The 72,089-nt window shown below is 41.3% G+C and overlaps 1 long non-coding RNA gene and 2 other non-coding genes across 3 annotated transcripts; all 3 read left to right on the top strand.

Annotated features, from left to right (window-relative positions):
* Positions 1-23,284: 23,284 nt before the first annotated feature.
* On the top strand, positions 23,285-29,023 carry LOC103171436. The gene is made up of 3 exons (XR_003756805.2): positions 23,285-23,410; positions 24,135-24,250; positions 28,835-29,023. It is a non-coding gene; the product is annotated as an uncharacterized LOC103171436 (long non-coding RNA).
* A 19,330-nt stretch (positions 29,024-48,353) lies between these two features.
* Positions 48,354-48,491, top strand: LOC114817639. Its single transcript, XR_003765497.1, has one exon. It is a non-coding gene; the product is annotated as a small nucleolar RNA SNORA7 (small nucleolar RNA).
* Positions 48,492-66,349: 17,858 nt separating this feature from the next.
* LOC114817817 lies at positions 66,350-66,487 on the top strand. The gene has a single exon (XR_003765673.1). It is a non-coding gene; the product is annotated as a small nucleolar RNA SNORA7 (small nucleolar RNA).
* The last annotated feature ends 5,602 nt before the right edge of the window (positions 66,488-72,089 follow it).

The following is a 72,089-nucleotide window of genomic DNA, read 5'->3' as shown; positions in this document are numbered from 1 at the left end:
GGGAGGGGGACTGTGTCCAACTTCATTTGTTCTATCTACCCCAGCACTTTAAGAGTGCCTGGAACATAGTGAGTGCTTAACAAATACCACAATTACTATTATTATCATTATCTGAATTAAAATACTGGCTCCAACATTTATTTTCTCTGTGACCTTGGCTGAGTCACTTAACTTCTCCATACCTCAATTTCCTCATATGTAAAATAGTAATTCAATATTTGTTCTCCCAACTACTGAGACTATGAAACCCATGAGGGACAAGAACTGCTTCTGAACTGATTGTCGTTCATTTACCCCAGAGCTTAGTATTCTGTTTGGTGCATAAATAAGCACTTAACAAATACTACAGTCATTATTATTATTATTATTATTATTATGTGAGGGATGTATCTTGCTGTCCAAGGATTTGAAAGCCATACTACTGATATATTTTTGCTTGTTTGTTTTTTATTGGTGCGTCCAGGTATGGCTGAAACCAGTGTAGGAACTCCAGTCCCTTCCACACTGTATGTAAAGATTGCCTCTTTCATCTTTAATTCACATTGATCATGATGTCACAATCTTCCCAAAGCAGTTGCTCCAAGACAGTCACTCCATGTCTCATCAGTAAACACCAGTCTTGTTTAGCTTGCCTAATTTCAGCTGTCCACGCCTATGCCACATCATTTGAGATTAAGAAATGTTTTAGACAATGAAGTATAAAGGTAATACTAATAATAATAATGGTGTTTGTTAAGTGCTTACTATGTGTCAGGAACTGCTCTCAGTTCTGGGGGTAGATACAAAATAATCAGGTTGGACATAGTCCCTGTCCCACTTTGGGCAGATAGTTTAAATCCCTATTTTACAGATGAGGGAACTGAGACACAGAGAAATGAAGTGACTTGTGTGATTGTTTGACCTTGAGTAAGTTGCTTAACTTCTCTGTACCTAAATTATCTGTAAATTCAGAATTTAAGACTGTGAGACCCCTGTGAGGCAGGGACTGTGTCCAACCCTATTTGCTTGTATCCACCCCAGCATTTAGTAAGCTAGCACATAGCAAGTGCTTAACAAATACCACAGTTGTTCTTATTATTACTTGCCCAAGGTCACACGCAGATAATTAGTGTAGCCGGATTAGAACACAGGTCCATCTGACTCCCAGATCCATGCTCTATCCACTTAGACATGCTGTTTCCCTAGCAGTGCTCCTTCTGTTTGGTTACCCCACTTCAATGTGTTATAGAGCAGTTGTTTGGTTATAGTGCTGTTGTTCATTTTCCTCAGATTTACTGCCCAGGAAAAAATGTTATGTGGTGAGCATTGATTTGATGTTGGTGGCATGTCTGCCTTCCAGGACCTCATGATAGGGAATACACAATTAGCCTTTGTATTTTTTTATTCTATTTGATGATGATGGCATTTGTTAAGCACTTATTATGTTCCAAGCACTGTTCTAAGCCCTGGGATACATACAAGGTTATCAGGTTGTCCAACTTGGGGCTCACAGTCTTGATTCCCATTTTTACAGATGAGGTGACTGAGGCACAGAGAAGTTGAGTGACTTGTCCAAAGTCACACAGCAGAAAAGTGGTGGAGTTGGAATTAGGACCCATGACCTCTGACTCCCAAGCTGGGAATCTTTCCACTAAGCCAATTTGTTAAGTGCTTACTATGTGCCAGGCACTGTAGCAAGTGCTGGAGTATATACAAGCTAATCAGGAACTATGTGTAACAGGGGCTCACAGTCTTAATCCCCATTTTACAAGTGAGGTAACTAAAGCTCAGAGAAGTTAAGTGATTTTCTCAAGTCACACAACAGTCAAATTACAGAGCTGGGATTAGACCTCAGGTTTTTCTGATTCTCAAGTCTGTGCTCGATTGATAATAAAAATAATGATGGTATTTGTTAAGTGCTTACTATGCTAACTAGAGATGCAGCATGGCTCACTGGAAAGAGCACTGGCTTGGGAATCAGAAGTCATGGGTTCTATTCCTGGCTCCACCACTTATCAGCTGTGTGACTTTGGGCAAGCCACTTAACTTCTCTGTGCCTCAGTTACCACATCTGTAAAATGGGAATTAAGACTGTGAGCCCCATGTGGGACAACCTCATTACTTTCTATCTCCCCCACCACTTAGAACAGTGCGTGGCACATAGTAAGCACTTAAATACCATCATCATTATTATTATGTGCCACACACTGTTCTAAGCTCTGGGGTAGATACAACATCATCAGGTTGTCCCACATGGGGTTCGCAGTCTTATTCCCCATTTTACAGATGTGGAAACCGAGGCACAGAGAAGTTAAGTGACTTGCCCATAGTCACACAGCTAAGTGGTGGAGCCAGGATTAGAACCCATGACTTCTGACTCCCAAGCCTCTGCTCTTTCCACTAAGCCAAGCTTCTTCTTTTTGTAGTAGTTGTAGGACTATTGTCTTTAAAGCATTTGTTCTGTACCCCTCTTCATGAGAGTCTCATTTCAGTAAAGCATATAATATTTTCATGGGAACCCAGCTACTGTCCTTGAGTGCCCATTCCAGAATTATTGTATTCTTCAGCACTGTCTCAATGTGGAACAAGTGAAATTCTGACTCAGGATCCCCTTTTTTCATAACTAGTGAACTAATCCCTGTAATAGGGTGCTGTGTCCCAGTTTAGTGTGATAACACCAAGGATGTGGTGAAATCACAATCTCGCTGCCATTTAAGATTGAGTGCAAACACAGTCAATTTAAGATTATTGGATGGAGTCAATGGAAGAATATAATGAAGGTCAACATGATGGCAATCAAATAATCAATGATTAGTATTTATTTAGTGCTTACTCTGTGCAGAGCACTACAGGAAAGACAACTGTTATTTTCCAAATTCCTGGAAACAGTGGTTTATTCCAGTTCCCTTCCTTAAACTTCCCCATCAACTTCTTGCAATCTAGCTTCTGCCCATTCCACTCCACTGAAACAGTTCTCTCCAACAGCACCAATCATCTCCTCCTTGTCAAATTTAATGGACTCTATTCCATCCTAATTTTTGTAATTCCATCCTAAAAAGCATGGCCTACAAGAAAGAGTAAGGGTCTGAGGGTCAGAGTACCTGGATTCTAATTCCAGTTCTGTTATTTTCCTGCTCTTTGGCCTTGGGCAAGTTACTTAACTTCACTGTGCCTCAGTTCCCTCATCTGCAAAATGGCAATTCAATTCTTGTGCTTCCTCCAACTTATGTGAGCCCCTCGGAGGACCTGATTATTTTGTATCTATCCCAACGTGTGGTACAGTGCTTGGCACATAATATGCACTTGATTGATAGCATAAGTATAATAATTATTGTTATTATTACTATTATAGTCTTAGAAGCCTTGATACTATGCAGATGATACCCAAATCTACATCTCCTCCCCTGCTTTCTCCTCTCCCCCTAGGCTTATATCTCCTCCTGCCTCAGGACATCTCCAGCTGGATTTCTGCCCACCACCTAAACCTCAACATGTCCAAGACTGAGCTCCTTATCTTCTCTCCCAAACCCTGTCCTGTCCCTGACTTCCCTGTCACTGTGTACAGCACTACCATCCTTCCCATCTCACAGGCCTGCAACTTTGGTTATTGTGCTAGCCTTCTCTCTGATCTCCCTTCCTCCTGTCTCTCCCCACTCCAGTCTATTCTTCATTCCGCTGCCCAGATCATCTTCTTACAGAAGCGCTCTGGACATGTCACTTCCCTCCTTAAAAACTTCCAGTGGTTGCCTATCAACCTGCACACAAAACAAAAACTCTTCACTCTTGGCTTCAAAGCTTTCCATCACCTTGTCCCCTACTACCTCACTTCCCTGCTCTCTTTCTACTGCCTACCCCGTACACTCCTCTCCTCCGCCGCTCACCTCCTCACTGTCCCCTGTTCATGCCTATCCCATCATCGACCTATGGCCCACATGCTACCTCTGGCCTGGAATGCCCTCCCTCCTCACATCCGCCAAACTAACTCTCTTCCCCTCTTCAAAGCCCTACTGAGAGCTCACCTCCTCCAAGAGGCCTTCCCAGACTGAGCTCCCCCTTTCCCTCTGCTCCCCCTCCCTCCCCACCCCATCTTCTGTTCCTCCCCCTCCCCCTCCACTCAGCACTATGCTCGTTTGTATATATTATTAAGTACCTATTTATTTTAATGAGGTGTACATCCCCTTGATCCTATTTATAGTGATAATGTTGGCTTGTTTTTGTTTCATTCTGTTTTGCTGTGCTGTCTGTCTCCCCCGATTAGACTGTGAGCCCATCACCAGGCAGGGATTGTCTCTATCTGTTGCCAAATTGTACATTCCAAGCGCTTAGTCCAGTGCTCTGCACTTAGTAAGCGCTCAGTAAATACTATTGAATGAATGAATGAATCCTTGACTCTGCTCTCTCATTCACCCCACACATCCAATCCGTCACCAAAACCTGCAGGTCCCAACTTCACAATATCGCCAAGATTCACCCTTTCCTCTCCATCCAAACTGTTACCTTGCTGGTATAAGCTCTCATAATATCCCAACTGGATTACTGTGTCAGCCTCCTTTCTGATCTCCCATCCTCCTGTCTCTTCCTGCTCCAGTCTATTCTTCATTCTGCTGACCAGATCATCTTCTTACAGAAATGCTCTGGGCATGTCACTCCCCTCCTCAAAAACCTCCAGTGGTTGCCTATTAACCTTCATATGAAACAAAAACTCCTCACTCTTGGCTTCAAAGCTCTCCCTCACCTAGCCCCCTCCTACCTCACTTCCCTTCTCTCCTTCTACAGCCCATCCCGTACACTCGGCTCCTCTGCCACTCACCTCCTCACAGTCCCTCGTTCGCGCCAGTCCTGCCGTTAACCCCTGGCCCATGTCTTACCGCTGATCTGGAATGCCCTCCCTCCTCATATCCACCAAACTAACTGTCTTTCCCTCTTCAAAGCTCTACTGAGAGCTCACCTCCTCCAGGAGGCCTTCACAGAATCAGCCCTCCCTTTCCCTCTGCTCCTCCTCCCCTCTCCATTCCCCCTTCTCCTGCCCTCTGCTCTTCCCCCTTCCCCTCCCCACAGTGCTGTGCATATTTGTATATATTATTTATTACTCTATTTATTTTGTTAATGATGTGTATATGTCTATGACTCTGTTTATCTTGATGATATCTACGCCAGACTACTTGTTTTGTTTTGTTCTGTTTGCTTTGCTGTCTGTCTCCCCCATTTAGACTTTGAGCCCATTTTTGGGCAGAGATTGTCTCTATCTGTTGCCTAATTGTACATTCCAAGCACTTAGTACAGTGCTCTGCACAATAGTAAGTGCTCAATAAATATGATTGAATGAATGAATACTGTAGAACACACTCATCTCCTGAAACTATCAAACCTTAATTTATCTGATACTGTCCTCTCCTGGTTCTTCGCCCAGCTCTCTGGCCACTCCTCTCAATCTGTTGCTGTTTTCTTCCTCTGCCTCCCACTTCCTAATGGTGCGTGTCCCTTAAGGCTCAGTTCTGGACTCCATTCTATTTTTCATTAATACCTACATCCTGGGAGAGTTCATTGGCTACTATACCTTCAACTTCCATCTCTCCACAGATGACACAAATCTGCCTCTCTAGACCAGACCTCTCATCTTCTTTGCAGTATCATACTTCCTCCTGCCTTGAGGCCATCTCTACCATGATGTACCACTGACACCTAAAACCTAACATGTCCAAAACAGGCTTCCTCATCTTCCCACCAAAACTCAGTCCTCCCCACAAATTTCCTATCCCTGCTGGCCACAAGACCATCTTCCCTGTCTCTCAAGCCCCCATCCTTGGCTCTTCTTTCTTCTTGAACTAGCTGTCAACAAATTCTGATGGTTCTATCTTTACAACAAATCCGGAAACTGCTCCTTCCTTTCCATCTAAACCGCTACAACACCGATCCAAGCATTTGTCATATCCTATTTTGAATCTGGAACACCCTGCTCACTGTACTCCCTGTCTCCAGCTTCTTCCCTCTCCAGTCCATGCTTCACTCTCCTGAGTTGTATCATTTTTCTAAAAAATCTTTTAGTCTAGATCTCCCCATTCCTCAAGACCCTTCAATATTAGCTCATCCATCTCTGCATCAAGCAAACAATCCTCACCACTGGCTTTGAGACACTCATTCAGTTCTCTCTCTATTACCTCTCCTCATTAATAGCCTGTAAATATGTGTAATTTTAATAACCTGTGTAAATCCCATTTTGCTAGAGCATGGCAGAATACTAAAGACTCTTTCCCAGTAGAATCCCTGAGGAAAAACAACTCTGTTATTGTTCTGTCTTCTGTCCTTCTGTTTATTTGTGGGATATTTCAGCACAGCAGCACATGGCTGATTTCTTCCCAAGCCTCCTTTTAATAATAATAATGGTATTTGTTAAGGGCTTACCCTTTCTTAAGCACTAGAGGTAGAAACAAAAGAGAAGCAGCATGGCTCAGTGGAAAGAGCAAGGGCTTTGGAGTCACAGGTCATGAGTTCGAATCCCAGATCTGCCACTTGTCAGCTGTGTGACTGGGCAAGTCATTTCACTTCTATGTGCCTCAGTTACCTCATCTGTAAAATGGGGATTAAGACTGTGAGCCCCACATGGGACAACCTAATTCCCCTGTTTCTACCCCAGCGCTTAGAACAGTGCTTGGCACATAGTAAGCGCTTAACAAATACCAACATTATTATCATTATTATATCTGACAGTCCCTTTCCCACAGGGGCTCACAGTCTAAGTAGGAGAGAGAGAATAGGTATTGAATCCCCATTTTACAGATGAAGAGGTGCAAACTGAGGCACACAGCCCTTACTTAAATAACTTGCCTAAGGTCAGGTAGCAAGCAAGTTTCAGAGCTGGGATTAGAACTGTCAGGCCTTCTGACTACCAAGCCTATGCTCTTACAACTAGGCCATGCTGCTCTTCCATTTCTGCTGCCTAGCTTACTTTATTGGTGTGCAAAGGTGATTTTGTAACTAAGGAACCAGTCAGGAAAGTTGGTTGCAGTGCTTCTCACTACTTTCCCCTTTAGAACTCGATTTATGGGATGTGGTTTATTGGCTCCTCATCAGACCTTGATTTTTTGGTTTTCGGTGATTGCTCTCCAAAGCAATCAGTGGTAAAAGGTTATAACTACAATAAAATTAAAATGATTCAGCCCTTTCTGAAAAATATGTGCGATTGAATTTGAAGCGCTTACAAGTGAGTCGCTAATAGCATCGCTTTGATCTAAGCAGACTCTGGACAAGCTCCTCGCCACACTTCAATCTTCATCGGCCACACACCTGCTATTACCATTGATGACCTTCTCAAGGTTAGATTGCCAAGCATGTGATCTGTCAAACAGGGGCTGAGAAGACCCCCAAACTCACTTATCCCTCCTAAATGCTCTAGGGGGAACTCCAATCAGAGGTCCCAGCAGGGAAAGGACAGGGTAGAAAGGCTTCATTCCAGAAAGCAGCTAAGTCCCAGGCGCATCCAGATAGGTTTTCGCTTCATTTTCTCACCACCATGTATCAGACTTGTCCTTTAATGTGGTTTGTTTAATAACTCAGTCAACCAGGATTCTGTTCTTTCTTGTCTCTGCAGCAGATAATTAATCCTTTTGCATTTGGCCTACATTCTGCCTTATCTCCTCTTTTTCCCCCCACCCCTCACCCCTGCCCCAACAAATATATGTTTAAAGATGAAGCATGTCCTGGAGGACAGAGCTTGGGCTTGAAATCAGGAGGACCTGGGTTCTAATTCAGCTCTGCCACTTGTTTGCTGTGTCACCTTGGGCAATTCACTTAACTTCTATGTGTCTCAGTTACCTCATCTGTAAAATGGAGATTAAGACTGTGAGCTCATGTGGAGCATTAAGTGTGTTCAACCTGATTAGTTTGCATGTATCCCAGTACATAATACAATGCCTGGCATATAGTAAGCACTTAATACACACCATAAAAAGTGGAAAGTGCATAGGCTTGGAAGTCAGAGGATCTGGGTTCTATTCCTGACTCTGCTGCTTGCTTGTGGTGTGACAGTGTAAGGAACTTAATTTCTCTTGATCTCAGCTTTTTTATCAGTAAAATAGGGATTCAGTACCCATTCTTCTTACTGAGGCCATGAGTCCAGGACAAGAACTGTGTCTGACCTGATTATCTTGTATCTACCCCAGCACTTACCAATATTATTTAAGTCTACATCTATGCAGACACTTTAGGCTTAGTGAATCACAATGGGGTTTTGAAATATAGAAGTTCATTTTTTTAATGATAAAGTTATCACATAATATAGCAGGAACTGGAGCAGATTTAAGATAATCACATCAGACACTGTCCCCATCCCACATGGAGACTTCCCCACTGCTCATGTCTCTTCTATCCTAAAAAAAGCCCTCCTGTGACCCCAAGGCTCCCTCCAGATATCACTCAATTGCCCTCCTATCATTTCTCTCCAAATTCCTAGAATGAGCTGTCTACAATTTCTGTCTCAAGTTCCACTCCTCCAGTGATGTCCTTGACCTCCTCCAGTCTGGCTTCTGCCCCCCTTCACTCAATAGAAACTGCCCTCTTAAATGTCACAAACGGTCTCCTTCTTGCCAAATATAACAGCCTTTATTCCATCCCAATCCTCCTCAACCTCTCAGCTACTTTCAACACTTTGGACCACCCACTTCTTCTGGAAGTGTTATTCAACATTGCCTTCACTGACATTATCCTTTTCTGGTTCTCCTCCTATCTCTCTGGCCAGTCATTCTCAATCTTTTTCATGGCTTCCTCCTCTGCCTCCCATCCTCTAACTGTGGGAGTCCTTTGAGGCTCAGTTCTGTACCCACCTCTATTCTCCATCTCCATTTACTCCCTCGGAGAACTCATTTGCCCCCATGACTTTAATTACCACGTCTATGCAGATGATATCCAAATCTACACCTCCAGCCCTTCTCGCTCTCCCTCTCTACAGTCTTGCATTTCCTCCTACTGTCAAGACATCTTTACTTGGATGTCCCACTGACACAAACTTAACACTTCCAAAACAGAACCCTTTATCTTCCCACCTAAACCCTGCCCTCCCGCTGATTTTCCTGTTACTGTAGACAGCACCACCATCTTTACTTTCTCTCAATCCCATAACCTTGGCATTATCCTTGACTGTTCTGCCTCATTCAACCCACATATCCAATCTATAAATCCTGTCAGTTCAGCCTTCACTCCATTGCTACAAAACACGATTTCTTCTCCATCCGAACTGCTACCACGTTAATTTGTGCACTTATCCTATCCCACCTTGATTATTGCATCAGCTTCCTTGCTGACCTTCCTGCCTCCTAACTCTCCCCACTCCAGTCTATACATCACTTTGCTACCTGGATCATTTATCTACAGAAAAGTTCTGTCCACGTCCACTCCTCAAGAACCTCCAGGTGTTGCCCATCCATCTCACATCCAACCCAAAATCCTTACCATCAGCTTTAAAGCACTCAGTCACCTTGCCCCCTCCTACCTTACTTAGCTTTTTTCGTATTATAATTCAGCCCCCACACTTCAGTCCTGTAATGCCAACCTCCTCACTCTACCTCAGTCTTGTCTATCCTCTCACCCATGTCGTGACTCTGGCCTGGAATGCCCCCTCTTCATATTCAACAGATAATTACTCTCTCCACCTTCAAAGCCTTATTGAAGGCACGCCTTGAAGGGGTCTTCCCTGTCTAGGCCCTCGGTTCCTCTTTTTCCCACTCCCTTCTGCAGCACTTTGATTTGCTCCCTTTATTCACCCTTCCCTCAGCCCCACTGCACTTTATGTACAAATCATTCATTTATTTATATTAATGTCTGTCTACCCCTCTAGACTGTAAAGTTGTTGTGGGTATGGAATGTGTCTACCAACGCTTTTATATTGTACTTTCCCAAGCACTTAATACAGTACTCCACACGCAGTAAGCACTCAATAAATATGATTGATTTTTTGATTGATTGATTGATTGCTTCATGAAGTAGTCCTAAATTCAGAACTCCCATTTGGATGTCTGATTTTGATCCTTATTTAGATTTTAAAGGAAAATGACCTCGATTTCTATCTCCCGAGGCAAAAAAAAAAAAAGCAACAAAGCACCTCACTGAGGTATAATATCCCTCTAGGCCAAGCTTCCTGTCCAGTGGTTTCAAGGTCCCCTCCCTGTCCCTTTTCCCCATCCACTCCCTTTTCCCGCTAACTCTGTGTGTTCCCTTTCTGCTCATAGAAGTCACTCGTGTCCATGACTTATAGTCTGACTTGGACTAGGTGCCCCAAATGGAATTTGAATATGGCCTTTTGAGAAAGAACTAAGTCCAGAGACTGAGACTTGAAGACATATCTGCCTAGGGAAAGCATATTTCCGAATGAGATTTTCCACTGGAAGCATCAGTTCTGGATCAGAATGGGGCCAAACATTTCCTCTAGTGAACATAAGCAGGGATGGTCTCTTAGGTAACTGCCCTTACAATCCTGGTACATGTAAATCTGTACAATATCCACAGTATATCTGGAATTGTGGCTGGTACATGTAAAAAAAAAACTCACTGAGGTCTAATATCCCTTTAGGCCAAACTTCCTCTCCAGTGGTTTCAAGGTCCCCTCCCTATCCCATTTCCCCATCCACTCCCTTTTCTTTCCTATTTGGTTGTCTGATTTTGATCCTCATTTAGATTTTAAAGGAAAGCGACCTCGATTTCTATCTCCCGAGGCAAAAAAAAAAACAACACCAAAAAACTTTACAATAATAATAATGTTGGCATTTGTTAAGCGCTTACTATGTGCAGAGCACTGTTCTAAGCGCTGGGGTAGATACAGGGTAATCAGGTTGTCCCACGTGAGGCTCACAGTTAATCCCCATTTTACAGATGAGGGAACTGAGGCACAGAGAAGTTAAGTGACTTGCCCACAGTCACACAGCTGACAACTGGCAGACCTGGGAGTCGAACCCATGACCTCTGACTCCGAAGCCCAGGCTTTTTCCACTGAGCCACGCTGCTTCTCTAACAGCCACAATTCCAGAATCTCCACCTTCTTCGAACCAGAACCATCCTGAGATGGGGGAGTGTTCTAATTAGTCTAATAACAATAATTGTGGTGTGTCTTAAGTAATTACTATGTGCTTAAGCACTGGGGCAGATAGGAGCTAATCAGGTCAAATGTTGTGACACTCACACCAACTAGGTCTTGCACTTGCGAGGCGGAAGAGCACAGGAGCCAGACTTCTAAATGCTTCTTCCTGAGAGAAGTTAAACTGAGCACTTATAAATGCCTCATACGGTATTAGCCTGGAACTGAGAAAATGGAAGGGAAGGATTGAGTGAGGCAAGACAGCTGGGGAAATAGCTTCTTGGCTATTTTAGAGAGAAGAAACCTTTGAGCCATGAATCTGAGAGGGTATGGCAAAGAGAAGGCTCAGAGTTGACATTCTGGGAGGAAACAGGGAGCAAGGAAGGATTGGAGATGATTCTGTGGGAGGTTAGGATGCCCTGAAGATTCAGGGTCCAGAGTTTAGGGCTTTGGAGGAGCAAGACTCCTTTTCCAGAGGGGGAGAAAGGACAAGTGGAATGTGAACCCAGGGACACCTACAGAAAAATATTTTTATGCTTTATCCTGAAATATTCCACTTATCGCCCTACCTGATTCTTGATCTTTCTCCTGTTCCCAGCAATTGTAAATCAATTTGTATGACTGGCTCCTCCATTAACTTATTAGCTCCGTGTGGAAAAAGTACAATTGTTTTGCTTCTGATAGATTTTTTTTAAGCATTTAGTAATTGTTGTAGTATTTTGTAGTAGTAGTAATAATAATAATTACTGTATTTATTAAGCTTACTATGTGCCAAGAACTGTTCTAAGTGCTGATTACCTTGTAATCAATTTGTCCCACGTGGGGTGCCCAGTCTTAATCCCCATTTTACAGAACAGGGAACTGAGGCACAGAGAAGTTAAATGGATTGCCCAAAGTCACACAGCAATCAAGTGGCAGAGCAGGGATTAGAACTCATCTCCTCTGACTCCCAAGCTCGTGCTCTCTCCACTAAGCCATGATAGTAGTAATAGTAGCAGCAGCCACAGCATTTATTGAGTGCACACTTGATACAGCTCACTGTACTCTGAGCTCAGGAAGCCCTCAATAAATACCTTGGATGGATTCCCAACAAAGTCCTTGAACAGACTGTATACCCCCACTGCTTTGCTTCCTCTCCATTGACTCCGCTCAACCCCTTGCAATTTGTTTTTTATCCTTTCACTCTAGTGAGACAATGCTCACCAAGGTAACTTCTAAGTCCTTTATCCTTCATGTGGTTTCAGCTATCACCTCTAAGCTGGTGATTTCTAAATTTACCTCACCAGCCCTAACCTCTCATCTGCTTTACAATCTCATATCTCCTCCTAGCACAAGGACATCTCATGATGTTCACCCATTGCCATCTTCAGCTTCATATGCCAAAAGCATTAACTTCATTCAAAAACCTAATCCTTTCTTTAACTCCAATTTCTGCCTATAATAGCACTAGGAATCCTCTCTCTTCCAGAAGCTCAAAACCTTGATGTCACATTTGACTTCATTCAGTCTGTCTCTAAATTTTATCAATTCTTCCACAAACTTCCCTGGATCTGTTCCTTTCCCTCCATGTTACAGCCAACCCTCCATCAAACCTTCATCATCTCCAAGTTGTCTCAGTCTCCCTATGGGTTGCCTTGACATAAATGATAATAATAATGATAATTTTAATGATTATGGCATTTGTTAAGCACCTACTATCTACAAGCACTGTTCTAAGTTCTGGGGTAGATACAAGGTAATCAGGTTCCACACAGTCCCTGTCCCACAAGGGACTCACAGTCTAGATTGTGTGCATGTTGTGGGCAGGGAATGACTTTGATATTATATTATACTCTCCCAAGTACTTAGTACAATACTTTGCACACAGTAAGCATTCAATGAATACAATTATTAATAATAATAATAATAATTTTGAGAGAGGGATTTAATCACCATTTCACAGAAGAGGTAATTGTGGCATAGAGAAGTTAAATGACTTACCCAAGGTCACACAACAGACAAAAGGCAGAGCTAGGATTAGAACCCAGGTCCTTTGACTCCCAGGACCATGATCTTTCCATGAGGCCAGATTGCTTCCTCAAGCCTTTATGCTCATCAATCTACTTTACATAAAACTGCTCAGATCATTTTACTAAAATTATATTGAGATGTAACACTCCCCATCTAAAAAAAAATGCAAACTCTCCAAAACTACATTATGCCTTTCTTCTTGCACAAAATAGATCCCCCTAATAATTGTTTTCCAGGCTCTTTACCAACTATTTCCCTTCTCCCTCTCTACTCTCTACTACTGTGACTCAATGCTGGAAGGCATGTGCAGAAGTTTTTTTATATCATACTCTTGGCATTGGTAGAAAACACCTCCTTTCTGTGTTGAGGATGGTATCACCACCCACTGGTATTCCAACAAAGCTCCTCATCAGTGGGGATCATTCCTACCAACTCTAGAGTGTACTGTACTCTTCCAAATGCTTAATACAGTGCTCTGCACACAATAAATGCTCAATAAATATCACTGATTGAGTGCAAAGTGAAGATATATGAGACTTTTTCATGCTGAGCCAAAGTCCTCAGTATGGTGGCATTTGTGTATCCTTGGATCTCTTCAGCCTTGTCATCCCGCCAAAGGTCCCAAAACGTGTTTTAACCTTGACTTGTCTGTCCCACCTTGTGTTTTCATAGGCTTCCATCTCTGGAAGCTGCACCAATACATAGAATGTTATTTCCTGAGTCAATTCTAGGAAACCATACCTGGTCATACATCCTCGCCATCTCTATAATCTTGATAGCTGCCTGATAGACAGTGCTTCCAAGCAGCATTACATTAATTATTTACACAAATACTAGGAGCTGGTGTTCCTTGTTTCAACAAGGCTGCTCTGATATGTCAAAAAGCACTTTAGAAATTTCCTTAATTTCTTGATTGACCTTTGCTATTTAGCCAATTTTATGGTCTGAGTGGTGCCTTTTTAACATATTGGCTGCACTCGTGGCTTGAGTTTGGGGAATAGGTTAATTCTGTTATACTCTCCCAAGCACTTAGTGCCATGCTCTGCACACAGTGAGCACGCTCAATAAATATGATTGATTAGGCTAGAAAAGATTACTTAAAAGTTGCCTTTCCTTACCAACCTCAAAAATGGCTCACCACAATGGTGCATTACAGATTACAGTCTTCTGATGTCACAACAAATATGGAACAAATGACTAAAAAGAAAATATCTATCACATCATAGAACATCAGGATGCTACTTAATAGTGACAGAAACAGTAATTCACGATCAAGTACAACTCAAAAGGCAGGTGCTGACAGAAGTTTCTCCTAAAAGCCTCCCTTCAGAGTGTTATTGCTGGCTTTCTAGTCAGGCAGTCCTTAATCTCTGATCATTCAGTCACTCAGTCATTTGTATTTATTGAGTGTTTACTATGTGCAGAGCACACTACTAAGTGTATAAATTCCGTGGGGTTGAGGGTTGAGAGCCTTGATGTGGGTGGCAGACATCCAGAGGAAGCTGGCAGCTGCCTGGTGGAGAGATCTTGGGCACAATCAACAGTGGCTTAAATCCATGTGGGCAGCAGGTGGTGTGCAAGAAGCAGCATGGCATAGTGGTTAGAGCACAGGCCTGGGAGTCAGAAGGTCATGGGTTCTAATCCTGACTCTGCCAAGGTGTCTACTGTGTGACCTTAGGCAAGTCACTTTACTTCTCTATACCTCAGTTACCTCACCTGTAAAATGGGGGTTGAGACTGTGAGCCCCCTGTAGGACAGGAACTGAGTCCAGCCCCATTTGCTTGTATCCACCCCAGCGCTTAGCACACTGTCTGGCACATAGTAAGTGCTTAAATGCCACAAGGATTAAACAATAATTATTATTACAAGGCATGTTGGGAGCAAAGCCCTGAAAGCTGACAATGGAGCGGCAATAGTCCCACAGCACTTGTGTATATTTGCATTTGTATATATTATTTATTACTCTACTAATGATGTGTATATATCTATGATTCTTTTGTATCTATTTTGATGGTATTGATGCCTGTCTATTCGTTTTGTTTAGATGTCTGTCTCCTCCTTTTAGACTGTGAGCCACTGTTGGGCAGGTATAGTCTCTATCTGTTGCCCAAATTGTACATTCATTCATTCATTCAATAGTATTTATTGAGCGCTTACTATGTGCAGAGCACTGTACTAAGCGCTTGGGATGAACAAGTCGGCAACAGATAGAGACAGTCCCTGCCGTTTGACGGGCTTACAGTCTAATCGGGGGAGACGGACAGACAAGAACAATGGCACTAAACAGCGTCAAGGGGAAGAACATCTCGTAAAAACAATGGCAACTAAATAGAATCAAGGCGATGTACAATTCATTAACAAAATAAATAGGGTAACGAAAATATATACAGTTGAGTGGACGGGTACAGTGCTGTGGGGATGGGAAGGGAGAGGTGGAGGAGCAGAGGGAAAAGGGGAAAATGAGGCTTTAGCTGCGGAGAGGTAAAGGGGGGATGGCAGAGGGAGTAGAGGGGGAAGAGGAGCTCAGTCTGGGAACGCCTCTTGGAGGAGGTGATTTTTAAGTAAGGTTTTGAAGAGGGAAAGAGAATCAGTTTGGCGGAGGTGAGGAGGGAGGGCGTTCCAGGACCGCGGGAGGACGTGACCCGGGGGTCGACGGCGGGATAGGCGAGACCGAGGGACGGCGAGGAGGTGGGCGGCAGAGGAGCGGAGCGTGCGGGGTGGGCGGTAGAAAGAGAGAAGGGAGGAGAGGTAGGAAGGGGCAAGGTGATGGAGAGCCTTGAAGCCTAGAGTGAGGAGTTTTTGTTTGGAGCGGAGGTCGATAGGCAACCACTGGAGTTGTTTAAGAAGGGGAGTGACATGCCCAGATCGTTTCTGCAGGAAGATGAGCCGGGCAGCGGAGTGAAGAATAGACCGGAGCGGGGCGAGAGAGGAGGAAGGGAGGTCAGAGAGAAGGCTGACACAGTAGTCTAGCCGGGATATAACGAGAGCCCGTAATAGTAAGGTAGCCGTTTGGGTGGAGAGGAAAGGGCGGATCTTGGCGATATTGTAGAGGTGAAACCGGCAGGTCTCGGTAACGGATAGGATGTGTGGGGTGAACGAGAGGGACGAGTCAAGGATGACACCGAGACTGCGGGCCTGCGGGACGGGAAGGATGGTCGTGCCATCCACGGTGATGGAGAAGTCTGGGAGCGGACTGGGCTTGGGAGGGAAGATGAGGAGCTCAGTCTTGCTCATGTTGAGTTTTAGGTGGCGGGCCGACATCCAGGTGGAGACGTCCCGGAGGCAGGAGGAGATGTGAGCCTGAAGGGAGGGGGAGAGGACAGGGGCGGAGATGTAGATCTGCGTGTCATCTGCGTAGAGATGGTAGTCAAAGCCGTGAGAGCGGATGAGTTCACCGAGGGAGTGAGTGTAAATGGAGAACAGAAGAGGGCCAAGAACTGACCCTTGAGGAACTCCAACAGTTAAAGGATGGGAGGGGGAGGAGGCTCCAGCGTAGGAGACCGAGAATGATCGGCCAGAGAGGTAAGAGGAGAACCAGGAGAGGACAGAGTCCGTGAAGCATTCCAAGTGCTTAGTACAGTGCTCTACACACAGTAAGTGCTCAATAAATGTGATTGAATGAATAGGCATAGGATGATGCTGGTGGTACTTATGTTCATATCCTTATACTCAGTTGCTTCTCCTATATGTTATTTATTTTACTGTCTGCCTTCCATACTAGACAATAAGTTATTTGAGGACAGGGATCATGTCTACTCCCTATAATGTAAGGCAGTCTCCCAAGTGATTCTCGTGATTTTTATGGCAGTGAAATAGTACTCTCTTTGCCTTTTAGATTATGAGCTCCAAGAAGGAGAGAGGGGCTGAGTACCTTATATCTTCTACCTACTTCCATCACTTATCACAACACCGCATATGTAAGTTCTTAATAAACCCCATTGTTATTATTACAAGAAAGAACATTTCTATGAAGTTCTAGATTGCCTGTTTTTAACCACTTTAAATTCCAAAAAGATGGTCATCATGGGAGATTTCAACACATGAGCAAGTAGTCTGCTAATCAAAGAGAAGTCATTGGAATGAATGGAATTGAAAAGTTCATTCATTCATTCATTCAATCAATCGTATTTGAGCACTTATTGTGTGCAGAGCACTGTACTATGCACTTGGAAAGTACAATTCGGCAATAAAGAGAGACAATCCCTGCCCACAACTGTTTTACAGTCTAGTAGGGGGGAGATAGACATCAAAACAAGTAGACAGGCATCAATATACATAAATGGAGTTATAGATATATATACATAATACACAAGTTCTGTGGGGTGGGGAGAGGGGTAGAGCAAAGGGAGCGAGTTGGGGCAATGGGGGGGAACTGAGGAAAAAGGGGGGCTTAGTTTGGGAAGACCTTTTGGAGGAGGTGAGCCTTCAATAGGGCTTTAAAGGAGGGAAGGGTGATTGCTTGGCAGATATGAGGAGGGAGGTCATTCCATGACAGAGGTAGGAAGAGATGGGAAGCAGCGTGGCTCAGTGGAAAAGAGCCTGGGCTTCGGAGTCAGAGGTCATGAGTTCGACTCTTGGCTCTGCCACTTGTCAGCTGTGTGACTGTGGGCAAGTCACTTAACTTCTCTGTGCCTCAGTTACCTCATCTGTAAAATGGAGATTAACTGTGAGCCCCACGTGGGACAACCTGATTACCCTGTATCTACCCCAGTGATTAGAACAGTGCTCTGCACATAGTAAGCGCTTAACAAATACCAACATTATTATTATTATTATGTGGGCTAGGGATCGACAGCAGGACAGGTGAGAACGAGGCACAGTGAGAAGGTTAGCAAAAGAGGATAGGAATGTGCAGACTGGGATGTAGAAGGAGAGAAGGGAGGTGAAGTAAGAGGGGCAAGGTGATAGAGAACTTTGAAGCCAATAGTAAAGAGGTTTTGCTTGATATGGAGGTTGATAGGCAAACACTAGAGATTTTTGAGGAGGGATTGACATGCCCAGAACATTTCCGGTCAGCAGTTCACTACAATGGTCTAATTCTGCTGAATAAATATGCCAATAGTTAATGAATGAACTCGATTAAACAATCAGTGGCATTTATTGAGCACTTACCATGTGCAGATAATTATACTAAGCACTCAGGAGAATATGACAGAGTTGGTAGACATATTCCCTGCCCACAATGAGCTTAACTTAGAGTTTAGAGGGGGAGACAGACATTAATATAAATAAATAATTTACAGATATATACATAGATGTGGGAATGAGGGTGGGATGAATGCCACCAAGTGCTGAAGAGAGAGGAGTTGAGGAAAAGATGACTTAATTGGGGAAGGCTTCTTGGAGATGTGACTGATCTCTAACATTATTCTCCACCTCCTAGAGGAGAGTAAAGATCAAGACTGCATCCAAAGTCTGTCAACCTGACTTGCTCCCTTTATTCACAACCCCCAACCTCAGACCCACAGTCATTTTTATACATATCTGTGATTTATTTATATTAATGTCTGTCTTTTCCTTTAGATTGTAAGCTCACTGGGCCAGGGAATGAGTCTTCCAACTCTTTTACATTGTTAAACTGTACTTGCCCAAGCCCTTAGTACAGTGCTTTGCACACAGTAAACCCACAATAAATCCAATTGACTTATGGAATGCTGGCATCTCATAGATTATATCAACATCCATCAGCAAGTCTTGAAAGATGTATGGACCTCTGCTGCCATGTGAGAGGCTGAATGCTGAACCGACCACTGGGGAAGTTAAGACATGTGGGATGGATGTTTATCAAAGGTGAAGGATTTCTAAGAACTGCTGGTGGTTTCCCAGGTAAAATGGAGCATTATTTGAATGTGTTAAAGACAGCAGCAAACAGAATTTCTTGAGGCTTCACAGAAAAAGGTGGCAACCCAATGCAGTGTGATAGTAATTATGTATAAAGTATAATGCATTCTCAGCTTCGGTGCGATAACATTTATATTTTAGGAGCAGTGCAGTTTTAACTTTGCTAACTATAGTAAGTGAATGCACAATGAACGGTGAACGTAAGGGAGCATCAGTGACCCTAGGTTCCAATTGGCAAGGAAAGTCCCAGCTTGGGGGATTTTCTGAATATCTTTTTGGTTGCTCAAACACCTCAGCAAATTTCAGCAGAAGTTGCAGAAGAAGAAGAAGATAGGCAAACTATGGGCTATTAGGAAGAGCCCTCTTAGGTTCTCTTTCTGACCACTTTTGGAGATTAAGTAAGCTCCTTGAATCCAACTATGGGCCAGCAAAGAAGCTTAGGAATTCTCTCTCTCACTGGGATCTCCCCTTTCTCAGGCCCTGAAGTTACTAGCTAGATGGTGAGAGTAACGATTATGTTCCGGAAACCAATAAAGATGTCCCAGACTCACACACTGGATCATAAAGGAGAGACAATTATCCCCTGCTCTCAATTTCAGACATATCAGATGCCTGTGCCGGGGATCCTGCTTTAGGATATGGCCTAATGACATTTTGATGACATTAGAGAAGCAGTGTGGCCTATTGAAATGAACATGGGCCTGGGAGTCAGAGGACCTGGGTTCTAATCTCCACTCTGGCACTTGGCGGCCGTGTGACCTTTCATTCCGTACTTGCATGTCGCTTAACTTCTCCGTACCTCAGTTCCCCCACCTGCCAAACTGGGATTCAATACCTGTTTTCCCTCATACTTAGACTGTGAACCCCAGGAGGGACCCAATTATCTTGTATCTACCCTAGCACTTAGTACAGGGTATGGCATATAATAAGAGTTTAACAAAGGCTATTATTAAAAATATTATTTCGTGGCACTGTGACATACTGACATCTAGCAAGCCCTGACCCTTCAAAAAAAATCACCCAATCATATTTTCTGAACTCTTACGGTGTGCAGAGTACTGTACTAAGCTAATGGGGGAGTACAATATAACAGAGTCAGTAGACGTGATCCCTGCCCACAAGGACTTAAGAATCTAGAGGGACCCAGTGAAAATAAGATCATTGGAAATCTGAAAGTGCAACTTCTAGGTATTTCTTGTACCATTTGAAAAAGTTGTATGACCTCTCATAAAAGATGGAGGGTACTGTATATTCTATATATTTGTTTCCCACATTAAAGTGTAAATACCTTGTTAGATAAGGACCATTTCATTTCTTTATTTTGTACTTCTCAAACTCCTAGTACAGGACACAGCACCAAGAGAGCTCTCAAGAAATTCTACCACTACTATTATTTCTACTATTGTTACTGCTGCTGCTGCTGCTATTACTACTACTATGACTACTGGAAGCAGCATGACCTGGTGAAAAGAGCCCAGGCCTGGGAATCAGAAGATCTGTATTCTAATCCCTGTTCCTCCATTTATCTGCTCTGTGACCTTAGGCAAGTTACTTAACTTCTCTGTGCTCAGTTTCCTCATCTGCAAAATGGGAATTAAAACCTACTTCTTCTCATTTAGACTGAGAGCCCCATTTGGAACAGGGACTGTGTCTAACCTGACTATCTTGTATCTATTCCAGTGCTTAGTACAGTGCCAGCATATAGTAAATCCTTAATTATCACTCATTATTATTAATAACAATAATGAGAATTGTATTTGTTAAACACTTACTATATGCCAAGCACTGTTCTTAGCATTGAATAATAATAATGATGGCATTTGTTAAGCGCTTACTATGTGCCAAGCATTGTTCTAAGTGCTGGGGTAGTTAGAGGGTAGTCAGGTTGTCCCATGTGGGGATCACAGTCTTAATCTCCATAGTACAGATGAGGTACCTGAGGCCCAGAAAAGTGAAGTGACTTGCCCAAGGTCACACAGCAGACAAGTGGCTGAGTTGGGATTAGAACCCGTGACCGTCTGACTCCCAATCCCATGCTCTATACACTACACCATTACTACTATAACCATGGCTACCACTATTCACTGTTACTCCTCCTCCTACTATTAGGATCATTACTACTATCTCTACTATTACTACTACTAATAATAATAATTATGGTATTTGTTAGGTGCTTACTATGTGCTGAGCACTGTTCTAAGCGCTGGGGTAGATACAGGGTAGTCCGATTGTCCCATGTGGGGCTCACATTTTTTAATCCCCATTTTTACAGATGAGGTAACCGAGGCCCAGACAAGTTAAGTGACTTGCCCAAGGTCACAGCAGACAAGTGATGGAGCCAGGATTAGAACCCATAACCTTTGATTCCCAAGTCTGGGCTCTTGCCACTAAGCTACACTGCTTTTCAATAAACACTTTGACTAATGTATGGGTGTTTTTACTAATGACTACCATTTCTGGATGGCTGTTGGACATTATGAAGTTAGAAATTAGAAATTGTCTAAGCTTGAATTACATAGCTCCAAGCTATATTCAGGTTAGCTTGATCTTAACAGGAAAACAATATTGAAACACAAATGATGAGAAGAATTTTCAGTGCACTGTAAAAACAGTCTTACCTACCTGCTGTATATTGCTAAGTGCTTAGTTCAGTGCTTTGCACACAGTAAATATTATTATTATATACTGTTGAATCATTTCCAATTCATAGCGACTCCATGGATATACTTTCTCCAGAAAGTTCTGTGCTCTGACATAATCCGCAACCTTTTTAATGGCTTTTCTGTTATCTTTGTTATGGTGTCTACCCATCTAGCTGCTGATCTGCCTCATCCACATTTTCCCTGGACTTTTCCTAGCATTAGTGTCTTCTCCAGAGAATTAGTCCTTCTGATTATGTGTCCAAATTATGCTAATCTAAGTCAAGTCATTTGGCCTTCCAAAGACCACTTCAGTTTAATTTGGTCTAAAATACATTTGTTTGTCTTTCAGGCACACAGTAAGTGTTCAGTAAATATGATTAAATGAATGAATATTCAGCACCTAGGCCCAGGGCTGGAGCTGACATGGTGGTGACCCCAGGTATACTTAGAATTTCACAACCACAGTTATTTTCCTAAATTTGGATCTGTCTAATAGTAATGATAATAATAAAAATTTTAAGCATTTACAATGTGCTAAGCATTATACTAAATGCTGGGATAAGTAAAGTTTATATATATATTCTATAACATTTTCTGACACTGTTAGTCACCTCTCCTCTGGGAGGTCAATTATTTGTATTGTATTGTTTTTTTAAATGGTATTTGTAAAGCACTTTCTGTGAGTCAAAAACTGTTCTAAGCACTTGGATAGGTACAAGTTAATTACATAGGACACAGTCCCTATCCCACATGGGGCTCAAAGTCTAAGTAGGAGGGAGACTGGGTATTCCCATTTCACAGATGATGAAACTGAGGCACAGAGAAGTTAAGTGATTCGCCCAAGGTCGCACAGCAAGCAATTGACAGACCTGGGATTAGAACCCATGTCCTTCTGACTCTTAGGTCTGTGCTCTCTCCATTTGGCCACTCTGCTTCTAAGTCTACTTTTCTATTTTTATATTGTCTCACTTAAAACAAGAATCCCAGGAATCCTGGATTGGAGAGCTAGGTTTCCCTCCAGTGAACCTCTGAATTCTTAGATCGCTAAAACAAAGTTTTGATGTTTTCTGTGAAATTGAGACACACTTTTCATTTCCAGGAACAATTTACCTGAAGTTATGGCTCAGGGCAGTTCCCATTCTGTCTCTATGGCAGTGCCACTTGTCATTTGTGTGACCTTGGGCAAATCAATTAACTTCTCTGTGCCTCAATATCCTTATATATATAATGGGGATTAAGTAGCTGTTCCCTTTCCCCATAGACTGTGAGTCTCAACTGGGACAGGGACTATGTCCAATCTAGTTATCTTGAATCTAACCCAGTGTTTAACACAGTGCATGGCTCATAGTAAGTGCTTAACAACTGTTATCATTATTATTACTATTATTATTATCATTATTACTATCATAAGGCCCCATCTCTCTAATCCCTCTAAGCATAGCATACTAGTAGAAAGTCTCTTGAATCAGGACTTTGCTACTACTTTTCACTAAAGCTGGGATTAGATTTCCCACATTTTAAAATATTTAGTTCGTCCAAACCATAATTCTTGGCCCTTCCATCTACATGCTGTTTGAATGTGGAGGCTATCCAGATGGGGTAACCCAAGGTCTAAACAGAGTTGGTTAAATATTCATAGAAATGCTTATGCCAGTGATCCACGTGGGAAAAAAAAACCATAACCCAAAAAGCTGGGTGTCTAATTAGCTGTGTTATTACTCACTAGAACTTTAACACTGCTAATAGGTACTGCTGGAGCCGGAAGGAACTCTGTCATGTCATAATGAGACCCCAGAAGCAACAAGGATGAAAATGTTACCACAGTGTCATTAGTCTTGGCCGTCACATGTAGAAGAGCGAGTTGGAAAATTAAAAGGTAAAGTAACCATCCAGCAATGCCAAGGCACCCCAAGTTATCTTTCTGCCACTATTTCAAGGGTTCCAAAGTACGTCTGAGATCGTTTGTTTACCTCCTCTGCCAGATCATCCCCAGTCATTTGGGCTAAGTCAATAATTGAGAGCAGCTGAAATAGAAGATTCCCTTTATAATGTTCCTGGAAAATTTGAGGAAACATAGTTAAAATAAAGATCTGGAAGCCCCTCAGTGTGGTTTTCCCAAGAATGAAAAAGGGCTTGATGAGATTGAACCAAAAGGAAAGGCTGGGGAGAGAAATATGCCTGCTGCTCAGAATCCTACATACATCCTTCAGAGAAATGTTCATTCATTCATTCAATCGTATTTACTGAGCACTTCCTGTGTGCAGAGCACTTTACTAAATGCTCAGAAAGTAGAATTGAGCAATAAAGATAGACAATCCCTGCCCACAAAGGGCGTACAGTCTAGAAGGGTGGAGACAATCATTAAAATAAGTAAACAGGCATCAATAGAAATAAAATTAGGATATATACACATCAAAACAAGTAAACCGGCAAAATGAAAACAACAGTTTACTCATTCCTCTAACACTAATGATGTCCTGTTTGCTCCCAAGTGCTTAGTACAGTGCTCTGCATAAAGTAAGTGCTACATAACCATCTTAGCTTTCAGATTTGAAGGGGTCAAGTGCAGGTCTAAAGACTATCTCTATTTGTGGTCGTAGGTGGACACCACTCCTGTGCCCGCCTGACGTGGTGGGGATGGCACCCTATCCGATCTGGCAAGAGAGACAGAAGGGGCAACTGCAGTCAGCTGGAAAAACTGTTGCAACCTTGCAAAGTATGAGACTTTTGACTAGAAACTCCCACTGCTGGAGCATTCATTCACTCATTCATTCAATTGTATTTATCGAGCACTTACTGTGTAAAGAGCACTTGGAAAATACAATTCAGCAACAAATAGAGACAATCCCTACTCAACAATGGGTTCACAGTATAGGCAGGGGACAGGCAGATGACAAAACAAAACAAACAGTCATCAATAGCATCAATATAAATAAATTATAGATATTTACACATTAATACAATGAATAGAATAATAAATATGCACATATATTCACAAGTGCTGTGGGGTGGGGGATGGGGGTTGAGTGGAGGGAGGAAGTTGGGGTGATGGGGAGGGAAGGAGGAACAGAGGAAAAGGGGAGCTGTCACCATACCCCAAGAACTGTCCCACATCTATGAAGTGTCACAAATCTTATTGTTATTGTTGTTGTGGTTATTTATTCTGCATGTCCCTTGTTATTTCTTGCTTTGAGTGAGTATTGACATTCGCCCACTGCCACACTGTTGTATACAATGACCTGCCAAAGTCAAGAGCCCTTCCTGAATTGTCCTGATACTTTCCTCTAGCACTTTAAGCTCATCACAAAGTAAACAGTTAGCAAAGGTTATTATTATTATTCTGAAATAACCTTTTAACATTGATAATGTTAATTCATATCAAAATATTACAGAAGGGATCAACACTTCAAGATCCAACTCATACACTTCTTTTTATTGAAAATAAGGCCTTAAAAACATAGGAAATTTCCCGAAATTAAAGATGAGAAGCAGCATGACTTAGTGGAAAGAGCATGGGCTTGGGAATCAGAGGTCATGTGTTCTAATGGTGAATCTGCCACTTGTCTGCTGTGGGACCTTGGGCAAGTCACTTAACTTCTTTGTGCCTCAGTTCCCTCATTTGTAAAATGGGGATTAAGACTGTGAGCTCCACGTGGGACAAACTGATTACCTTGTATCTACCCCAGAACTTAGAACGTAGCACATAGTAAGAACTTAACAAATATCATCATTATTATTATTATTATTATTTGTGGCTTGTCCCCAGTACTTGGAAGGTCAACACTGCAGTCAGAACTGCAAAAAAACCCACACAAAATGACAAAGTACCTGGACCCAATGTTGTCAAACTGGGATCTACAAGCAGTGAGGGGGCATCCTGCTGAAACCCACAAGTTATTTCTCAAAGTATGAAAAACTGAGGTAATGACCATCATCACCAGTTTCAAGAAGAGAGATGAAAGAGCAGATAACTCCAATTATTGAGACATCTCATTACTCTCTTTTAGACTACATACCATCCTGTGTTAGCTTTCGAAGAACATTATCAGCCACATGCTCCCAGAATTCATTCAGTCGTATTTATTGAGCAATTACTGTGTGCAGACCAAGCGGTTAAAAAGTACAATTCAGCAACAGAGACAATCCCTACCCAACAACGGGCTCACAGTCTAGAAGTGGGGGGAATCATAATATGGCTTCAGATCAGTGTGTCATGGTGGCTGTAATCTTTTTCAGCTCATTGGATCTAAGAAAAATGCAAGGATAAGTACCAAGACCTTTCCATGGTTTCCATGAAACAGTTTAGGGGTTATGATTTGATGATTTCACTGCCATGGCCCAAGTTCAATTTCCAGTCAGGGAATAAAGCCTCATTAAAATCATATCTCCTCCAAGAAATCTTCTCCAACTACATCCTCATTTCCCCTACTCCTTCTCCCTTCTGTATCAACTGTACATTGGTATCTGTAGGAGCAGCATGGCATAGTGTATAGAGCACAGGCCTGGGAGTCAGAAGGTCATGAGTTCTATTCCCTCTTCTGCCACTTGTCCACTGTGTGGCCTTGGGAAAGTCACTTTGCTTCTCAGTGCCTCAGTTACCTCATGTATAAAATGGGGATTAAGACTGTGAGCCCACTGTGGGACAGGGACTGTGTCCAAACCAATTTGCTTGTATCCACTCCAGCACTTAGTACAGTGTCTAGCACATTGTAAGCACTTAAATACCACAATTATTATTATTACCATTCAAGCACTTGGTATTACCCCACTCTCAAATCTACAGCATTTTTGTACATATTTTAAATTTATTTTTATGTCTCTCTCCCCATCTAGACTGTAAGATCCTAGTGGGCAGGGATAATAAGAATTATGGTATTTGTTAATCACGTACTATGTACCAAATACTATACTAAGTGCTACCTGTCACATTATACTCTCCCAAGCACTTAGTACAGTGCTCTGCACAGACAGTAAGCACTCAATAAATTCCATTGGTGGATTTATTGGTTTGACATTATCAGTAGATCTGTACTCTGGAAACTGCATGGTAACTTTGCTTGCCCTGAAAAATTCACTAAGATTCTTAGACTACTTCATGATAGGATGGCTGGCCAGGACAGAGCCTTGTGTAATCCATTCCTTATCATGAATGGAGGAAAGCAGAAATGTCTAGTAATAATAATAATAATGATAGTGATAATTATGGTGCTTGTTAAGCATTTACTACATGCCAAGCACTGTTCTAACCACTAGGGTTGATACAAGTTAATCAGGACACAGACCCTGTTCCAAATGGGGTTCAAGGAGGTAACTGAGATACAGAGAAGTTAAGTGACTTGTCCAAGGTCACACAGCAAACATGTGGAAGAGTCAGGATTCGAACCCAAATCCTTCTGACTCCCAGGCCCTTGCTCTATCCACTAAGCCATGTATTGTTCAATTTACTCTATGCAGTAATGCTGGAGCTAATCAGAGATCCGGTTACAAGTGTTAGAATACATTTCCTCTTCATAGGTAAAATTCCAACACTACAGAGTTGGAGCAATATCCCAAGTCTGAGAGATACAGCACAGGCCTAGGGGCCAGTGGACCCGAATTCTAAACCCACTGCTGTCACTTGCCTTCTATATGACCTTGATAAAATCACTTAACTTCTCTGGGCCTGTTTTCCTATCAGTAAAATAGAGATTTAATATGCATTCTCCCTTCTACTTAAACTGTGAGCCCCATGTGGTACAGGTCTGTGTCTGATCTGATTTTTATTTTCCCCAGTGTTTAGTACAGATCGTAGTACATAGTAAGCCATTAACAAATACCATAATTATTGTTATTAATACTATTATTAGTAGTGGTGATAATAATATTAGATATTTATTTAAGAATAGCAATAAATACATGACTGTCCTAGAGGCAAAAATCCAAAAGTCAATCACTTGTATTTATCGAGAGCTTTTGGTGTGCTGAGTACTGTACCTAACACTTGGGAGAGTACAATACAACAGAGGTGTTAGACACATTACCTGATCATAACAAACCAAGAAGACACACAAATGGTTGTAAATTTCTTCACTGAATTTCAGATTGATAATAACACTAAAGAAAACAGAGGTACCTTAATAGTCTGCACCAAGGAACCAATTCACACAACAACAACAAAAAACCTATATTGACACCCCAAAGCTAAATTCCATCACATAATTATTTTACATAAATAGAGTACTGACTCAAAATCCAATGGTAAATCAAGATGTAGAAATCAAATCCAAAGGGGCAGTCCATCGTTTGGGAAAGTGTTTAACAGAGTGTAACAGCAACATGGAGGTATTATGTTGCAGACCAAACTAAAACTCCACAGAACTATAGTGATGGCCAACCTTCTCCTTAACTATCACAGCTATCAAAGCCACATCTGACCTCTTGAGCAATTCTATTAGTGTAACTTAATACCAAGACACGCTCACACACAGCCAGTCTCCCAGTATTGAAGCATGTTCACCACCACCTACATGTGCTAGAAGGAACACATAAGGAAAATAGAAGGCAGTAGGTTAGCCAAGCAGTTGCTATGGTATTTTTCAATGGTACTTGTTCAGCATTGATTCAATTGTCTTTCAGTTCAATCATATTTATTGAGTGCTTACGTGAGCAGGGCACTGTACTAAGCTTTTGGGAGAGTACATCATAACAATAAATATATATTCCCTGCCCACAATGAGCTTTCAGTCTAGAGGGGAGACAGATGATTAATAATAATCATACAGATATATAAATTAGGAATACAGATATATACATAAGTGCTGTGGGGCTGGGAGGGGGGATGAATTAATGGAGCAAATCAGAGTGACCTAAAGGAAGTGGGAGAAGAGGAAAAGGGGTTTTAGTCAGGGAACGGCTCTTGGAGGAGATGGCCTTCAATAAGGACTTGAAGTCTGGGACAGTAATTGTCTGTGTCAAGCATTGTTCTAAACACTGGGATAAATACAAGTTAATTAGGTGAGACAAAGTGTCTGTTCTACATGGGTCTCAAAGTCTAAGTGGGAGGGAGAACAGGTATTGAATCCTCATTTCACATTTGAGGAAACTGAGGCAAAGAGAAGCTAAATGGCTTTCCCAAGGTCACACATCAGTCAAGTGGCAGAGCAGGTATTAGAAGCCACGTCCTCTGACTCCCAGGCCCCTGCTTTTTCCACTAGGCCTTGTGGCCACCCATGCTAAAAGCTGGAATCAGGAAAATGAAAGAGGAGAGAGTATATAGTTTAAAGATACAGTCAAATAAACCTTGGTTATTTTTGCATTCCAGATGAATATGAGGAGTCAGCTGCTACAGATAGACTAGTATGGGGTACTGCAATCAAGAAAGGAGTAGCTCTTTTTAAGCAGAACTTTCATGAGGATGATGTGATGAAGATCCAAAAATGAAAACAGCACCAGGTACTGCAAGCAACAAATATGGCTGAACAATAAATGAGCAGTCTTTGTCTCTCTACAATGTGGTCTGGTACCCTGTTTTGCCTCTTTCAGCTGCCCAAACTCACAAATACATACATGCATGCTCATAGATGGATTTCATTATCAGTGCATCTTCTTCAAGCATGAAGGACAGATATATAACAATAAACAAATGAAACTGAATCACTCCTCAATTCATTCATTCAGTCAGTCGTATTTATTGAGCACTTACTGTGTGCAGAGCACTGTACTAAGCACTTGGAAAGTACAATTCAGCAATAAAGAGAGCTTATGGTCTAGAAGGGGTGAGGCAGACATCGAAACAAGTAAATGGGCATCAATATAAATATATAGAATTATAGATACATACACACCAAAATAAGTAAATAGGCATTAACATAAATGAATAGAATTATAGATATGTACATATATACACAAGTGCTGTATGAGAGCAAAGGGAGCAAGTTGGATCTGTGTCCCCCAAATTAGTTGTCTGTTGTTTTTCTTAATTCCATCAAGAAAAAGATTTAATTTTCTTTCTTCTACTTCAGAAATAATTTATAATGTACAGTCTGATTCATGGATGCATAAATCTCCATCCTTAAAAAAAAACAACCTCCTTCGACTCCACAATACCCTCCAGTTATCACCCCATTTCCCTCCTTCCATTTCTTTCCAAACTCATTGCGCAAATTTTCTACACCTGCTGTTTTGGTTTTCTCTTTTCTAATTCTCTACTTGACCCCTTCCAATCTGCCTTCAAACCTCTTTGGTCCCTGGAAAATGCCCTCTCCAAGGTCACCATTGATCCCCTTGCCAAATCCAATGGTCCCTGCCACATCCTAATCTCCTCAACCACTTAGCTGCCTTCAACAGCATGGGTCATTCCCTTCTCCTGGAAACATTTTCCAACCTTGGCTTCAGAGACACTGCCCTTTCTGGTTATTCTCCTATCTTTCTAACCACTTTTGCAAGCTCTCCTTCTGCCTCCCATCTGCTAACTGTGGAAGTCCCTCAAGGCTCATCCTGGGTTCCCTTCTATTCTCCATCTACCCACACTCCCTTGGAGAACTCATTCACTCCTATGGCTTCAACTACCACTTCTGTGTAGATAATTCCCAAATCTACACCTCCAACCCTGATCTCTCGTCTTCTCTGCGGTCTCGAGTTTCCTCCTGTCTTCAGGATATCTCTTTTTGGGGGTCCACCAACACCTCAAATTTAACATGTCTGAAACAGAACTCCTCATCTTCCCCCGAAACCCTGTCTCTCCCTGACTTTCCTATCACTGTAAACAGCTCCACCATCCTTCCTGTATCACAAGTCCTTAACTTTGGCATTCTTCTCAACTCATCTCTCTCATACAACCCACTTATTCAGTCTGTCACTGAATCCTTTCTGTTAATCCAAGGACTTACCTTATCTCACCTTAATTACTGCATCAGCCTCTTCGCTGACCTTCCTTTCTCCTGTCTCTCCCCACTCCAGTCCATATTTCATTATGCTGCCAAGATCATTTTTCTATAAAACTGTTCAGTCCATGTTTTCCCACTCCTCAAGACCTCCAGTGGTGCTTTAAAACTAGTGTTGAGTTTCTCTTTGATGCGGAGGTGCATGGGCAACCACCTCTGCATCAAAGAGAAATTCCTTAACATTGCTTTTAAAGTACTATAGCAATCTATCCATCCATCAGTCATATTTACTGAGGGATTACTGAATGCAGAGAACTATACCAAGTACTTGGAAGGGTACGACATAACAAAGTTGGTAGACACGTTCCCTGCCCACAACACTCGATTAGACTGTAAGCCCGTCAAACGGCAGGGACTGTATCTGTTGCCGACTTGTTCATTCCAAGCGCTTAGTACAGTGCTCTGCACATAGTAAGCGCTCTCTAAATACTATTGAATGAATGAACACTCTATCAACTTGCTCCCTAGCACCATACCTCCCTGAGCTCCTACTACAAACCAGGCTGCACATTTCTCTCCTCTAATACTAACCTACTTAATGTACTTTACTGTCTGTCTTGTCACCAAGTCCTCACCTACTTCATGCCTCTGGCCTGGAACTCCCTCCCCCTTCATCCCCGACAGATGATCGCTCTCTCCACCCTCAAAGCCTTATTAAAAAGCATATCTCCTCCAAATGGACTTCCCTGACTAAGCCCTCATTCCCCTTTCTTCCATTCCCTTCTGTGTTTCCCTTGCAATAGGATTTTCAGCCTTTAACTCCCTCCCTCAGCCCCATAGCAGTTATATACATATCTGAAATTTAATTTATTCAGTTATATTAATGTTACTCTCTCACGCACTTAACTCTCTGCCTCAATATCCTCGTAAGTATAATGAGGATTAAATATTTATTTCTTCTCTGACTTAAACTACCCTTCTAGACTGTAAGCTCATTGTGAGCAGGGAATGTGTTTACCAACTCTGTCATACTATGCTCTCCCAAGAGCTTAGTACAGTCCTCCACATAGGGTAAGCTCTCAATAAATATCATTGATTGACTGAATGATTGATTTGTTCCCATGGCTTCAACTATCATCTCTATGTTGATGATTCCCAAGTCTTTATTAATAATAATAATGCTTATTAAGCACTTTCTATGTGCCAAGCACTGTTCTAAGTGCTGGGGTAGATAAAAAGTTATCAGGTTGTCTCATGTGGAGCTCACAGTCTTAATATCCATTTTACAGATGAATACAGGGAAGTTAGGTGACTTGCCCAAGACCACACAACAGACAAGTGGCAAAACTGGGATTAGAACCCACTTCCTCTGACTCCCAAGCCTGTGCTCTTTCCACTAAGCCACACTGCTTCTCTATCTGTTTCTCTATTTCTATACCTTTTTCTCTAGCCCTGATCTTTCATCATTCCATCAATCAATCAATCCTATTTATTGAGTAGTTAATTTGTGCAGAGCAGAGATGGTAGACACATTCCTTATCCTTCCCTATCCACAGGGAGCTTACAGTCTACAGGGGGAGAAATTTAAATAAATAAATAAATTATGGATATGGAGATAAGTGTTGTGGGCCTGAGGGTGGGGTGAATACAGGGGGCAAATCCAAAGGCAGTCTCAAATTTCCTCCTGCCTTCAGAACATCTCTAATAGCATATCCCACTGTCACTTCAAACTTAACTTGTCCATAATGGGACTCTTCATTTTCCTACCCAAATATTATTTTCCTCTCAACTGTAGACAGCACCACCATTCCCCTGTCTCCCAAGCCCTCAACCTTGGCATTATCCTCAATTCATCTCTCTCATTCAACCCATATATTCAATCTGTCACAAAATCCTTTCAGTTCTCCTTTCACAACATCACTAAAATCCACCCTTTTGTCTCATCCAAACACTGATCCTAGCACTTAGCACATCAAACTCCTTGCTGACCTCCCTGCCTCCTGTCTCGCACCACTCCAGTCCATACTTTAGTCTGCTGCCCGGATCATTTTTCTACAAAGCCGTTCAGTCCTTGTTTCCCAACTCCTCAAGACCCTCCAATGATTGCCCATCTAATCAATCAATCAGTGATATTTATTGAGTGCTGTTTGCATAGCATTCTATTAAGCAACCCCATCTGCATCAAACAGAAACTCCTTTCCGTTGGTTTTAAAGCCAATAGCTTAATAATGTTGGTATTTAATAATGTTGGTATTTGTTAAGTGCTTACTATGTGCAGAGCACTGTTCTAAGCCCTGGGGTAAACACAGGGGAATCAGGTTGTTCCACGTGGGGCTCACAGTCTTAATCCCCATTTTACAGATGAGGGAACTGAGGCACAGAGAAGTGACTTGCCCACAGTCACACAGCTGACAAGTGGCAGAGCTGGGATTCAAACTCATGAGCCCTGACTCCAAAGCCCATGCTCTTTCCACTGCGCCACGCTGCTTCTCACTGTGCCACGCTGCTTGCCTCCTCCTGTTTTATCTCACTGATTTCCTATTACATCCCAGGCCTTATACTTGGTTCCTCTAATGCCAACTGACTCACTGTGCCTCGACCTCATCTATCTCGCTGCTGACTCTTTCCCCATGACCTGCCTCTGGCCTGGAATTTCTCCTTCACACATGACCAACCATCACTCTTCCCACCTTCAAAGCCTTAGTAGAATCAAATGACGATGATGATGATGATGATGATAACAATTATAACAGTAGTATTCTTTAAGTGCTTACACTGTTCTAAGGTATGGGGAAGATTCAAGGTAATCAGATCAGGCACTGTCTCTGTCCCACAGAGAGTTCACAGTCTCACAATTAGAGAGAACAGGTACTGAATTCCCATTTTACAGATCAAGTAACTTAGGCACAGAGAAGTTAAGTGACTTTCCATGGTCACATCGCAGGTGTAAAGCAGAGCTGGGATTGGAACGTAGGTCCTCTGAATCCCAAGTCCATTCTCTTTCTACTAGGACATATCTCCAAGAGCATTCTCCAGCTAAGCCCTCATTTCCTCTACTCCCTCCTTTTTGCATCACACTTGCACTTTCATTTGTACCCTTGAAGCACTTGATATTCACTTCACCTTCAGTCCACAGAATTTATGTAAATATTCACCTGTCTTTTCCTCTAGACTATAAACTTTTTGTGGGCAGGGAATATGTCTGTCAACTCTATTATACTGTACTTTCACAAGCACTTAGTAAAGACTCTGTATACAGTAAGCTCTCAAAAAATATGATTGATTGATTTTTGTCCCAAATTGCACAATTGTAGTTTTTCAATATTGTCTCCCATACTCTACTTGAAGAGGTTTACTACATATGCTTCAGGCTTCTGATTTTATAATTTCTGAGATTATAATTTCTAAATGTCTAGGGTGAAATTGTTAATTTGCAGCTCCAGCATGTTGTAATTCTGCTTTTACTACCGATATCATTTTTAATATTTTAGTTAAATTGCTGAATCACTGACATGCATTTTACTGTGGTCCACAGTGACCCCCAGATCTTTTTCAACCATATTTGTGCAAAGTCAGGATTGCTCCATCTTGAATTTCTACAATTTTTTTTTCTGTCCCAGGTGTACTGCTTTGCTACTTCCTTCCTGATCTTATGAGTAGTGTTGATAAAATGAATAGTGAGCTATCTGAAACATCACTTGCAAAATGCTAAGAGAGCACATGATGCAATAGAATTTAGCTTCTCCCCAAATTTGCCAGAATATTGCTTGTTCCTTTCATTGTAACTGTCAGTGTGGGTTTTAGGGCAATCAATCAATGGAATTTATTGAGCACTTCCTTGGTGCACTACATTGTATTAAGCACTTGAGTGAGTATAAAAGATTAAGCTGACAATCCCTTATCTCCAGAAGTTTGTAGGCTAGCAAGGAAGATAGGCATTAAAGTAAATTACAGGTAAAGGAAGCAACTGAGTACAAGGATGTGTGTATAAGTGCCATGGGGTGGGGTAAGTATCAAAATGTTTAGGGAGAAGATTAAAAATTAATCAGGGAAGAGTTCCTAGAGGAGATATGATTTTAGAAGGCTTTGAAGTTAGGGAGAACAACTGTCTGTTAGATGAAAGGGGAGGGAGTTCTAGGAGTGTACTTTAGCAAGAGGTCAGGGTTGGGAGAGGAAAGAGCAGGGACCCAGTGAGTAGGTGAGCTTGAGAGAAACAAAAGGTGTGAGCTAGAGTGTAGTGGGAGATGAGAGATGTTACAAGTAAGAGGAAGAAAATTGTGTGACAAAAAGCTAAGCATCATGAATTTCTTAGTACACTTAGTAAAAACACTTAGTAAAGTGTTTTGCACACTGTAGGTGATTTAAAAAATGTGATCGGTTGATTTTCATTTTAAAATAGTGTCAAGGTGGTTTACTGCAACATACCTTTACCAGACAGTTTTTATTCTGGTGAGAGTGGCAGAGAGCCAGTTGATTAACTGGTTGAATCCCCGGGGCTGCATCGTCAATATCTCTGTCAACCCCTGTTTGGATAAACATTGGTTCTTTCCTTGTTCTTAGGGAACAACTCCCATTGAAACCCGAAGGGACACAGACCCAGGGGTCAGATTTGGGGCCTGGGTGGTGGAGGAGAGCCCCGAAATTAGAGCAGGAGCAATGCAAATGAACTGGCCCATTCCAAATTTCCACAGCTACCTTTTATGTTTCACGCTCCACCTGCCAAAACAGAAGACTTCAGCTCTTAGGGGCAACAGCCTGCCCTGGAGCACTAGAATTTCATTAAGTTTTTAGAGGGAAGGAGAAAAATCAAGCATTGCCTCCCCCCCCTCGCAACAAACAAAAGAAAACAAACCTTGAAGCCAGGACAGCAGGAACAATCTGCCCTTTGTGAAATTGCAATCAAAGCTGCTCCAGTGATCAGCCAGCAATGGGTCTCAAGTGGTGATCTGGGCTGATGCCATGTCCATGATGCTTTCAATCCTAGTTAGCAAGAACCCCCATCCACATTGAAATCTGTCTCCTATGTGTCCACCCTAGAGTGCTTCCTCTGGGTCGTGGACCAATCACCAGGCTCCTGGGGAGGGAACTGAGTGTTTGGATGTATTTTATTTGGTTCGAAATTGGACAATTCTTAGGAGCAAAAATGTTCCGAAGAGTATCCGCACCTGCTGTCAGAGTAGAACTGGACTCCCTAACCCCCACAGTTAGGCATGGGATCCATATGGGACCATTGCTGGAAAATACATGCCAGTCTTGTTTTGGAAAGATCATGGACCTGGGAGTCAGAAGGCCTGGATTCTAATCCCAGCTCTGCCACTTATCTGCTGTGTGACCTTAACTAGACAGAAAAGTCATTTAATTTCTCTTTCTCAATTTGCCTATCTGCAAAATTGGGATTGAATATCCATGCTCCCTCCTACTTTGACGGTGAGCTCCATGTGGGATCTGATTTTATTGTATTTACTCCAGCACTTAATGCAGTGTTTGGCACATAGAAAACACCTAAATATTATTATTGTTATTCATTATTAATTATCCAGCTTCTGTTAATACAAAATTGTCTAAACAGTGCATGACACCCCCCAGAAATGATGGGACATGAATAGCACCTATCCCATTGCCATAGAAAAGTTGAATTAGCAGAGAAGTAAGACATTTTCAAAGGAATCAAATTTATTCACCTAGTCATTGGGACTTTGGTGTATTTTCAAATGAGAATTCATTTTTCTGCACCAGCACTTCAAATACTATTGATTTTTCATGGACTAGGGGGTTTCATTTCAGGTTTAGCTAGATAAAAACCAAAACATTAATGCATTTATTTAAAAAGGACAGTTATGAGATAGTTACTTGTAATACCATTGCATGGTCTAGACTGTAAGCTTGTGTGGGCAGGGAATGTGTCTACTAGCTCTATTGCATTTTATTGTACTGAGCACTTAGTACAATGTTCTACACACAGTAAGCACTCAATGATAATAATAATAATAATGGTATTTGTTAAGCACTTACTATGTGCCAAGCACTGTTCTAAGCATTGGGGTAGATACAGGGTAATCAGGTTGCCCCACATTGGGCTCACAGTCTTAATCGCCATTTCACAGATGAGGTAACTGAGGCACAGAGAAGTTAAGTGACTTGCCCTTAAGTCACAGAGCTGACAAGTGGCAGAGCTGGGATTTGAACCCACAACCTCTGACTCCCAAACCCTTTCTGACTTCCAAGCTCTTTCCACTAAGGCATTCAATTGATTGATTAAATCAAGTTTGTTTCCTTGAGACACTTTACAGTGTTTTTGTTTTGTTTTGCTTCTGGATAAAAGATGATTGCAAGAAACATTTCCAATTGTTCCTATTAGTGTTCTACTTCAAATTCTTCTCCCTCAAAAATTGGATAAGAGCCATCAAAAGATAATTTGGAGTGGTATCCTGGCAAATCTGAAATTTGTGGCATATGCATCAGTATCTACTGTGTTCAGAAGAAAAATAATGAATGATGATTATGGATTGCTTGTAATATAAACAGGAAATTTGGTAGGAAAATAATAATAATGATGCTTGAGGTTTTTACCTTTCCCTTTTATTCACTGGAGAGTAAAAAAAAAAAATGAAAGAACAAAGCTTTTGTATTTACATGTGGAATATGAAAGAGGCACAGTATGAGGAAAGGACATTCTGAGAAACACCATGTCAGAAACATTCACAGTTAGAATCCCATAAATAGTAAGATGTTAAATAGACAATTAAAATGTCTTCAAGGTTTAAATCACAGGGACTGCGAGGTAGAATCATATAGCGTATATTCATCAGAAGTTTCTCTTTTATCTGGATGATCTGATTTTGAAGCCATTTTTGGAGGAATAAAGACGCGGCTCTGGAGTTCAGAGTTCCTGAGTTTGTAGGACAGATGCTAGTGAACTTGACTCAGAATACTAAAATAGCTAAAATGTCTTTAAAGGGGCTGCAGAAATATTCTCCAATCCTGTCTAGCAGAGGACAGTGTTCTCCCAGTTCTAATGAAACGGTAAGGCTGTGAGAACTTTGCCGTTTAATGGCACAGAAACTGTTACAGATGGTGCAGAAGAATAAAACAAAGAAGAGACCGACAGTCTTGCAGTAATATGAACAACAAAAAATCTATTCCAGAAAGGATTAACATGCTAATTATTAATTTCAGACAAATAGAAAAACACCACTTCAGCTGTGAGGTTTTTCTTGGTGAGAGAAAAAGAAATTATAAGCTTGTGGCACTGTGGAGAGATGAAAAAATACAGTTTTTTTTTAAAGACTATGAATTGAACTGAACTTTCCCATTTCTGAGCCTTATTTTATAGTTACTTGAATTTTTTAGACCACTACAAAAGCACTATTAACGTGATTGAAATTTTCATATATTCATCAAATACACATGTACCTGGATGTGCATAACCCAGTCACATAGAAATGAATGATTTCTTAGGAAATAACTTTTACTGTTCAGATGACAGGCAGATTGAGCTTAGATACAGGGAGAAAAACAGAGATCCTTAGTTTATTCCCAAGCCAATTATTCTTTTGAGATCCTCGTGACTTTTGCCCCAGAATAAAAGAAAAGGATGATGACTATGATGCTGATGATGATAATAACAATAATAATAAACTTTGGTTAAGCATTTACTATATGCCTAACACTTTAGCAATTTCTGGGGTAGATACAATATAAGCAGATCAAACACGTTCCTGTCCCATATCTTTAAAGTGCTCTGCTCCTTGCTAACACATATTAATATTATCAAGTATTATACCTTCTAATATGGTCCAGGAGTTGAGGGAGAATGAGTCAAGTCTGCAACATTATGGACTGGAAAGAAAATTTCCATTTGTCTCTTCAGTTACTGTCATTGGATAAGAACATCACAATCAATTCAGGGAAGATTTTACTAAGAAAAGGTACAGGTCCTTTATTCACACATAATGATAAGTTAGCAAAATTGCTGGCAATATTCACTCATATTCAATTTCTTGAATTCACATCCAAATATATTAATTTTTACATGATATATTGCTCGTAGGGTATGGTGGAGGGTGTGGCTTTATTAGTTGAGATGCAATGAGTAAAGGAAGACACATTTAGGGATTTTTGGTTTCTCTATAAATGGATTTACAAGAAACGTCTTCTAAATGCAGGTTGGGTCTGGCAAATCTACAGGATGAATAAAACTTTAATTGAAATTGAAGTTGGGAGCTGAACCTATGATGCAATTTCCTTTATTCATTCCATTTTTTTCACTGTAAATAGATATATAAACCCTTAATTGATTAGTCTTTCACCATCCTAATCTTGACAAATTTGCAACAGAACAGGACATTAGAGGAAAGCAATAAAACCAAATTGGGATTTCTTAAGAACAAGCCAGTGTACCTAGGTTGTTGAAATTAATGTGTTTCAATTTTAGTGATATTGTCAGATGTCCTGTTGAACCAGCAGTACGATGGCAAGGCGGTATGGGAAATTATTCTAGTGGCAAGAAGATACTGGAGGAAGCTAATATGTCCTTAGAGTAATGTGGGGTGTTTTAACTTGATAAACCAATAGTCAATAAATTATTCTGCTCCCTTTTCAAAGTTTAAGTGTCAATTAAAGCATAACCTTTCCAGTAAGTCAGTCAATCATATCTATTGAGCGATTACTCTTTGCAGAGCACTGTACTAAGTGCTTGGAAGAGTATAACACAATAATAAAACAATCACACTACCTGCCCACAATGAGCAGAGGAAAGGACAGACAGACTTTGTGAGATAAACAAAGGGAGCAAGACAGGGCAATGCAGAAGGATTGGGGAAGCAGAATGGGGAAGCAGCATGGCGCAGTGGAAAGAGCATGGGCTTTGGAGTCAGGGCTCATGAGTTCGAATCCCAGCTCTGCCACTTGTCGGCTGTGTGACTGTGGGCGAGTCACTTAACTTCTCTGTGCCTCAGTTCCCTCATCTGTAAAATGGGGATTAAGACTGTGAGCCCCACGTGGGACAACCTGATTCCCCTGTGTCTACCCCAGCGCGTAGAACAGTGCTCTGCACATAGTAAGCGCTTAACAAATACCAACATTATTAGAAGGGAATTGAAGAAAAAGAAAAGAGGGTTTTGTCAGTGGAGAATTCTTGCAGGAGATATGCCTTCAATAAGGCTTTAAAGAGGGGGAGACTAATTGTCTGTCAGCTATGAAGAGGGAGGGCATTCCAGGCCAGAGGCAGGATGTGAGTGAGAAGAAATTCTTTTATCACCCAGTGGTGAGATAGAAGAAATTTTGGTACAGTGAGAAGGTTAGCAGTAGAGGAGTGAGGTTTGTGGGCTGGGTTGTAGTAGGTGAGTAGTGAGGTGAGGTAGGAGCTCTCAAGGTGATTTAGTGCTTTAAAGATGAAGAAAAAGAAGCAGCATGGCTTAGTGGAAAGCGCACGGGCATGGGAGTCAGAGGTCGTGAGTTCTAATCCCAGCTCCGCCACTTAGGTGTGTGACATTGGGCAAGTCACTCAACTTCTCTGTGCCTCAGTTACCTCATCTGTAAAATGGAGATTATGACTGTGAGCCCCACGAGGGCCACCCTGATTACCTTGTATCTACCCCAGTGTTTAGAACAGTGCTTGGCACATAGTAAGCACTTAACAAATGCCACCATTATTATTAGTGGATAGAGTATGAGCCTTGGGAGTCAGAAGGACTTGGATTCTTATCCCGGCTCTGCCACTTGTCTACTGCATGATGTTGGGAAAGTCATTTAACTTCTCTGTGCCTCAGTTACCTCATCTGTGAAATGATGATTAAAACTGTGATCTGCATATGGGACATGGACTGTGTCCAGCCTGTTTTGCTTTTCATTCATTCAATCGTATTTATTGAGTGCTTACTTTGTGCTGAGCACTGTACTAAGCGCTTAGAATGTACAATTTGGCAACAGAGACAATCCCTGCCCAACAATGGACTCATAACTTAGAGTAGTGCCTGGCACATAGTAAGCACTTGACAAATACCATATAAAAGAGAATCAAGGCCAGATTTCAATGCGGGGGGGCTACCAATGAAAGAGTTCTCTTTTGATTCGTGACTTCTTGCTCACTGCAAATAAGGTGATCCCTGAGGCCCGTGAATCTGCATTTTTACAGGAACATATATATGTTTACCTTCAACATCAAACCTACTATTAACTATTAACATCAGGAAGTATTCACCATGTATAGTTTAGTCCATATGCCCCCTAAAATCATAAAGAATTCCTTTCACATTGATTTCACCGTAAAGCCTAGTCTCTCATTCTTCAAAAACAATTCAAAAGCTTACTCTAAAGTCCTTGAGACAAACAACAAATTGTGTATGGAAGAAAGCTGCCAAAAAGCATTAGTCAAAACAATCCTTTTAATGCTTAATGAATCCAAACAATTAGATTACTGGTTTTAATTCAGTGTCAAGATGTTTTAAATTTGTAATACTATTGAATCTGAACTAGTCAAAGGACTACTACGGATGATTTGTCATTATCCTCAATAAATTTAAAGTCTAACTATCAGACTAAATGTATCATTCAGAAGGAAAGGGAATGAAATCAACAAATGTCTTTGGGCTAAATTATTTAGCTGGAAAGACATTTTTGGAGTAGTGTCTTCCCTTTGCAAGACAAACTACATTAAACTCTAACCGTGAAAAAGAACAGTTGTATGATACTTCAGATTCCCCAAATCAGAAAATTTGAAATACTTCAGTTATTTTTTCAAAGGTGAAATTAAAAAGCTACCTCTTTTACATCCATGTGTCATTTTATTTTGCTTTTTGAAAGATAATCAAACTATTTAGTCATTTTAAAAAGGAGAGGATAATTGAAAAAGTATAGGGTGTACTGTTATTTAGACATCTGTGCATTGCAGAAGTAGCTAATAAGATTCCAGTGTCTTTCAAGAATCCAAAGTAATGCTGAGAACACTTTTAATAAAAGAATATTTTTGTTTAGTAGGAAAAGATTGTTAGATGTAAAAAGCAACCTTTTAAACTAATATGATGAGGTGCATGGAAAAATTAATATTATGCTCTAATGTTCTCTCTAGTGAGTAGCCTAGGTTGATTTATTCATTTAGGTAATTATGTTCAGCAATATTAGTAATTCACAGTTAAATTGAATTTGGAGAACACACAATAAATTGAAACTGTAGTCATATTTCTTTCTCGCAGAGTAACAAAGAGAGATGTATTGATGTAAGTTCTGAGTGTACTACATAAGTTAAATTCCCTAGACTGCAATTTGATCCCAAAGCATTAGACATTTACTTAGGCTATATTAGGTATCTGCCATTGGATGGCAGTAAAATTCTACATCAATCACTTTAAGCAAAGTGAAGCTGGGAAAATAATGGGATTTTCTTTTATTATTTAACAGCAGAATGCTGATTTAAAGGCGAAGCTCGAGGGGTTATGTATATTGGAGGGAATCAGGCTTTTAAAAACTGGTTTATTTTTCCAGTTTAAAAAAAATGTACATCTAGGGACTGTACTCCGGTGTTTCAGCTTGTCAAAAAAAAACCCAAACTGTTTTTTCCTCGCTGTTTTGTTTTCTTGGGGAAATGAAAGCAAGTTAAATGCAAGGATTTTAAACAGGGACCAAACAAGGTATAATAAGGAAATATATGGGTGAATGAAATCTATGTTTTAGTTCTTAGATTGCCACTGTGGGCCAGTTAAATGTCCAGACTCTGAGAGACCATATTTTATGCTTCTGTAATTCATCATTCAGAGCATTAAAAGCTTTGCTTCCCTGATGGTTTCTTTCAAAACAACTGTAAACCTGAATTTTAGATGTGAAAATTGTGTGTGTGTGTTGGGGGGGGGGGGTTCTGCTTCTTTCTTTAGAAAATGAGTATTTCACATCCCGTATAGTGAGGTATCTCAGGGGATTTTAAAAAATGAAGTCTTAGAAAATTTGGTTCTAATTTTGACTTAAAATTTTAGAATCAACAGGAACATTTTTATAAGCCTACACTCTAAATGCTAGAACTCTAAAGCAGAAGGGTGTCTCACTGTCAAGCCGCGTGGAATTTAGAATTTTGTAGATTCTTAGCTTTTTATCAAATTAAAAATATAAGCAGATTCAGACGAAACAAACTATGCACACAAATCAGGGCAGAATTGTGCTACGTAAGGATTTATGTAAATAAATGAACATGCTTGCATATTTACCCTTTCATTTAGAGTTTTAATTTGGCTATAAGTTGGTAAGTTCAATTACGATTTATTTGGCCATAAAATGAACCAATTGTTTTCAGAAAATATTCAGGGTGGTCTGACACAATCTGAGGGCTATTAATCAGGATTTCCTGGGATCAAACCACAGACGTCCTAGTCATTTATTTGCTCACTCACTTTATGTTGAAAGTCTATTAAAAGTTTATAGTCTTTCAAGGATCATATTAGACATTAAAATTCCAGCACCTCATTCTTGGAACAAAGATTGTTAGAAGAAAAGAAAATGAATGGGTTATCATGAATCTATTCTCATCATGAAGAGGGTAAAAAGCATGCACAGTGGAACAATATTCATTTATTTTTACGACAATGATTCTGAGAATAAAGAGGAGGAAGTAGGTTAAACCTAGAAATGTGTGGTATTATTATAGCAAGGCACAGGAGTCAGAAAGATGGGAGCAAAGGGGTGAGAAAGAATATATTTAACTTCTTGTTATGTTTTAAAGATTGGAATTTTGGAGGCTTTTATTTCTGTTGTAAAATAATGTTTTTCTGGTGTTAGAAATGCTACTTAAGCTTTATTTAAAATACTTTTTATACAGGATAGCATTTTTCTCTAAAAGACATTTTGGAAGAGAAAAAAAACATGTCATATTAAAAAACAGCTCTATTTATGCAAGTCTGTGCACATAGAGTTTCTCAAATGATACTAAGGAAGTATATTTGACAGTGTACCTACAAAGATGCTGCAATTTCTACCTACTGAACTCTGGAATCTTCCGCTACATTTCTACAGAGCTGGTTCTGATTGCCTTCAAAAATGGAGTAAGCAACTAATACTGAAAGTTTCTGCAATTAGTTTCTAGGTATGTTATTGGTATTCATTCATGCATTCATTCAGTTCAGTCATATTAACTGAGCACTTATTGTGTGCAAAGCACTATATTAAGCACTTGGGAAAGTAGTATAACAATAAACGTACACACTCCTCCCCACAACAAGCTCACAATCTAGAGGGGTAGAAAGACATTAGTATAAATAAATAAATAGATAAATAAATATATGAATAAATAAATTACAGATAAATATGGGTATATACATATGTGCTGTTACTGACAAATACAAATATTTGGTTTGTAAAAGAGATTTCAGGGTCGAAAGTAATTTTTTTTATATTTTTTAGAACAAACTATATGAATAAGTTAAAAAGGTAAACATGGTAGATGTTATATATAAATGTTAGAAAAAATATCTGTAAATCTGTTACTATAAATTGAGAGCTCCTGAGGTAAGGAAGGGCATATGACCTTTTTGGGGGTGTTGATGCTTCAGTATTCTGGGGGCTATGGTTTTTGTTTTTTTTTGAGATTTGAAGTTCATGTTATCATGAAAGTGGCATGTCTAAGATAGGGCAAAGAAAATCAGGAACTGATTGCAGGCATTTCTAGAAATCAGACACTGAATAAACATATTAAAAAGCTTCTTGAAACTAGAAGAGATAAAGTTGCAGTAGGTGAGCTCTGGCTTAGGCAGGCACTAAATGAAAGTGAGGCTTGTGGTTTTGGAGACAAAGATATGGATGTGGAAGCAGCATGGCCTAGTGGTTAGACCATAGATCTGGAAATCAGCAGGACTTGGTTCTAATACTGACTCTGCCACTTGTCTGCTATGTGACCTTGGGCATGTCACTTCACCTCTCTGTGCCTCAGTTACCTCATCTGTAAAATGGGGATTAAGATTGTGAGCCCAGTGAGGGGCAAGGACTGTGCCCAATCTAATTACCTCATATCTGTCCTAGCACTTAGAACAGTGCCTGGTACACAGTAAGCACTTAACAGTTATTAATAATAATGTTGGTATATGTTAAGCACTTACTATGTGCAGAGCACTGTTCTAAGCACTGGGGTAGATACAGGGTAATCAGGTTGCCCCACGTGAGGCTCACAGTCTTATTTTACAGATTTACCCCATTTTACAGATGAGGTAACTGAGGCACAGAAAAGTTAAGTGACTTGCCCACAGTCACACAGCTGACAAGCGGCAGAGCCGGGATTCGAACCCATGATCTCTGACTCCCAAGCCAAGGCTCTTTCCACTGAGCCACGATAATCATAATAATACTTATTAAGCACTCTATACTAAACACTGTGGTAGATACACCATTATCAGACTGGATTCAGTTAGGTCTCATGCAGAGATTATAATCTAAGAGTGAAGAGACAAGATTTTTATCCCTCTTTTACCTATGAGGAAATCAGTCACAAAAAGCACAAGTGAGTTGCCCACTGTCATCCAGTAGGTAAATGGTGGAGCCCAGATTAAAACCAGGATCTACTGACTCCCAATATTATGCTCTTTCTACTAGTTCAAGTTGCCTGTTAACCATGCAGCCAATTTTGCAGACTGATTGTCAGTAATGGGCTAAGGATGAGAAGCAATATGGCCTAGTGTATAGATTACAGGCCTGGGAATCAGAGGACCTGGGTTCTAATCCAGACTCCACCATGTGTCTTCTGTGTGACCTTGGACAAGTCACTCTGCCCCTCTGTGTCTTATTTACCTCATCTATGAAATGGAGGCCCATATGGAACATGGACTGTTTACAACCTGATTAGCTTGTATCTACCACCCTGCTTAGTTCAGTGCCTGGAACATAGTAAGCGCTCAACAAATATTTTTAAAATGATGGAGCTGAGGAAAACTCCAAGATCCTTTGGTTGAGTGAAAATAGTACATGCACAGCATTCAGCAAAGTGTTAGGAGTTTAGCACGGAGTTTGATGTTAGATGAGGAAATCTGGCCACCATTTCGAGATAGTAGAAAGGAAGCATATCATAGCTGAAAACCCCATTAGGGTCACAGCTACATAGAAATGACTCACCAAATGTCACAGGGTAGGATGCAGGATTTTAAAAAATTCATCTTGCAGCCACCCCCGTGCCCTGCTCCCTATGCCCAGCTTCTCTCCATGCCTCCCATGGTCCTTGGAATTCAACATTCCAGGAATATTGCCAAGATTGCAGTGCATGCTCCCTGAGTGTCACCCAGTGAAAATATAACCAGACTGATAGGTTCTGATAGAAAGCCATTTAGGCCCCATAGATAGAAAAAGACTGGGATCGGACAGCAGGAAATAGGGTAGAGAAGGCAGGACCGTGCCAGCTGAATGCCATCTGCTCAGTGGCTGTAGCTAGAGCTTGATGAAGGAAGAATATCACCCAGGGTTCTAAATAGGATGGAGAAAAGCCAAAGTACCCAAACTAAGGTTGGTGGGGGACCCTAAAAATTGGTTGGAGCTGTGGGACCCACAGAGAGCAAAGTAGGGGGAAAGAATCAGGGAGCCAGTAAACAGTTGGCTTGCTGAATTACTCCACTTATTTAGGATACAAATGATTCTAAAGTAGTCAGAAATAAAAGTCCCTTATATAGTCGGGGCTTCAGCAGTAAGCAGTAGACCCTGGGGATCTTGATCTAAATCCAAATTCCTTCTGCCCCTCCAAGACTCAACGATCTAAAGGTAGATGGGCAGAAGGTGTTCTTGTGTGGGGGCTCTGGTTTGCCTGAGTCCATGGGACTATAATATGGATCCTTCCTCCCCATCCCCATTAGCCCGTCAGAGAACAATTAATCAATCAACTGTATTTCCTGAGTGCTTACTGTTTGTGGACACTGCACTAAATGTTTGGGAGAATACAGTACAAGAGAGTTAGCACAAGAGAGTTGAGAAGCAACATGGTCGAGTAGATAGAGCACAAGCCTGGGCATCAAAATGGCCTGAGTTCTAATTCTGGCTCCACCACTTGTCCACTGTGTGATCTAGGGCAAGTCGCTTAACTTCTCTGTGCTTCAGTTTCCTCATCTTAAAAAGGGGATTAAGACTGTGCGCCCCATGAGGGACGGAAGCTGTGTTCAACCTGATTAGCTTGCATCTATCCCAGCACTTAATACAGTGCCTGGTACACAGTAAGTATGTAACAAATGTCATAATAAATAACATGTTCCCTGCCCACAAGGAGCTATTCGACTCCCGGCTCTGCCACTTGTCAGCTGTGTGACTGTGGGCAAGTCACTTAACTTCTCTGTGCCTCAGTTACCTCATCTGTAAAATGGGGATTAACTGTGAGCCTCACATTGGACAACCTAATTACCCTGTATCTACTCCAGCGCTTAGAACAGTGCTCTGCACATTGTAAGCACTTAACAAATACCAACATTATTAATAGTCTAAAGGGAGAAACAGACATTAATATAAATAGATTATGGATTTGTACATAAGTCCTTGAGGGGCTAAGGGTGAGGTAAATATCAAGTACTTAAGGGGTACAGATGCAAAAAATTGAGTTTCCCCTGGATTCAGGTATGAGAGAATCTACAACAGTTTAGACTCTTGATATCAAAAACCGGAAGTGTAGATCCTCCAGAAAAGGGCTAGGAAGTTCCAGTTTCAACAAAAGACTAATAATAATAATAATGATAATAGTATTTGTTAAGTGCTTACTATGTGCAAAGCACTGTTTTAAGGGCTTTCAATCAGAGCACTATGTTAAACACTTGGGAGAGTAAGATAGAGTAAGTGGACATGTTCCATAATAATAATCGTCATATTTGTTAAGTGGGGAGAGGCAGGAGGTTGGAGGTCAGAAAGGAGGCTGATGCAGTAATCCAGTTGGGATAGGACGAGTGATTGTATTAATATAGTAGCGGTTTGGATGGAAAAGAAGGAGCGAATTTTGGCGATGTTGTGAAGGTGAGACTGAAGCAGCGTGGCGCAGTGGAAAGAGCACGGGCTTCGGAGTCAGGGCTCATGAGTTCGAATCCCAGCTCTGCCACTTGTCAGCTGTGTGACTGTGGGCGAATCACTTAACTTCTCTGTGCCTCAGTTCCCTCATCTGTAAAATGGGGATTAAGACTGTGAGCCCCACGTGGGACAACCTGATTCCCCTGTGTTTACCCCAGCGCTTAGAACAGTGCTCTGCACATAGTAAGCGCTTAACAAATACCAACATTATTATTATTATTAGGATTTGGTGATGGATTGGATATGTGGGGTGAATGAAAGAGCGGAATAAAGAATGACACCAAGGTTACATACTTGTGAGACACAAGCAATGGTTGTGTCATCTACAGTGATGGGAAAGTTCGGGAGAGGACAGGGTTTGGGAGGGAACATCAAACAGAAACTCCATACTTGCAACTTTAAGGAACTCAATCAGCTCCACAACTCTCTCTCTCTGATTTCCTACTACAACCCAGCACACTCACATCACTCCTCCATTGCGAACCTACTCACTGTACCTCAATCTCATATATATGATCCTCTCCGACTTTCTCCCTGTCACGGGAATTCCCTTCCCTTTCAAATATGACAGACCACCACTCTCCCCATTCCTAAACTGTAAGCTCATTTTAGGCAGGGAGTGTATCTGTTATATCATTAAAACTGTACTGCCCTCAGTGCTTAGTACAGTTCTTTGTACTTAGTAAGCTCTCAATAATTTCAACTTACTGACCGACTGAATCTTAGCCTAATTAAAATAATGTCTCTTCAATAGGCTTTCCCCTATTAAGCCCTGTCCCTTCTGTATCACCTATGCACTTGGATCTGTACTTCTTAAGCACTTGATATTCACCCCACCCTCAGTCCGATAACACTTGCATTCATATCCAAAATTTAATGTCTGTCTCCCCCCGACTCCTCCTTGTGGCCAGGGTTTGTGCCTATCAACTCTGTTTTACTGTAGTCTCCCAAAGGCTTAGTCCCCTCTCAGTGTCACACCTGGAGAGTTTCCAGTATTCTATCAGTCTCAGCTAAAGGAGGGAGAGTAAAGCAGAGGTCTACCCATTCCATTCCTAGCTTGGGCAGTGGCTAGCCAATGGAAGGCAATCTGCTACATATCAAAACTCACCTGTGTTGGGCAGCAGCAGCATGGGAGACAGTCTAAGGTGGAGACTCAAGCTTACTGTGTGGAAGGAGGCGATGGTAAACCACTTCCGTATTTTTACCAAGAAAACTCTATGGATACACTACCAGAATGATGGCAGATGGAGGTGGAGCATTCTGGGACAGATGTGTCCATGGCATCGCAATGGGTAGGAGACAACCCAACAGCATAAGACAAGACAAGGGGTTAGTACAGTGCTTTGCATACAGAAGCACTCAATAAAGACCACTAATTTGAGGATACATGATTTCAGAAGATCTTTGAAGATGGGGAGAACTGTGGCCTGTCAGACTTGAAAATGGAGGGAGTTCAAGGTAGAGATAAAGGTGTAATCAAGTGGTTGGTACTGAAAGAGACAAGAAGGAGGAAAAGTGAATAGATTCCTTTGCAAGAATTAAGATAAAGTGGGTTGTGGGGAACTCTCCAAAACACTTAATACAATTCTCTGTGCACAGTAATTACTCCGATAAAATATTATTGATATTGATTGACAAAAGTGGACAGGAAACTGATAGGTTTGGGTAGCCAAAGAGCAATGAAAATCAAATCCCAACTAAGCTTGAGGACAGGGATCATGTCCATCAAACCTGATGGGCTTGTATCTACCCCAACACTTAGTACAGTGCCTGGCACATAGTAAGTGCTTAACAGACACCATTTTAAAAAAGGAAATGGGAGGAATGGGGAGAAAGTAGGGTAAGTGTGGGGTGTGAAAAGATAAGGTTTAGAAAATCTGTGGGAATGGGGAAGAGACTATATGCTAGAAAGAAGAAGGCAGTGCCGCATTCCTGCAAACCGGCTGAAGTGGAGACCCAGTCAATTGTTACTTTCAGTGAAAATGATATTATCCAGGCTAATTTGAAATCATTTTTCTCTTCAATCAATAAATTCATGAATGACATTTGAGTGTTTTTACTCTGTGCAGAGCACTGGACTCAGTTCTTTGAAGAATACAAACACTGGCCTGGGAGTCCAAAGACCTGGGTTTTTCTAATCCCAGCTCTGTCCCTTGTGGGCTGTGTGATCTTGGGCAAGTCACTTACCTTCTCTGTGCCTCAGTTTCATCATCTGTACAAACTATTTTATTGTATGTATTAAGTGTTTACTATGTGCCAGGCACTATACTAAGTACTGGGTAGATACAAGATCATCATGATGGACACAGCCCATGTCCCAAATGGGGCTTACAGCTTTAATCCCCATTTTACAGATGAGATAACTGAGGCACAGAAACATTAAGTGACTTGCCCTAAGTCACCCAGCCGATACGTGGCAGAGCCGGAATTAGAAACCAGGTCCTCTGACTCCCAGGTCCAGGCTCTTTCCTTGAGAACATGAAAGGGTCTAGGTAGAACATAGACTTTGAGCCTCTAGTGGGATAGGGACTGTGTCCAACTTGATGATCTTGTATCTATTCCAGCAATTAGTACAGATCCTGGCATATAACAGGTGCTTAAATACCACTATTATTATTAGCTCCAAGGTAATGGACATCACTGCTGCCATAGCTCTCACCCTAGCTGCTTCGACATCCATAAATCCCCACCTTCTGGAGCCACAGAATCAGAGGGCTGGAGCCAGAAGACAGTAGAACAGGGAAAAAAAAGCAGTAGCAGCAGTGGAAGAAGAAGAGGAGGAGGAGGTGGGGGAAGAACTTGAGAAAAATGAATAAGGCTCACTTCTGTTACCACCTTCCTTTCCCTCTTCCTCTGTTTCTGCCACAGCTGCTTGGCAGTGATTTTGTTATCCCCCATCTGCTGGCGGTCCAGCCAAGTCCACTGCAGTCTTAGAAAGTGGGAACTGCTCACCTTGAAAGGTTCTGGCATTAGCAGTGAGATCCATCAGAGTGGAGAATAAAAAAAGAAGAAATTAAAGAATAGATAAAGTGTTGCTTCCCCCAACCTGTAATTTATCACAGTGCCTCTCTCCCCAGCTAGATTATGAGCCCCTTGAATCAATCAATCAATGGTATTTACTGAACATTTACTGTGTGTAGAGGACTGTACTAAGGGCTCAGGAGAGTACAATAAAAACAAAGATGATAGACATATTCCCTGCCAGAAATAATAATAATAATTATAGTATTTGTTAAGCATTTACTATGTTTCAGGCACTGTATTAAGCACTGGGGCAGTCAAGAGCAAATTGGGTTGGACATGATCCCTGTTCCACATGGGACTCACAGTCTCAACCCCCATTTTTAGAGATGAGGTAACAGACACAGAGAAGTTAAGTAACTTGCCCAAGGTCACACAGCAGACAAGTGGCAGAGTCACAATTAGAACCCATGACCTGACTCCTATGTATATGCTCTATCCACTAGGCCATGCTGCTCCTCTACCAACTCTATTTTTCCTCCCAAGTGCTCTGTACGGAGAAAGTGATCAATAAATGCTATTGACTAATCATGTGGATCTAAGGGTCCATGAAAGATAGAAAGTGGGATCCTGAGGAAGGATGAGAGGGGGTGAGGCTGTGGTTACAAGCCTCTGAGTGACTGGGCCTAGGTTTATATCGCTAAACAGGAAAGTGTTCTAGCAGGTATGTTCTGAGTGTCCTTGTCTTGACTTATACTGCTGAGTTGTCTCCATACCAGAGCGAGTCCATAGACTCGTCTCCATGCCCCACCTCCATCTGCAATCATTCTAGTAGTGTATCTGTAGAGTTTTCTTGGTAAAAATAGGGAAGAGGTTTACCATTATCTTCTTCCATGCAGCAAATTTGAGTGTCTGCCCTTGACTGTCTCCAGTGCCACTGCTGCCCAGGACAGGTGGGTTTTGACTTGTGGCAAATATTTTCTTCCACTGGCTAGCCACTGCCCAAGATAGAAATGGAATGGTATGTCTCTGCTTGACTCTGTCTCCCATAGCCGAGGCTGGTAGAGAACTGGAAACTCTCCGGGTGTGATCCTGAGAGGAGACCGAGGGTCCTAGTGAAGAAAAATTTGCTCCTTGGAAGGCTAACTAGCATAATCAACCACAGAGAAGAATGGCAACTTTTACATTTAGAGAAATGACCTTATTCCACACAGTGACTCAAGAATGTTAGATGACATTCAAGGTAAATAAAAGAGTACCATGGACCACAAGAAAAACTTTAGCCTTCTAATGTATGTGAACGAACACCAGGAAGCTGAGTACTAGGGAACAGAAGGGATTTGAAAATGTGAAGCCTATTTTCAAACTCCATCAAGTACAGAAAATATTCTAGCTTAAAGGAGTAAAGAGATTCATTATTTATTTATCTAGGCTGGTTCTGTCAGATGATATTTGTTATTTATGTAGCACCTTGATTTGAAGAGTTCCTAGTGCTGTGCAAATATTACCTCATTAACCTTCACAACATTCCCATGAGTGGAGGAAGAGTGAGATTCCATTTATTCCTCTTTCCCAAGTAAAATTCACTTCATATTGCTCACAAAGTCAGTGGTGTCATTGAGAATGCAATTGAACCCTTTTTACATCCATCCAGGGTTGATGGTGATGATGGTATTTGTCAAGCACTTACTATGTGTCAAGCACTTTTCTAAGCACTGAGTAGGTACAAGGTAATGAGCTTGTCCCACGTGGGGCTCACAGTCTTAATCCTCATTTTACAGATGAGGTTACTGAGGCACAGAGAAGTTAAATGACTTGCCCAAGGTCACACAGCAGACAGTGGCAGAACCAAGATTAGAACCCATGACCTCTGACTCTCAAGCCCATGTTCTTGCCACTAGGCCATGCTGCTTCTCCAATAACCAGTGGGGTTTGGTATCTTGCCCTGGTTTACAATCACCTCAAAATACCAGTACCTAGGAAAACACCTTTTACTGTTGGGTGGCAGATAGATTGAGTGGTAGTTAGGAGAGTTTAGTAAATTATCTATACTACATACATAAACACACCCAAACACACACAAAATCTCTTTCTAAATGTATCCATAAATTATTTATTTATATCAATGTCTCTCTCCTCTTCTAGACTGTAAACTCGTTGTGGGCAGGGAATGTGTTTGCCAACTCTGTTGCACTGCTATCTCCCAAGCTCAATAAATACTTTTGATTGATTAAATAAAAAGATAATATGTAATAAATATGTCATATATATTCATAGATGTAGCAGAGCAGAATGCAGTAAAAATAAGTTCTGTAACCCAGAGTGGTCCACATTTGGAAATTGTGAAAAAAAGTAGGAGATGCATAAATGGTTCTGAAAAGAAATTCTCTCTTATTCAGCATCAGTCGGATACATATGAAGAGCATCGTTATCCATGCCCGACTATAGAACTGCACCACTGCACAACTGCACTGCCTGGTGGGAGGTAGAGAGCTGAAGAAAGTTCAGCAAAAAGCCCCAAAGATGATATAAGGGTGGGAACAAAACAACTATGAAGAAAGGTTTCAGCAAATGGGAATAATTGGTACAAAGAACCATTTCCTGGATGACTGACCAACTGTATGACAGACCTAGGCTTACTGAAGATCAAGAGCTGTGGAAACAGGGCAAGAGAAAATGAAGTTAAGGTGCAACAGGAAGAATCTAGTTACAAAGCAGCATGGCCTAGTGGAAAGAGCACAACCCTGGGAGTCAAAGGACCTGGGTTCTAATCCTGCCTCTGACAATTGTTTGTTGTGTGACCCCAGTCAAGTCACTTAACACCTCTGTGCCTTGGTTTTCTCAACTGAAAATGGGGATTAAATCTTATTCTCTCCTACTTAGACTGTTAGCCCCATGTGGTACAGGGACTGTGTCCAAATGTATTTAAGCAGCGTGGCTCAGTGGAAAGAGCACGGGCTTTGGAGTCAGGGCTCATGAGTTCGAATCCCAGCTCTGCCACTTGTCGGCTGTGTGACTGTGGGCAAGTCACTTAACTTCTCTGTGCCTCAGTTCCCTCATCTGTAAAATGGGGATTAAGACTGTGAGCCCCACGTGGGACAACCTGATTCCTCGATGTCTACCCCAGCGCTTAGAACAGTGCTCGGCACATAGTAAGCGCTTAACAAATACCAACATTATTATTGACTTGTATCTATCCCACTGCTTAGAAGAGTGTTTGTCACATAGTAAGTACTAAAAAAAATACCATAATAATAATGATAGGTATGAAGATATGAGAAGCAACATGGACTAGTGGATAAAGCACAGGTCTGGTAGTCAGAAGGATCTGGGTTCTAATCCTGGCTCCACTACTATTCAGCTGAGTAACCTTGGGCAAATCACTCCAGGCCTCAGTTATATCATCTGTAATATGAGGATTATGACCCTATGTGGGATACATGACTGTGTCCAATCTGATTAATTTATATCTACTCTAGCACTTAATACAGTGCCTGGCATATAGTAAGCAGTTATCAAATGCCACACACATAAAAAAATGAAGTAGACTTTACGGACAAGATTAGACCCAGGAATGGGCCTCACTGAGGAAATTTGGGAATTTTGTTTTCTGAAGGATGTAGTTGCTTGGGATGTGCCCGGTATGTCCAGAACGGACATCTAGAGAACTGGTCTCTCAAGAACTTCTCATCCCTAAACTTCTTTCATTCATTCAAGCAATCATATTTATTGAGCTCTTACTTTGTTCAGAGCACTGTACTATGTGCCTGTGAGAGTACAATACAACAATAAACAGATACATTCCTTGGGCACAAGAAGTTTACAGTCTAGAGTTAGAAAGACATTAATATAAATAAATGAAACACAGACATGCGTATAAGTGCTGTGGGGCTGGGATGGGAGTTGTCAGGGAGATACAGAAAAGAGTAGGAGAAGAGAAAAGGGGGGCTTAGGCAGGGAAGGCCTCATGGAGGGAATGTACCTTTAGTAAGGCTTTGAAGGGGGAGAGAGTAGTTGTCTGTAGAATTTGGGGAAGAAGGGCATTCCAGGCCAGAGGCAGGATGTGGGCAAGGGATCAGTGCTGAGATAGATGAAATTGAGACACAGTGAAAAGGTTAGCATTAGAGGAGCAAAATGAGTGGGCGGGGTTATAGTAGGAGAGTAGTGAGTTGAGGTTGGAAGGGGCATGGTGATGGAGTGCATTCCAAGCGCTTAGTACAGTGCTCTGCACATAGTAAGCGCTCAATAAATACTATTGAATGAATAAATGAGTGCTTTAAAGCCAATGGTGAGGAGGTTTTGTTTGATATGCAAGTGAATGGGCAACCAGTATATTTTTTTAAGCATTGGAGAGACATGCCCTGAACATTTTTTTGGAAAAATGATCCAAGAAACAGAGAGAAGTATGGACAGGAGTGGGGAGAGACAGGAGGCTGGGAGGTCAGCAAGGAGGCTGATGCAGTAATCTGGGCAGAATAGGATGAGTGATTGTATTAATGTGATAGCAGTTTGGATGGAGGAGAAAGGAAGGATTTTAGTGATGTTGTGAAGATAGTACCAACAGGATTTAGTGATAAATTGAATATATGGGTTGAATGAGGGAGAGTCAAGGATAATGCCAAGATTACAGACTTGTGAGACAAGAATTATGGTGGTGCCATCTACAGTGATGGGAAAGACAGGGAAAGGATAGGGTTCAAGTGGGAAGATAAGGAGTTTTGTTTAGGACATGTTAAGCTTGAGGGGGTGGGAGGAAGTCTTGAAGGCAAGAGGAAATGTGAGACTAAAGAGAGGGAGAGAGATCAGAGCTGGAGTTGTAGATTTGGGTATCATCCCCATAGAAGTGGTAGTTGAAGCCATGAAAGTGAATGAGTTCTCTAAGGGAGTGGGTGTAGATGGAGAATAGAAGGAGGCCTAGAACTGAACTTCACAGTTATTAGGGGGTGGGAGGCAGAGGAGGAGCCCACAAAAGAGACTGGGAATGAAGGGCCAGAAAGATAAGAGGAGAACCAAGAGAGGAGGGTGTCTGTGAAGCCAAGATTAGATAACTTTTCCAGGTGAAGGGGGTGATTGACCTGTCAACCCATTTCTAAAGTTGCCCCTGCTCAGGATTTTATACATAAGGTTTGTTTTTATTGTTACATTTTATTTCAACCCTCTTTTTGACATTGCTCCAATTTGAAATGCCTGATCTGTTACTGATTTTGACACTCTTGAAATGCAAATGATTTACACCAAATTCTGCAGAATTGAGGACTGGTTTCAATTATCAGCATTTACCTGCACACATATGAGGAAACATAAGAAAGATGATCCCTTTCCAGCCATTTCAAGATCAAAGATTCCTTCATCTGCCTTTGAGTGCTGTTAGTTTATCTCTAAGAAAAAATGAAAACAGTGATGTTTAAAACATCTAATTTCCTGCGATATTTTTGCAATTCTAAATGTATGTGTATAGTACCAGCATGAAATGGTGTCTCTCGTTGCTTTAACTTCTGTTTTTACTTGTCCCCCTGAAGTGAATTAAGCAGTCAGGTTGTTTAATCCAGGTGGATGAGGAACACAAAGTCTAAAATTCAATTTTGTGAAAAAGCTGTCTGTTGCTGTTTGGTGCCCATCTTCAGGAAATCCAATATTTTGTTGTCCATTTTTGTAGACACCACACATTTGGTCAAGACATTTAGGGACCATTCATTCATATTCTAGGGCTCATATGATTTTGGTCCACATACCCTATCTAGGGGGCCTCGAATTGGAGCTGTGTCAGCAGTGATCTCTTGCTGATCTTGTCATGGGTCTTTTCCCTCAATATCCCTTGAGGGAATTAAGTTAATAATTATTATGATAATAATTGTGGTATTTCTAAAGTGTTCACTATGCGCTAAGCACTCTACTAAGCACTAGGGTAGCTACAAGATCATCAGGTTCCACATGGAGCTCACACTGCAAGTAGGAGAGAGAACTGGTTTTGAGTACCCTTTTTTTGCATATGAGAGAACTGAGGCCCAGAGAAATGAAGTAATTTACCCAAGATCACACAGTAGGCAAATGACAGAGGTAGGATTAAAACCTAGGTTTTGTGACTCCCAATATCTGTGCTGTTTCCACTACAGCATACTGCATCTCTATCTCATTCATTCATTCAAACGTATTTATTGAACATTTACTATGGCAAAGCACTGTACTAAGTGCTTGAGAGAGTAATAATAATAATAATGTTGGTGTTTGATAAAAGCTTACTATGTGCTAAGCACTGTTCTAAGTGCTGGGGGAGATTCAAGGTAACCAGATTGTCCCAGATGGGGCTCACAGTCTTCATTCCCATTTGACTTATGAGGTCACTGAGGCACAGAGAAGTGAAGTGACTTGCCCAAGGTCACACAGCTGAAAAGTGGTGGAACCGGGATTAGAACCCACAACCTCTGACTCCCAAGCACATGCTTTTTTCACTGAGCCACGCTGCTTCTCATTTTGATGTCTGTATCCCCCGGCCTAGACTGTAAGCCCAGTGTGGGCAGGGTTTGTCTCTCTTTATTGCTGAATTGTACTTTCCAAGTGCTCTGCACATAATAAATGCTCAATAAATATGAATGAATGAATCAACAAGTACTATAATCATTATCATTTTGATTATGATTTTGAAATATATCACACACCCACACATTTCACAAAACAGCAAATAGAAAGAAGGAGTGCTTAAAAAGTGTGCAACAGAAGTAGTGAGTGTCAACGTTCTGAAAAGGTGGTAGAGAGGATATGCCTGGGAAGAGAAGAAAAGTGAACAGAAAAAAGCCTCCTGGAGGGAGTTTTTGAGATGGAGAGAAATGAGGGCTAGTGAATTTGAAGCCAGAGAGAGGTTCTTGGCAGAAGGATGAGCATGAACTAGGGTTCAAGAGATAGGAGAGTTGAGAACGAGGCACAGGGAGAATGTGAGTTTTGGAGGAATGGTGAAGGAGAAGGAGAGCTGGGCTGTAAGTAGAAGAGGTGGATAGCTAAGAGAAGGAGAATAATGGGGCATCTTAAAATTAGAGATCAGGATTTTCTGTTGATATAAAGATGAATGGATAACCACTGCAGGTTTTTGAGGAATTGAATAGTGTGGCAAAGGTTGCTAATTTTCTGACATGGTGCACAACTTTTCTGTGGATGCTTGCAAGCTGGATCAGGAGGTCCGCTGAGGGGATGCAGGTCTCTCTCTGGGTAATATAGCTGAGTCTTAGTTTCCAGGATGGCACTGTTAACAAGTTTAATTGTCAATGTTGGCCAGTGGCAGATAAGACTGAGTGCCTGGTAATCCTTTCCACATTGTATGCTTTAAAAGATTGCCCTTTGCTGCATGTAGCACTCATTACCTAAAGGGCCTGCACTGTTTTAATTTTTACCTATTGTCTTGATATTCCCATGGTCTCAGTTTTAAAACACTAACCCTATCATGGACTGCTGCCTTATTGTCTCCTGCTATTGTCTCCTAACTGTACTCTGTTAAGCCATGTGGTATATTGGTTTGCTTCATGATCTCAATCTTATGCTATTTGTCAAGCACTTATGATGTGCCAGGCACAACACCAAATGCTAAGCTAGATACATGATCAAATTGAACATAGTGTATGTCCTACATGGAGTAAACAGTCTTAATCCCCATTTTACAGATGAGGTAACAGTGGCACAGAGAAGCTAATTGACTCACCCAAGGTCACACAGCAGACAAGTGACAGAGCTGGGACCCAGGCCTTCTGACTCCCAGGCCCCTGCTCTCTCCATTAGATCAAACTGCTTCTCATCTACTGCCCAAACCCCCATTTTCTCTCATCAAAGAGGAGTTATTCAAATATGCAGCTGTCATCCATTACTGTCATATAACCCACCCAGTGAAGGTGTGATTCAGTGAGAATTGCCCCGGTGCTTGCCCTGGTGCTTGTGGCCTGACTGCATTTCAGGCCCTCATTACAATCTTATCTTACATCATATTGCTAAGTATTATATATAGGTAGCATTGTACATAAAATTTCTTTAGAAGTCAGAATAAGCATTTATGGAAGTCCTGGTTTTTATAGCCACAAACAAGGGCAGAGTTGCAATTGTTCTACATACTTTTGTTTTTCTGAATTTTGATGCCTCGTTGCTATCACACTTTGTCAGTTTCCCAGTGGACAGACTAGCCTTCTCAATTTTTCTTACTTCTTCACTATCCTTGCATCACTGGACCATATGTTGCCTAAATAGCAAAATTTCTCCACTCGAAGCAACACACAAAATGTCCCACTGCTACTTTTCTTTTCTATGTGCGAGCAGCAGTTTGCTACTATTGCCTCTGTTGAAAGAAATCCACTGGAGAAAATAAGCATAGGAACCAAGTTATTTCTGCTATGGTGGTTCATGCCCTATATCTTCATTTTCACTCAATTTTTCCAGTCTTCTTTCAGAAGTAGAAACTCTTGTTAGCCTGATCCATTTCTAGGATTTAGCAGTAGAAATTTGACTTATAGATGAGTTGCATATTTCTCATAGGATTGTTTTGGGAATTATTAAATGATTTCACAAAATGATTTCCAGCCCTTAGAACAGTGTTTTACACATAGTACTCATTTAACAGTTCTCATTAAAACAATAGAGGTAATGCCCAAGAGAACTGACCACAAACCAGTGAGCAACATAGAATATGCAAACATTCCTTCAAAGCTGTTATGTGCTGGCATCAGCAAAAGACTGTACCCTGTTGAAATATCAATGCTTAATTTGCAATGAAAGGAGTTATGGGCTCTTCATCCTTTTACATTTTAAATGTGAAATGGCTTTGTATGAACGCTAGGATTATTGTTATTATGACCACAGACAATAATCCCACCACATTTAAAGTTGTAACAAATTTATTTGAAAGAACACCCTGGTAGTATAGTGTTAGATGTTTACAAATCAAAAGTCAAGAGCGTCCAGGGCCTAGGACTGCCAAGCTCAAGGGTGCCAGACTTTTGTTCTGGCAAAACATCACACAAATTAAGTATTGAGAAATATGGGAAGGAATGATGCTTTTTCTGTAAGAGCTTAAAGAAGTTTGGTACTTTGACACGGAAACTAAAAATCCCAATGTCTCCAGCAGCATCTTCCAGGAATAATGACTGCCACGCTTTATCCTTCTTCCAAAAAAAGCCGAGTTGCCCTTCATCAGAGTATAAAGACACCAATGTCCAGATGGCACAGGGGAGGGAGGGTGCCTGGATGGGTGACATTGATGCTTAATGACAACAGCACAGTAGATGGTGCTGAACTATGACGCTACAAAGCAGAAGGAATTCCTCCCTCCCCAGGTGGCTGTTCCACTCTTTTCCTCTAAGCTCATCTAGGCTGACATTCGACAGTTGGAGGATGAATCTTCCAAAACTGCAGAACCCAAAATTCAATTTGGATGATTACCCAGACTCTACTTCCCCTGAACTGTATGGACTGGAATTGCTGGTATTTCTCCTGCTGGTAAATGTGGAATTTGCAGGTAAAATATTTAACATTTTTTAATGGTATTTGTTAAGCACTTATGTGTCAAACACTGTACTAAGCACTGGGGAAAATACAGGTTAATTCGGTTGGACACTATCTCTGTCCCACACAGGGCCCACCGTCTAAGTAGGAGGGAGAACAGGAGAATTGAGGCAGAGAGAAGTTAAGTGATTTGCCCAAGGTCACACAGAAGCAATTGGAAGAGCTGGGATTATAACCCAAGTCCTCTGACTCCCAGGCCCATGTTCCTTTTAAACTGTAAATTCGCTGTCGGCAGGGAATGTTTCTGTTATAGTAATAATAATAATAATAATAATGTTGATATTTGGTAAGCGCTTACTATGTGCCGAGCACTGTTCTAAGTGCTGGGGTAGACATAGGGGAATCAGGTTGTCCCACATGGGGCTCACAGTCTTCATCCCCATTTTACAGATGAGGGAACTGAGGCACAGAGAAGTTAAGTGACTTGCCCACAGTCACACAGCCGACAAGTGGCAGAGCTGGGATTCGAACTCATGAGCCCTGACTCCAAAGCCCACGCTCTTTCCACTGAGCCACGCTGCTTCAGTCTCCCAAGTACTTAGTACAGTGCTCTGCACACACTAAGCACTCAGTAAATATGATTGCTTGACCGTCGACTGACTTTCCACTATGCCATGCTGCTCCTCGTTAACACTGGGTGGGTGAATGGCTTTTGACTAAAGCTGGTATTCTCCCTCCTGGAGAGCTCAATGAAGAGGGCTTGAGCATAGTATTCTTAGGAAAAAACAGCCTTGACTGGGAGCATTAGATGTGGGACATCACAGGCAGTAAATTCTCAGACATGTGCATGGCTGGTGGCGGTTTAAAATTTGTACTGTAACACCCAAGAAAATAGTAAGGATTTCCCGGATCAACACTATGGACATTTTTGCTCTTTGTAACACAGGGCCTTTGGGATGACATTAGGCCTTGGGCAGCAGAATGAGTTATTTAGGAGCGCAAGGATTTTTTCATCAGTGATTTTGTTATCATTAGTAATAGTAGAAATAATAGTAGTAGTTGTATTTGTTGGTATTTGTTAAGCACTTACTGTGTACTAAGGACAGGGATAGATACAAATAAATCAGGTCAGACATAATCCTTATTCTATAATAATAATAATGTTGGTACTTGTTAAGTGCTTACTATGTGCAGAGCACTGTTCTAAGCACTGGGGTAGATACAGGGCAATCAGGTTGTCCCATGTGAGGCTCACAGTTTTCATCCCCATTTTTACAGATGAGGGAACTGAGGCACAGAGAAGTGAAGTGACTTGCCCACAGTCACACAGCTACCAAGTGGCAGAGCTGGGATTCGAACCCATGAACTCTGACTCCCAAGACCAGGCTCTTTCCACTGAGCCATGCTGCTTCTCTATAAGGGATTCAGAGTCTAAGTAGGCGGTAGAGAAGTATTTATTTCCCATTTTGGGAAACTGAAGGACAGAGAAGTTCAGTGACTTGCACAAGTTCAAACAGCAGGCAAATGGAGGAGCCGGGATTAGAACCACAATCCTCTGATTCTCTGGCCCATACTATTTCCCCTAGGCCACGTTGCTTCTCAGAGGGAATCTGTCGAATTCTCAGCCACATCGTACCTGCTGATCTAAGAGCCATGTCCCCTCCCAGGCATACCACTAGTGCTTTAACAATGTATCTCTCTCATAGCCAACATCAAGGCCTATTGCACTACAAAATGAGCTCTAACTATATTCTCCTTCCCTTTGCACATTGGCCATTCAAGCTGACATTGTCAGGGATTTTCTGAAGCCAGAATATCCTAACAATAATATTCAATCAACAATTATGGCTTTCATTAGGTGCTGACTGTGTGCTATCAATTAATTGTATTTACTGAGTGCTTACCATGTGCAGAGAACTGTACCAACCACATGGGAGAGTACAATATAGCAGAGTTTTAGACACACATCCTCCCACCATCTGATGCTGTTCTTGTCCCAAGTGGGATTCCCAGTCTATCTTGGTGAAAGTAACATCTTTGGATCCCAGGACAAAATTTGGTTCAATGATGCCTGTCTCCAACTTGATGCATTTTTGTGGGATCAGTAAAAATTCCACAGTCATTCTGAACATGACATCAAAAGAGGCACCGGTTGTTAGAATGACCCATTTCCCTGATAGACCATGAGGGCATTTCAACAAGTAGAATTCACTTTTTCAGTACATGATTCTCTCCAAAGAATGCTGATTCTAAAACTGGAATTCCAAGGAGGACCAAAACCTTCTTACGCTGTTAAAATCAGGGAATTTGAGTCCCAATCTTAGAAACCAGAAAAATGGAGGTTGAATGGGGGGCAGTGATACTCTTTATTCTTTGCTGGGGAAGGCATAGGAAAGCAACATGCCTAATGGATAAAGCACCAGCCTGGGAATCGGAAGGACCTGGGTTCTAATTCTGCCTTTACCACTTTATTGTGTTAGCTTGGGCAAATCACTTCACTTCTCTATGTCTCAGTTATGAGTCCCATATGGGACAGGGACTGTTTCCAACATGATTAGCTTGTATCTATCATAGTGCTTAGAATAATGCATGTTACATAATAAGCGCTTAGCAAATATCTTTATTATTATTATTAATGATAAAATATAAGTACAGAGTCCCCTCTCAGTGTCTCACCTGGGAAGTTTCTAGTACTCTACCAGTCTCAGCTACGGGAGGGAGAGTCAAGCAGAGGCATACTCATTCCATTCCTAGCTTGGCTAATGGCTAGCTAGTGGCAGGCAATCTCCTACAAGTTTATGACTACGTTTTTCCTGAAAAAAAAAAACACCTATTTTTTTTTGTCTTGAATAATGAAATTTGTCATATTTCATTCCTGTGTAACTTGACTTACAAATGATTTTAGTTCCACATACATGAGTTAGTGATTAAAATATGGGAATCTTGAACTGGCTGGAAAAAATGTAGAGAAAGTAAAAGTGTGGCTCCTATTTAGAAATGATTGTAGAGCAGATGGGGCATGAACGAGAGGCATAGAACTGACAGCACTATGGTACGGAGGAAAACAAAAAGACTGAAACAGCTTTGCTGTTGCCATATAAACAAGGCATTTGTCTGTGTACCCTTTAAGCACTTCTGTAGGTGCTGCAGCTTCACAGCATTTACACACATATCCTTACAATCTCCCATTTTCTGTTTCAGTAATGTACTTTAATGTCTGCCTCCCTCTCCAGACTGTAACTCCTTGTGGGCAGAGTTCATGTCTATTTATAATATTGTACTCTCCCAAGCACTTAGTACTGTCCTGTGAACACAGTATGCACTCAGTATCATCCACTGATTGGTGGGGAAGAAGCAAAGGAAGTCAAAAGAATCCACAATCACACTTCCCCCCTTCAAAGCCCTAATGAAGGCTCACCTCCTCCAGAAGGTCTTCCCAGACTAAGCCTCCCCTTTTCCTCTGCTCCACCTGCCCATCGCCACGACTCCCTCCCTTTGCTCTACCCCCTTACCCCAAAACAGCACTTGTGTATATATGTACATATTTGTAACTTGATTTATACTAATGATTTATATATATATATATATATATAATATCATTCTATTTATATTGATGCTATTGATGCCTACTGACTTGTTTTCATGTCTGTCTCCCCCCTTCTAGATTGTCTTTTTTTGTTGGTGAATTGAACTTTCCAAGCACTTAGTACTCAGTAAGCCCTCAATAAATACAATTGAATGAATTAATATAACATGGAATGTGGGACTTGAGGTGAGAACCCAGATTAGAGCCGCATTATCGGACAATCCGCCTATACAGACACAATATAACGTCAGAGGGAGAATAAGAGAGATGAGAGCAAGGTCTAATGAGAAGGGATAAGTAGTGGGGAGACAGTGGACTGAGTGTTTTAAAGTGCGTGTTCAGGAGTTTGCTTGATGCAGAGCAAAATGGGAAATGATTTAAGGATTTATAATGTTATGGAAGTGAAGATAGCTCCTGCATGCAGAAAAGGGGAGTTAACAAATGGTCCTCATTGGTAATTAATTATAATAATAAAAATAATATCATAATTTTGGTATTTGGTAAGTGCTGACTGTGGCAAGCACTGTACTAAGATCTGGGGTAGATCAAAATAATCATGTCCCACAGTCTTCGTAGGAGGGAGAACATGCAATGAAACACAATTTTGCAGATAAACTGGGGAACAGAGAAGTTGAGTGATTTTCCTAAGGTCATACAGCAGGCAAGTGGTTCTCTGTCTCCCAGACTCAGGCTATTCCCACTAAGCCAAGCTGTTATGAAGTTTCTATCTTTCTCTAATAGGCCCAATTAGGCAATCAGTGGTATTGATTGAACATTACTGTTTGTACCAAGTGCTTGGGACAGTACAGTACAACAAAGTTGGTAGACACATTCCCTACCCAAACTGAATTTACAGTCTAGAAGAGAATCAACTCTGCATGATTCCTCACACTCATGAACCTGTAAGCCTTTCTGTTGCTGTTGTGAAGTTGGTCACTGTAATAGCTTTTAAATGAAAAGTGTTCTGAATTCCAAAATTTAGGGGAATCATTTGGACCTCCAAATCTCAGTATATTTATAAGTGAAAACAGTTCAGCCTCTAACTGTGTCAGCATGGAAGAGGGCAGCCCAAGTCCTGGGTCTCATATCATTTTAAGTCAGTTTTTATATTATAAGGTATCTTTTATTTCATGTTAGCAGAATTGATATTGCATGAAAAATAGTAGGGATTTTTAAACTGAAAAATGAGGACTATCTAAATCTTCTCTCTCATGTTAGATATTCTACTAACTCAGGGATTTAGTGGTAGACCCTATCGAAATATGATGATGATTATTATGGTATTTGTTAAGTGTTTATTAGGTATTAAGTGCTGTTTTAAGCACTGGGATAGGTACAAATTAGATTGAATCCAGTCCATATCCCACATGGGGCTCACAATCTAAGTAAGAAGGAGAACAGATAGTGAATCTCCATGTTACAGTTAATGATAATAATAATTATTTAGTTAAGTGAGACACAGAAAAGTTAAATGACTTGCCCAAGGTCACACAGCAAGCTAGTGACAGATCTGGAATTAGAACCCAAGCCTTCTGACCTATCCTCTTTCCACTAGGCCATCCTTCCCTCTGAAGTTAACTATATTTATTGAAGACACAGGTGGTAAGGTACCCTCTGGTACCTTAGAGAGAATCACCATCATCTTAAAGGGAGAAAGTAGTAAAAGATTCTTATCATAGGCTAATATTTAATGAACACCTAATTTTCTTTGCAGATTAATTCAGTGTCTGTTGCATAGTGAGTTGACAAATTCCACCACTAAACATTTGGCCAACCCCTAAACAAACAATCTCAGTGTCATCCTCACAAAAGAGATCAGTCTCACCAACAAGTGTACCTCATTTCTTTGAAATCAGACACACCTCTCCACACTGACACAGTGTATTGCTGTTTAAATTGTTTCATGCTTTCTTTGTATCCTGAAATCCTTTGTAACTAATTTCAAACTAGAAGAAAAAAATAATGAGTGGTTAAGAAGCTCTTAGTACAAGAGAAAGCATTTGCAGGCATTTTAGATGTTCCTTCAAACCAGAGAGCTGCCATTAGAATCACTTTATCATCACAACAGTATCCCTGAACCAGAAACAAACCTGAGATTATTTTCTCATGCCCAAGGATCAGTGACAATCCAGACTTAGAGGTATGGATAAATTTGGGGTTAAAATAGAAATGGAAAATCAGTCAGCAGTGTTTACTGAGTAACTGCTGTGTGCTGAGCACCATATTGAGATCTGGGATGATACATTAAAGTAGAAGACAAGGTCCCTGCCCTTGAAGAGTTTCCAATCCAATGGAAGAGGCAGTCAGACAAAGATTTTAGACAAGAATCTACATTAAGCAAAAGCAAAAATAATTTAGATAAATTAAACCAATATACATGTAAGAGCAGATCTGGAAAACAGTGGGAGTAAAAATAGGCAGAATTTAGAGATGAGTGAATATGGGAGATGAAAGACAGAGAGAAACCGAAACTGATAAGACTGAAAGTTGTAGGGGTGGAGTACTTGATGGTGGTGGTGACCATGATGGGAAAGTTAGAGAGAGAGATAGGTTTGGTAGGGAAGATAAGAAGTTGAATTCTCACCTTTTTTAATTTAAGGCTCAGCAGATTATTCATCTAGCCCTAGAGGTAGATTTGGGTGTCACCTGTAGAGAAGGGGTAGTTGAAATCATGTGAGTGGATATGCTTTCCGTGAGAGACAGAGGGATAGAAAGAGGTCTTGGGGAAGAATAGAGAATTCAGAACAGAATTTTGTGGGATTCCTGCTGTTAAAAATTATAGGAGGAAGAGGAGCTAGCAAAGACTACTGCTTAATTGTTTTGTCAGTAGTATTAAAGGCAGCCAGGGAATCAAAGAGAATTAAGATAGAGTACATCCCATTAAATTTGGATAAAAGGAGCTCTCTGGAGATTTTGCTGAGTATAATCTCAACAGTCCCTCTCAGGGTCACACCTGGAGAGTTTCCAGTACCCTATCTGCCTTGACTATGGGAGGGAGAGCCAAGCAGAGGCATACCCATTTCATTCCTAGTTTGGGCAGTGGCTAGTGAATGGAAAGCAATCTGCTACAAGTCAAAACTCACCTGTGCTGGACAGCAGTAGCAGCAAGAGAGAGAGTCAAGAGGCGAGACTCAAGTTGACTGACCAGAAGGAGGTAATGGTAAACCACTTCTGTATTTTTACCAAGAAAACTCGATGTATTCACTAGCAGAATGATTGCAGATAGAGGTGGGACATTCTGTAGAGATATGTCCATGGCATCACTATGGGGTGGAGACCACTCGACAGCATAAGTCAAATCTCAATAGAGTAAAGGGAATGAACACTAGATAGGTGAGAGGAGAGACTATGATTGGTAGAGGGGAAGTGATGAGAGCAATGAGCACAACACTTAGAGGAGGTGCCAGATTTATAATGACAGTAAGGGAGGCGGGGAGTGTGGGTCATAGAGGATTCAATTGCAATAAAATCAATCCTCTGATTGGTAACTGGTGGGAGCAAGTGCTTTTGAGCAGTCGGAGGGGAAGAAGTTTATGGCACAAAGAGTGGGGTCAGATTGTATTAGGAAGCACAAAACCTCCTTTTGAGAGATTGCTGGGAAAAGAATGTGGAATTAGGTTCAGGAGAACATTGAGAGGAGGCAAGGGGAATGTCTAATGACCTCAATAAGCAATTTCATGGAATTCAGGATGAACAGCTTTTCTGGTTAAATATAAATAGTGGGTGCCACACATAGTCGACTACAGATGTCCATTATATTCATTAAAATCAGCCCTGGCTTACTGCAGCACATGGGAGTAAGGCTGGTTATTAATGGTTTTGAGCAAACATAAGTGGCTGGCTGAAACACAGGCAGAAGGGCACGTGAAATATGCTCTGGAGCGAGAGAAACAATTATTAACATTGCCCACAAGACAGCAAAGTGGAGATGATTCATTGCCCATGGAGAAAGAGAAAAGCTGACATTGAGCCCTCTAAGAAGCAGCTCAACTTAATGTAGAAAGAATCTCCTCATGAGCATTCACCTAGGGTTTAAGAATCACAACTTGTGAGTCGGAGGTTTCCAATTTAAAGTGAATATTATTGCTGTAAAAAAAAGAAATCTGTTAATCTTCCTGCAGAAAAAGTCAAGTCAGCTTCTCAGAGCACATTAAAAGTAGTAAAAATGTATATTTTAACTAGGTCCAAAGGAGAACTCTTCTCACCATCTTTTATACTGTTTTTATCTGGGGCTTTTCTAGACACATTGGTTAAAAAGAATGCCAGGGTTGGACAGTGAATTCCACTCTGTGACTGGGGACTCTACTGGAGGTTGCTTAAAGGATGCTTATTAATAATAATGATAATGATATTTGTTAAGCACAATGTACTGGGCATTTTACTAAGCACTGGAGTAGATATAAAATAATTAAGTAGACAGGGCCTCACATAGGGCTCACAGTTTTAATCCCCATTTTACAGATTAGGTAACTGAGGCCCAGAGAAGTTAAGTAACTTGCCCGTGGTCACACAGCTGACAGAATTGGGATTAGAGCTCAGGTCCTTCTGACTACCACGCCTGTGCTCTATCCACTGGGCTACACTCCTTCTCAACAGCGTACTACTTCGAAAGAGGATGCCTAAGTGGAATTTAAAATATATAACACCTTAATATCAGAGATCACTGTATAGAAGTGACATTTTATCGGTGTTTGTGGGTGAGATTGATAGGAGCAGTGATTAACAATCCCTTCAACAACATGGGTCTTTTGAGGATTGCTCTCTTCTCCACAGGCTAATACAAATTAATCACTAATCCAAAGCATTTTACTGATTCTGAGGAAGGAGATCATAATCACCTGCATATCTTCTTGTGTGTGTGCTTCTAAAACAGTTATCATTATTCCAGAGATACTGTGAGAATAATAAATGTGATATTTGTTAAGCACTTACCATGTGCCAGAAACTGTACTAAATTCTGGGATTGATATGAGCAAATCTGATTGGAAACAGTCCCTGCCCTGCTTGGGGCTCACAGTCTTAATCCCCTTTTTACAGATGAGGTAACTGAGGCACAGAGAAGTAAAGTGACTTGCCCAAGGCCACAGAGCAGACAGGTTTGTGAGCTGGGATTAGAACACATGACCTTCTGACTTCCAGACCCATGATTTACCCACTACACCATGCTACTTTGATTCAAGCATTCTTGAAGATGCTCTCAGCTTCTTGGGTAAGTGCCCCAGAGCCTCAGAATCATATTTTGACATCAGCTTTCAGATTCCCTGTTATATCCTTGGGCATGGCTGCATACAACAGGTTGAATGGGAGATTTCCAATACATAACTTGACTTTGCTCCAGTGTTTCTTTGGAAAGTCTGTGACTTAGAGCTTCCCATTCTTATCTGGCCAGGCATGTCATCATGGAGTAATCTTAGGAGCCTGGTAAACTTTTCAGGAAAGCCAAAGTTTTACAGAAGTTGCTAAACCCCAGGTCTACTAATAATGCTAAATGCTTTTTAAGATCCGTATGTCTTCTATAGAGGTCTTGATGCTGTTTGCTGTATCTCTTGTGTTTCTGGTGTGCAGCCAAGATCATATCTGCCTTACTCTGGTCTGTAGTTTTCTTTTTAATGGTAATATTGAGTGCTTACTATGTGCTGAGCACTGTTCTAAGCATTAAGGTAGATATAAGGTAATCAGGCTGGACACAGTCCTTGTCCCACTTGGAGCTCACAATGTTAGCCCCATTTTACAGATAAGGGAACTTAGACACAGAGAAGTGAAGTGACTTCCCCAAGTTTACACAGAAGACAAGTGGCAGAATTAGGATTATTACCTAGGTCCTTCTGACTTCCAGACCCAGGTTTTACTACCAGGCCACGCTGTTTCTCCGGTTCGAAGGGATGGTAGGCTTAATGAAGCACTTTCATTCAGTCAGTCATATGTACTGAGTGCTTATTGTGTGCAAAGTACTGCACTAAGAGCTTGGAAAGTACAATTCGGCAATAAAGAGAGAAAATCCCTGCCCACATCAGGCTTACAGACTAGAAGGGGAGACAGACAATAAAACAAATAAACAGGTATCAATATAAATAAATGGAATTATATAGAAATACTACTTCAGTAAGAGGTCCAAGAGACCCACCTCTCAGGGTCGCACCTGGAGAGTTTCCAGTACTCCACCAATCTCGACTACAGGAGGGAGAGTCAGGCAGAGGCATACCCATTCCATCCTAGGTTGGACAGTGGCTCGTAAGTGGAAGGCAGTCAGCTACAAGTTAAAATTCACCTGTCCTGAGCAGCAGTGGCATCGGAGAAGTCAAGGGTGAAGACTCAAATTTAGACTGTCTCTATCTGTTGCCGACTTGTTCATCCCAAGCGCTTAGTACAGTGCTCTGCACATAGTAAGCGCTCAATAAATACTATTGAATGAATGAATGAACTACATGGAAGGAGGCAGTGGTAAACCACTTCCATATTTTTTCCAGGAAAAGTCTATGGATACACTGCCAGAACAACTGCACATGGAGGTGGGGTGTTCTGGGACAGATATGTCCACGGGGTTACTATGTGTCAGAGACAAATTGAGAGCATGAAATAAGACAAGACAAAGTCCTAGAGGAATTTGGTTAGTACTTAACCTGCAAACTCCATTTTTGTTTTGAAGATCTTAATAATGGTGTCATCCTTTAAATCCTGTGGCATTTTCTCAGTGTCCCATATGCTGTGGAAAATCCTGTGAAGTTTTGCCATTCTTCATGACTCTCCAGGGGAGATTTCATCAAATATTGAAGAAAGACCTATGACTTCAGATACTGAATAGTTAATTCCTCAAGGTGGACCATCATCCTCAGGGGAGGAGTGCTAGAAAGCCTTCTAAGTGTTCATGTTTCTCTTTAAGACTCATTCTTTGTCTGGGAAGGTAGAGCTACCTCTAGCCTTCAATGGTACTGTGTTGGTGTGAGTGGAAGTTCATATATACTCTTCAGGGATCTCTTGTAATCTTAGGTTGGTTTTTGGGTGTACAGCATTGTAACTCTAAAGCTCTGACATCCTTGAGAAGCAGCGTGGCTCAGTGGAAAGAGCCTGGGCTTTGGAGTCAGAGGTCATGGGTTTGAATCCCAGCTCTGTCACTTGTCAGCTGTGTGAGTGTAGGCAAGTCACCTAACTTCTCTGTGCCTCAGTTACCTCATCTGTAAAATGGGGATTAAGACTGTGAGCCCCACGTGGAACAACCTGATTCCCCTGTGTCTACCCCAGCGCTTAGAACAGTGCTCTGCACATAGTAAGGACTTAACAAATACCAACATTATTATTACCACTTCTCAGCCATGCTTTTTAGCATGTTCTGTATTCTGAGATACTCTTCTCAGGAATGTGAAGATCAAAAATGTAGTAAAGATCTTTAAGTAGTTCTATAGTCATTTTCAGTAAATTATCTGTTTTTTCTGTAAATTATTCTGTACTCTTAAAGACTTCCTGGGAAAGACCAATCATTGGTCATTGGTCATACTGGTAGAAGCATAGAGGGCCCCTTGTTCTAAAAGGGTAACTTTAATACTGTCACTAACCTTATACCATGTTACTTGATTCTCTATAATAATAATAATGTTGGTATTTGTTAAGCACTTACTATGTGCCAAGCACTGTTCTAAGCGCTGGTGTAGATACAGGGTAATCAGGTTGTCCCACGTGAAGCTCACAGTCTTAATCCCCATTTTACAGATGAGGTAACTGAGGCCCAAAGAAGTAAAGTGACTTGTCCACAGTCACACAGCTGACAAGTGGCAGAGTCGGGATTCGAACCCATGACCTCTGACTCCCATGCCCGGGCTCTTTCCACTGAGCCACGCTGCTTCTCTGCTGCTGCTTCTCAATGCACTCAATATAGAGAATGGGATGGGGTTTGCTCTACTTTTTTTGAATTGGCACAAATGATCAATTAATAGCATTTATTCAGTGCTTACTGTGTATAGAGTGCTGTACTAGGTGTTTGGGAGAGTATAATACAACAAAATTGATAGATTGATTACCTGCTCACGAAGACCTTAGAGTCTCGAGGGGCACCTTATCTTCTAGAAGAGGCACTTAATCTAGAGGTGAAACATTTATATCTCTGATCAATTGATCAAACAATTGACAATTACTGTGTGCAAAGCACTCTAATAATGTTGGTATTTGTTAAGTGCTTACTATGTGCAGAGCACTGTTCTAAGTGCTGATTTAGATACAGGGTAATCAGATTGTCCCACATGAGGCTCACAGTCTTAATCCCCATTTTACAGATGAGGTAACTGAAGCACAGAGAAGTTAAGTGACTTGCCCACAGTCACACAACTGACAAGTGGCAGAGCCGGGATTTGAACCTATAACCTCTGACTCCCAGGCCCGTGCTCTTTCCACTGAGCCATGCTCTACTAAGCACTTGGGAGAGTACACTAAACAGAGGAGGATAGGCAGAGGAGGAGAATAATAATTATGGTATTTGTTAAGCGCTTACTATATGCTAGTCACTGTACTAAGCATTTGGGTGGATACAAGCAAATTGGGTTGGACACGGTCCTTGTCTCACGTAATAATTGTTGTATTTGTTAAGCACTTACTATGTGCCAAGCACTGTTCTAAACACTGGGGTGGATACAAGGTAATCAGGTTGTTCCACGTGGGGCTCACACTTTTAATCACCATTTTACAGA

Source organism: Ornithorhynchus anatinus, chromosome 1 (assembly GCF_004115215.2).
Source record: "Ornithorhynchus anatinus isolate Pmale09 chromosome 1, mOrnAna1.pri.v4, whole genome shotgun sequence".
Classification (NCBI taxonomy): domain Eukaryota; kingdom Metazoa; phylum Chordata; class Mammalia; order Monotremata; family Ornithorhynchidae; genus Ornithorhynchus; species Ornithorhynchus anatinus.
This window is presented reverse-complemented; position numbering and strand designations above follow the sequence as displayed.